Source organism: Trachurus trachurus (genome assembly GCF_905171665.1).
Source record: "Trachurus trachurus genome assembly, chromosome: 19".
Classification (NCBI taxonomy): domain Eukaryota; kingdom Metazoa; phylum Chordata; class Actinopteri; order Carangiformes; family Carangidae; genus Trachurus; species Trachurus trachurus.
Window position 1 is genome coordinate 3,171,950 of NC_139913.1, and position 72,089 is coordinate 3,244,038.

Here is a 72,089-nt window from a genome sequence, read left to right on the forward strand (position 1 = left end):
CAAACCTGTAACCTCACACCAGAACCGTAGTTAGATTCACTGTTGCATTGTTTCACTGTTATTAATCAATAATAAAGATTTTTACTGAAGTTTTGAAACTAAACTGAAAATTGTTCTTGTCGTCTGATTTGATAATTTCCCTTCACATTTCAGGTTTTTAACGTTAGTGAAGTCAATTTTATGAATGAAAATAAATACAAAACACCCAGCAATTACAAAATAAAAGCACAGAATAGAAATGCATCTATTTATGCAACGTAAAATCACTTTCAGTGTGTTCATATATTATTCTTGTAGGCCTATAGGATTATTACAGCTACATTGACATTCAATCCTGTTTGGTAGAAATGAAAACATGCACTGAGGAACTTGTTTCAGGTCCTTAAATATTAATATTTTCTATTACTTTATGCTTATTAACATTAAACTAAAAATATTTCCCTTTTTACTCATGTGCATTAATTAAAAAATCTGCAGTTTCAGCTGGTTTTATTAATCAGAATTTGGCAGAATCATCAGCTCATAAATAAACATGTAAATATGCCCCAATTTTAAAATACTGCTCACACATGAATGCATCAGTTATAACATTCTATTAATAAAATAATAAATAACATTGTAACTCTTTAACAGGCCTTTCTGCTGCAAGACTTCTTACTGTAAATCATAAATGTATTGACCCAGATTGCATCAGATTGTATCAGCTGATCACATGTTTTAGGTTATGTAAATAAATCAATAACTGAAGCTGATCAATAAAGCAAGAATCAGATTGTTTTCCTGAGCAAAAACTAAAACGTGACTCCTTCATAAAGAACCTGTTTTGTTTCCACCAGATGTGAACGAGCTCATTGCTTTGAAAAAAAAAAAAGCCGTAGCACCGAGAGAACTACGTTTCCCAGCGTGCTTTGCGCTCCAAGCAGGAAGAACGTTCTCTCGCAGAGGGCTCACACTGATCCAAGTTAGGAGCTTTCAGCTGCCAGCCTTGGCCCATCATGTAAGTGCTGCGGAGAATTCTTTGCAGTGCATATTGCAAAATTACCCTCTTTTCCCGACGCCTGAGCGGGTTGTGCAATTGTAGCTGCGCTCCGTGCACGGACACGCACGCTCCGGACGCAAAAAGGCTCCAAGTGCATGAAGATCGAGGCTTGTATTTTGCATCTTTGTTGCAAAAGGCGAGCCGCTGAAGCTCCAGTGCGAGGGCGATGGAGGGAGGGAGTGAGAAAGAAGGCAAAGTCTTTTGTGCTTCCCCTCCCCCTCATCAAAGCAAAGGGGAAATGTCTCAGCCAAAGGGAGGTAAGAATATGAAACCGATCTGTGCACAAAAAAAAAAAAACTAGCGACACACAATCACGGCTGCTGCTGCTGCTGCTGCTGCTGCACGGTTTGCAACATGCACGGCTGCAGCGCCAACACGGCCGGTGCATTTTAAAGTTCGATGGTTTAGAAGGGTCAGTTGCATTTCCTGTTTTAAGATCTTCCCCTTTGCACAGTTCCTGGTAAGACGATGCTGTGTGTGTATGTGCGTGTGCGTGCGTGCGTGCGTGTATGCATAAATGTGTGTGTACGTGTGTGTGTGTGTGTGTAGAGGACTCACTCTCCTCGTACTGACGCTGTTCGCAGGGCACAGACAGACGGGGGATGTTGAGCACAGGGCGCCTTCAGTACAGTCACAAGATAGACAACAAGGACACTGCAACTCTTTATGATCAACTCTGCTGCTGCTGCTGCTGCACGAGTTGATGCACACTCGTTCGCCCGTGCACACACACAAACACACACATACACACACACAGACACACACACGCCTGCTGCTGCTGCTGCCTAACTATCCCCTGGTCATGGTAAATAATGGAAGCCGTGGTGGTGGACTCGGTGCCGTGCAGGGCGGTGTGGTGGTGGTTGGTGCATGATGTGACAACCTGCAGCTGTCAGAGCTCCGGGACTTGTACTGTTTATTACTGCTGCTGCTGCTGCTGCTGCTGCTGCTGCTGCTGCTGCACATTTGTGTCTGTGGAAATGAAAATCTAAGAATAGAAGAGTTGGAGAGCTCCAAGCTGCAGCGATTCAAATCCACTGTGTGTGTGTGTTCGTGTTAGTATCAGCTGCTGCTTCTGCTGTCCACGCAACTGGATATGTGTCAAACCCCTGGGTGCATGTCCACTAGCTCTCTCAGCATGCATAGGAAAGCTTGTGTGTCACACTTTGACCCCAACTTTATCAACAACCTGCAGCAGAAACAGAAACAGAAACAGCAGCAGCAGCAGCCTGACACTCGGAGCTCTGCTGCTGCAGCCTGCAAGACACAAACAGCTGCAGTCAAACAGCTCCGCCGCTTTTTTTCCTCCCCTCACTGTGTTTTCCAAGAAGTCCAAAGTGAGGCTGGTTCATTGCACAACATGCAGAACACACACACACAGACACACATGTGTACTGTACACACACACACAGAGAGAGAGACACACACACACAGGCAGTGAGAGGCTGTGCAGGACTGAGCAGGTAGGAGAGACAGAGAAAGAGGTGGTCAGAGCCTCAGTGTTGATCTGCTACAGTCAGTTGTCCTCCTCTTCCCCCTCCTCCTCCTCCTCCTCCTCCTCCTCCTCCTCCTCCTCCTCCTCCTCCTCCACACAGGAACCGTCTTGTTGCAGCCTCCTCTTCTTCGTCCTGTGATGATTAAATCACAGACATCGTGTTGTGTTTGGACATGAATGAGTGCGTTCGGGGACTTTTTCCGTCTTCATTGATGTTTGGTTGTTCTGGTTTCATGTGTACTCCTCCTCTTCCTCCTCCTCCTCTTCCTCCCATCCTTCCATCCGTCAATCAATAAGTTGATCGTTCACCTCATCAGCTTCTCTCCTCATCTCGTCTGACCGTTAGTGGACGTGTAAACAAGACAAAATGGTGACGAAGCGTCCTGTCAGTCAAACAGAACCTGTGTGAAGACGATCGATCAAGACACAGAAAAACCTCAGGCAGCTGATTAGAGATCAATCAAATTCTGTTTTTCTTTTTTCATATTATATTTCTGCAGCTTCTAGATGTTACAGGCCGAACGATTCAACAATTCATAAAGGAAACAACGAGCAAAAATAATCGATATCGATGAGACTCGTTGGCTGCAGCTGTAACAGTCAGGATCTAATCGTTAGTCAAACAGCAATCAAAGATGCAAAATATTTGTTTCTGAATTGTTGATTCATAACTGTGAACTCTCAGGTTTCAGACGACCTGTCAGTCCAAACACATTCAATCTGAATGGATCTTTATTAGCAGCTCGATAAAAGAGAAGACGCTGCGGCCTTAAAAGGGACGGAGAGTCTGTTGATGATGATGATGATGAGAGTGGATGAAGACGATTGCGATTGGTTTTGATAGTTGTATTGTCATGGTTACGTGTTCAGCTCGGTCTGTACTTTGTTGATGCTGCAGACACTGAAAGTTAGCATCTAGCTTGTGAACGTAGCGGTTTGTTTAGCATTTAGCATCTAGCATGTTTAGCATCTAGCATGTTTAGCATGGCTGGTGGAGACCAAAACAGAGCAACAAGGAGGAGGAGACGATGCTCTGTGTTTGCAAAGAGGATGATGATGATGAATGTGAGTCCATTTCAGTTTGTGCAGGTTTGATTTTGTCTAAAAATGATAAAAAAATAGACCCAGCGGTTTGTTTTAGCGTTTAGCATTTAGCATGTTTAGCATTTAGCATGTTTAGCATGGCTGGTGGAGACCAAAACAGAGCAACAAGGAGGAGACTCTGCTACGTGTTTGCAAATGAGGATGCTGATGATGATGATGAATGTGAGTCCGTTTCAGTTTGATTTAGTCTTAGATAAAAATAGAGCCAGTGCTGATGTGACCAGATGTTTGATCCAGACTCTGTGTGCAACATAGAATTAGTGTCCGACATGAAGCCGGTGCAGGAAACGAGCTCCGAGCTGCAGATCTGAAATAAACATGTTGTCCAGACTGAGCGACGTCTCTCTCTCTCCTCTTCCTCCTCCTCCTCCTCCTCCTCTTCCTCCTCCTCCTCCTCCTCTTCTGCCTGTGTGGCCCCGACACTTTCTGCCTCCACTATTGTTGCAGCACTGTGCCTGTGGAGCGTCAGTCAGTCAGGGGGGCTCGTGGGGCCTCGGCCGGGCCCTCGCGCCCCTGCCCCTGCCTGGCCTGCTGCACAACACAACACCACCGTCCCGTCCCGTTTGTCATGCAAATGGAGGCGACAGCGTTCGTTCGTTTTTTTCAGCCGCTCTCTCTGATACTAAATTTTTGCTGTTTCGACGAGCTGATTGTTGTTGGTCTGCGTCCAGGCCGAGTTCTGCTGCAATAACAGGAGAATTGTTCAGAGCATTGTTCAGATGATCCAGATGAACTGCACTTCTCTTTTCAGGCGGGGAGGGGGCAGGAGGGGCAGGAGGGGGGGGGGGGGGGGGGGGCGACTGAGTGAGTGAGCCGTGTATACAGCAACTTCTGTCGTGGCAAGAACCATGAAATAATTCCTGTTTATCCCCCTCGGCTTTGTGTTTAATGTGTGAATGTGAATGTGAATGTGTTGTGTTGTGTTGTTCTTTTCTGAAGAGACACAAATGATCTGGTGTCAGTTCGACCTGCAGTAACCTCCTCCTCTGTGGTTGTGATGGCAGCAGCAGGTTTCCAGATTTAAGATGGGATGAGAGAGAGTCGGGGTGAGGAGGAAGAGGAGGAGGAGCAGGAGCAGGAGGAGGAGGAGGAGGAGGAAGAGGAGGATGAGGAGGGTGGAGCTGCAGATTCACGATGCTGAGATAAAGGACTTTGCTGCAGGTGGATCCAGATGTTGATCTGCAGCTGCTTCGTTGTGTTTCTCACCTGTCTCTCGTGTCGTCTGTTTGTTAAAGTTGAAGTTTGGTTCATTTCTGGGCTCAGAGCTGCTGTTGGTCTGACGGACTTTCATTATTTTTATTTTTTTTACACCTGTTCTGTTGTTTTTTTTTATTCTCAAAGCTCTGGTGTGTTGCAGTTAAACACCTGAGCAGTGAGCTGGTGGCTGCTGCAGACAGATGTGCCTCCTTTTGTTGGAAACATCTGCACAGAGTGAAATCTGACAGCAGAGACCGAGCTGCAGATTAAACCACTCAGTTTTATTTGAGTGATTCTTAAAATCATCAGATATCCAAACCTGCACCAGTGTCTGAGGCTTTAATATGAAAAACAAAAAGGACGGAAGTTTATTTATGTTTTTTTTTTTTGTTTGTTTTTGCATATTTTCACTCAAATGTTTGGACTGTTGACGCTCTAACGGCTGCAGCCTCGTTTATGAGTGCTAATCTCACATGTGGATCTGCAGCGTTGCTGGTGGTGATTATTATGGGATTGCAAACACAGCTTTCCATTACACAGACACAGACGCAGCTGCTCTGTGATGGAGCAGCGGCGTTTCTGCTCTACAGTTATGCTAAACTGTGATGGGAATAACTGCGTTACAAATGATGCTACAAGTAGTTTCCCCTATTATAACGTCGTTACCGTTACTTACATTAAAATGCGCCGTTACTTGACCCAAGAAGTCCCGTCACAAATGAATACACCCGTTGAAGTGTAGCTGCGTTATATACACATTTTTTTCAGTCCATCTAGTTGGAAAAAAGCTGTTTATTTGGAACTAACCCATAATAAATGGGAGGTTAGGAGTTTATGGGGGCAAATCCAAGTAATTTTACACATTTGAGCATTTTATATTTAAAAAAGGCCGTTAATTACCTGATAATGTCAAGAAATAGCCAATAAATAACTATTAACTGTGTCATAGTGTCTAGAAATAGCAGTCAATTTCATAGTAATGTCGAGAAATATAGCTAAGACATACAGATTGATTGCGTAGAAATTGCAACGACTTGGTGGAGAAAAATTCTGGCCTTTCCCAAAAAATTCCATGCATGCATGAAAAGCACGTGTAATCTGTTGTCTTAATGAAAAACATGACATTACTATGAAATGGACCGTTATTTCTAGGCTATTTCTTGACATTATCATGTAATTAACGGCCTGTAAATTAAAGGGTCAAACACACACAAAAAGAGGTAACGCAACAGTTTTCTTGGTAATCAGTTTTATAACTGGGTCCAACACTGATGCTATCATGCTAAGCTAAACTAAACTAGCACTGTGCTCTGACCTTTGACCTTTTACAGCACTTGTGGAAAAGTGACTTGTTGACTTCCAAATATGAACTTAAACTTAATATTCATGAGACTTTTATCGTGTTTAATGTCTCAGGTATTTTTTAATGATGTGTTTTTGCAGTGAAGGAGTGAATTCCTTTAACATTGTGAGAAATGTGTTTGAATATGTTTTGACATACGTGACGCAGCCAAACACGTTTATGGAGCCGATGGGCTCATCTCCTGGTTGATCAGCTGTCGTATTGATGGATGATCAGAGGAGCGGCTCAGCTTTGTGCAGTGGAGCAGACGTGGAGGTTTTCTCCTCAGGTGGCTGGTGCTCGTGCAGGTTCAGGCCTGAGACACAGGAAGTGCAGCATTTACAGCTTTTGAGTCACTCGGTCGGTGATGAAACACGACGTTGACGCTGCAGCTCCACGATTCACCCAACACTCGTTACACAACTACACTCTTATTGTGACACCATGTTTTTTCCAGAGATGGACAGAGTACATTTCTTACATTTCTTATTTTTCACATCAATGAATTACTACAGTTTTTTCTAAATGAATTTAAGGAGCTTTTAACTCTTGTTTGTGAGAACTTTGGCGGTTTCCTTATGGGGACGGATTAGATGACGTATTTCCAGTTTTACGTACGTACGTAGATCCCAGTGGAGAGCTGCACTGTGATAGATTTCCTTCTTTGACAAAGTACTTTTCAGCCTTCCTAGAAATTAACTTGAGTAAAAGTAAAAGTATGTTTTCTTGGAAATGTATTCAAGTAAGAGTAATAAGTACCAAAGAAATCTAATAATACTCAAGTAAAGTACAAATCCTCTGGATATGTACTCAAGTATAGTACTCAATAGGGCTGGGACGATACGCTTTTCTCCCGATTCGATTCTTCTACGATTGTTTTGGATGGCGATTCGATTTAAATTGCGATTCTACGATATTGCTGATTCTCTCGATTTTTAGTCTTTAGCATTTTTAACATTTATCTGCACACAAATACTGTAGGAGCCTATAAATTAACATACTCCATTATAAAGTGAACTTAAACCCTTTTCAAAACCTGTACTCTCTGTATGTAAAAAAGGCGAACAAATGCACATTGCACAATATTTAAAAAAATATATATATATATATCGATTTTTGAAAAAAAAATCGTCAAAAAAGATATTGCGATATTTATGTAAATCGATTTTTCTCCCACCCCTAGTACTCAAGTAAATTTACTCCGTTACTGTCCACCACTGATGTTTTCACACACTCCTGTAAACCTGCAGCTCCTCAGGTCTGTCTGAGCAGCGGCCCCCGGGTCGAGTCGGGCCCCCGAGGACCGAGGAGGCCCCGGTGTTGTTCCTCGGTCCTGTTTGTCCCGGACTCGGAGTTCCTGCTCCGAGGACACCTGAAGCTGACACCGCTCTGCACTCGACGCTCCCTCTGTCCCTCTGTCCCTCTCTACTATCTGTGTGTGTGTGTGTGTGTGTGTGTCGCTGAAGTTGAGCCGAGTGCACAGGAAGTGTAGCGCGAGCCGCTGACGGCATGACTCCCAAAGGAGCGGCCGACAGCTGGAACCTAAAGGAGGGAGCTGCCATCTTTGGAAGTGAAGAGTCGCTCACGGAGCTGCCAGAGCGGTCGCAGGGCGGCGGGCAACACGAGTTATTTTCTCTCTGCTCCTGACCAGCCGACCCCCCCTCACCCCCTCCTCCCCCCCCCAGTGGTGTAGTCTGTGTGATACCCATGTATACCCACTGAAAATGCAGTAATATTTCAGTATACCCACTACAACAAAGCTATCTAACTATAGTCTATGTCAGATTTTCTTAAACTTTTTTACATCAACAAATTAGACCACGGCACGGACCCCCGTTGGACAAAATTTTGAAGCTAATACACAAATATTTGTTCTGAGACTGAAGAACATTACTTTTTTTAGTCAATGTACATTCATTTTGGGGCCAATGGTGCAAATCTTTAGCCTATAAATCTATCTGCATCCTAGCAGCAGCAAATCTCTTTGCTCCGTAGGTGGGTCTAGAAACGAGCCATAGGAACTTTTTGAGCTCGAACACCGTTTGTGTTGACCAATCACAGCGCTCTATCTGTTTAGAGAGTCGTTGGGCGACTTAACGCCATGACGACATACATTACATTGTAATTGGCTTGTCAGGCTAACGTCATCCTGCTCTTTGCTCTGATTGGTCGTAGCGCTACCCTATTGGTGCAGAGGCAGTTTGAAAGACAGCCTTCATCCCGCCCCCTGGATTGAGCCGAGGTCTACCGCTCGTTGACACACTAGACATGTTAATGATATAGTCTGGATGGTCAGGCTAACATTGCTAGAAAATAGTGGTTAACAATTTTCAGGAAAAATTTAAAACAAGTTAAAAATAAATAAATAAATAAAAAGTTAAAAATTTACTAGAAAAAAATGGTAAAATTTCTCAAAAAAAAAAAAGTTTTCTAAAAAAATTCTATAATTTGTGGTAAATTTTCTATATTTTCTCAAAAAAAAAAAAAAAAAAGATTCCAGAAAAAGTTGTGGACCCTTTGAACCCTCTCAAGGACCCCACCTACAAGCTAAACTAACTAAAAAGCAGTAGGCTATAGGCTATTCCCACTGCTGCTCCTCCTCCTCCCTGTGTGGTTCTTTTCCTGTCCCTTCTTGTGTCAGTAGTTGCAGTCCAGCGCCCCCTCCCTCCCTCTCCTCTCCCCCTCCTCCCTCTCCTCTCTCCCTCTCCCCCTCCTCCCTCCTCTCCTCTCCTCCCTCCCTCCTCCCTCCTCCCTCCCGGTGATTGATCTGTCTTCCTCTGACTCTGTGGAATTCCATTGAGGAACATTTGGGATTGTTGGGATTCCAGGCGGAGTGCATGTGTGGGTGAGCAGCAGCAGCAGCAGCAGCAGCACCATGTGTCCCCGTCATCCAGGCCTCATTATCAGGCCTCACACACACTGCTGCAGCTTTATTATCACTCTGACTTCCCTGCTCTCTCACACACACACAGACACACACGACGAGGCTGAGTGCAGTGCACCGACGCTCACACCGGGCGTGGCAGAAACTGGGAGCATTGTTGCCCTCGGTTCTTCTCGGTCACTGCTCCAGAAAATGATCATTTCACACGCACACGACGCCGCAGTTCCTCCTCCTCTTCCTTGTTCCTGCAGGTTGGACTGGGAATGAGGAGCGTCTCGTCTTGTCCCCATTCCCGTCCCCGTTCCCTGCGACTCCCTGCGGCCTCCCTCCCTCCCTCCCTCTGGCATGTTTCTCTGCTGCATACTTGAGCTCATGTGCTGCAAATCACTGAGAACGATAGGCTACGTACTGCTGCTTTTAATTAACCCCCTCTCTCTCTCTCTGCACGAGTCTGATGCTGCTGAGCTCAGCAAGAAGAAAGGAAGGAATTGTGTGTTAGTTTGAGTTATGCAACAGAATCTGGAGAAAAAGTCTGACTCGGGATATTATTTATTTTTAGACGGTTCATCCTGAGACTTTTTGTAAACGTGCAGAGGAGGTTTGATTTCTTTCCGGTCGTAACTCAGATAGAGACTTGAACAGCGTTACGGACTGTGACACTGACGCTGACCCGCTGCGCTCACACATGGGCTCAGTGGGACGTCAGACGGACTCTGCACCACGGAGCTGGCAGCAGGGTAAAGTCCGGTTCAGCTGATTCAGACATTTGTGTTCTCACATACACACACACACACACACACACGCACACACTAAGCTCCTGTGGGCGAAGTCTCTAGATAAGGTCAGAGCTGCAGAGCACGTGTGAAAACACCACGACAACGACGAGTCCACACACAGGGCAACAACATGGTAGAAGAAAAAGAAACTGAGTTCATGATTCTCACTTAGGTTCATCTGAGAAACACAACTCTGTTTTATTTATTTTTTATTTTAAAATACAAATACAATTTCAGTTCATATTACGGAAGCGTATTTGCATTCACTTGAGTAATTTATTTTTTGGTTTGTTTTTCGGGGTAATTATTTATGGTTTTCTCGTTATTTTTTATTTTTATTTTTTTATTTTTTGAATAATTTTTTCCGATTTTGCTTGAAAACGTTGCAATATAATAAATTCTGCAAGTTGGCCATGTGTGCGGGTGCGGGAACTCTTCTTTTTCTAATTTTGACTTAAAAGTGTCACCCTCCGACGAACCTGCCTAAGAAATAGATGTGCGAAGATTTTTTTTTTTTCCGTTTTTATGACAAATTTTTTTTTCTGTTTTTCGGGGGAATTTTTTCTGACTTCACGAGATTTCAAAATCCCGCGAGAAGTGCACGTCTGAGAAAGAGAGTTGCAGCCACTACAAACTCTTTTATTTGTTTATTAATGGGAAACGCTGGTTGATAAGTTTCATCCCCAATATATCATGAAAACAATTCCTATTTCTACCTCGATTCTAACCTAAAACAACCTACGCTAATTCCATAAGTACAGAGACTATAAAGTTTAAACACAATAACAACACGTCAGGTACATGAAGCAAATCACAGCGACCGAAGCTTGAATTAAACACATTTCAACAGCAGTTTTAGTTTTAATCTCTTTTTAAAATAGACCGAGATGCATGTCGCTACCCGATTTGCGACGCTACCCGATCTGTGACAGCCACGTACGGCAACTCCACTTGGACAAACTTAGTTGAATTGACTTAGGATCACTGCCCTATGTGCGTCGCCAGAGGCGGTTTATCTTTTAATTTATTTTTTTAAATACTTTATTAGTAATGTAAATTGAGGGTTCGTTGTGGTGGTCTGGATCTTTATGCTCAGAAAACAGGAACACAGGCGGACTTTTAATGTTTACTGTCCTCTTTTCTCGCCGGCCTCATCACCATGACAACCACAAACAATCACAACTACCACAACACTCACTGAATAAACGAGTCTGCCGCAGCTGTCTTATGACGGACCTCCGCGGTTTTTATTTTATTTTATTTTTTAATCATTTTCACAGCCTACCGTAATTCACAGAACTTTAAGCATGTACGCAAATCGGGCAGTGCCCAAATGAAGTTTGTCCAAGTGGAGTTGCCGTAGGCAGCTGTCCAAGATGGCGGCCGGTCTGCGCATGCGCAGACCAGTTTTGTCACAGATCGGGTAGCGTCGCAAATCGGGTAGTGACAATGCAGAGTCTTCTATCGTGTTGGAGCGACGCCCTAGTGGCCGTTAGAGGAACTGCAGCTTCTGGTTCTTCAGCGTTTCAGCTTCAGACGTTGTTGTTTGGTCCTTTAGGTTCTGATTCTGCTGATATTTGATGATAACTAAACATTAATGATGGTGGTGATTTATACTTCTGTCTTGTGTCTTCCTCCTTCTCCTCCTCCTCCTCCTCCTCCTCTCTACATCGTGGTTTTGTCCTTTTTTGACTCATTCAGCAGCTGCAGCTAAGAGTCAGATCTCCACCACAGTCTTAGATGATGTGTAATGTTGTTGTGCGTGTATGAACTCATGACTACAGTCGGTATATTAATCATGTTGTGAACTTGTGACTGACGGCTCAGGAGGTGCAGCTTTGTTCTCGTCATTAAAAGTCAGTTTTAGTCGATGATGTTGCAGGTACAATCTGAAAAGTGAGACTTTCTCTCTAACCTCTAAATGCTCTAATGAGATTCATTTTCTCATTCTGTGATGTTTGTGCAGAAATGAGCTGCTACTGTAGCTACATGAGGTGTAAAGAGGCGATTATTTGTTTATTCTAGGCCTATATGACGTAGAATTTAAAGAATTATTATCATTCTGTTGCCCCCTGGTGGCCAGAAACATACACATATCAGCTGATCTTACAAACGTGAAAACATTTGCTGTTGTTCTTGTTCTAAAAGCTGCAACTATTTTCATCATTGATTAATCTGCTTATTATTTTATGAATACAAAACAGTTTTTATTTGGTTTTTTAAAATATAAGAACAAGTGATAAATCGTCATAAACACATACTAACCACCAAAAAACATGAATTGTACTGTCAGGGATAAGTAAGAAAAGCAAAAAAATGTGTCTTATTGATGGATTTTCCCTCAATAATCAGTTATTAGACAGATTGTTTGAGCTCTAATTGCGGCGATGACCTGAATTCTTGTTCCAACCATCATCTCTTTGTGTTGTTGTGATACAGAGCTGAGCACAAAGCTTCCTCCTGCCAGCCACATAGATTATATAATCACCTGACCCTCCGACCCCCCCCCCCCCCCTCCTCCTCTGTGTTTCTTCTTCCTCTGTTTACTCTCCTGGTGCAGCAGCAGCAGCAGGTTCAGGCTGAAGCTGATTTGCATGTTTCTGCTGCAGCTTCACAATCTGAAAATCTGTGTGAGTGCATGCATGTGTGTGTGTGGGTGTGTGTGTATTGAAGTAGACTGATAACAGAATAAATCTTCCTTTGAGGAGCATGCTGCCTCTTGTCTCATGATCTGATCTGAGAGCAGCTGGAGGCAGAACGATCTTTCTCTCTCTGTCTCTCGTCTCTTTGATCCCCGTCTGGTTGTGAATCTGAACTTTTTACTGGTCGACATGTTGAAGTTGAGTTTCCTGCACGAACTGATCAATTCTTATTGAGACCTGATCAATACAGGATTATTGGAGCTGATATTAGGGGGGAGTCTTTATAAAAACTTTTGTTTTTGTTTTTGCAATAAGTATTAGGGCAACATTGACAAATAAAAAAATCACAAACTTCGAGAATAAAGACGTAAATTTAGGACTTTATTCTCGTAATGTTTTGACTTTGTTCTCGTAGGAAATGTACGACTTTATTCCCGTAAATTTACGACTTAATTCTCTTAATGTTATGTCTTTTTTCTCGTAGGGAATGTATGACTTTATTCTTGTAATGTTATGACTTTTTTGTCATAGGAAATGTACGACTTTATTCTCGTAAATTTACGACTTTATTCTCGTAATGTTGTGACTTTTTTTCTCGTAGGAAATGTACGACTTTATTCTCGTAGGAAATGTACGACTTTATTCTCGTAGGAAATGTACGACTTTATTCTCGTAAATATACGACTTTATTCTCGTAAATGTATGACTTTATTCTTGAAGTCTGTGTTTTTTTTTTTCTCAACGTGGCCCTAACACTCCGTCGTACTCAAACAGACTCTGATCAGACGATCAATCGATCAGTTGATTGATCAGACTCAGTGAATCTGAGTCCAGATCAGAACAAAGCTGCAGCCGATCAGATCGATCAGTGTTTGAGCTCAGACAGAGAGAGAGAGCCGCTGTGTGTGTGTGTGTGTGTGTGTGTGTGTGTGTGTGTGTGTGTGTGTGTGTGTGTGTGTGTGTGTGTGTGTGTGTGTGTGTGTGTGTGTGTGTGTGTGTGTGTGTGTGTGTGTGTGTGTGTGTGTGTGTGTGTGTGTGTGTGTGTGTGTCTGTAGGAGGCTCGGTGACATTTTAGTGCAACAAAGCCGTTTTACAGAGTTTGGAGCAGGAGGAGGAAACAGAGTCACACCCTGCTCTGTTTGAACAGACCAGGACACTGTGACCGTGTGTGTGTGTGTGTGTGTGTGTGTGTCGTAGCTTTTTGAATGACTGCTCCGTCCACAGATTAGTGGTGTACTGTGTGTGTGTTTACTGTGTGTGTGTGTGTGTGTGTGTGTGTGTGTGTGTGTGTGTTTGTGTGTTCTGTCATGACAGCGAGATGTTCCAGTTCCTTGTCTGGCGCCGCTCCAGCGACACGCCTTCTTCACTTTTACTTTTAATAGCGTGTTATGACATCACAGCAGGGGGCGGGGCCTGAGCTCTCACCTGACAAACAAACAAACAAACAAACAAACTTCAGCTGCCTGTTACTGATCCCAGAGCAGCTGCTGCAACACACACACACACAGTGCATATGGCACGTTTGACTATCTGGAATTAACATTGTAGATATCAACAACGTGGGGTTTGTCATTACAGATATCTACAATTCAGTTGCAGATATCCGCTATGTGAATTACAGATATCTGTAACTGAATTACGACTAGTACTAATTCCAGTTTGAGATATCTACAATTTGATTCTGACTAGTCATAATTCCAGTTCAAGATATCTTTAATTCACCTCAATTAAAGATATCTACATGTCCCTTTTTGGATATCTTAAATTAAGTTTTAACTAGGCGAAATGAAGTTGTAGATACCTCAAACTGGAATTAGTACTAGTCGTAATTCAGTTACAGATATCCGTAATTCACATAGTGGATATCTGCAACTGAATTGTAGATATCTGTAATGACAAACCCCATACACATGAATGGCAAAAGTGACGTCATTTGTCCTAGGAAGAACGTAGTTGCAGATATCTGAAATGTTCTTTTTGACTAGAGGCAAAACTGAATTACAGATATCTTGAATAAAAAATCCAACTATTCAAAAATGTAATTACGACCAGTCAGAAAGACGTTGTTGATATCTACAATGTTAATTCCGGATAGTCAAACTTAGCTTTTAAATGTTAAATCCGCTTGCCATACACTGTAACCATTCATGTGTATGGGGTTTGTCATTACAGATATCTACAATTCAGTTGCAGATATCCGCTATGTGAATTACAGATATCTGTAACTGAATTACGACTATTCCTAATTCCAGTTACAGATATCTACAACGTCATTTTGACTAGTCATAATTCCAGTTACAGATATCTACAACTTCATTTCTCCTAGTCAAAACTTAATTTAAGATATCTGCAAAGGGACATGTAGATATCTTTAACTGAGGTGAATTAGAGATATCTTGAACTGGAATTATGACTAGTCAGAATCAAATTGTAAATATCTCAAACTGGAATTAGTACTAGTCGTAATTCAGTTACAGATATCTGTAATTCACATAGCGGATATCTGCAACTGAATTGTAGATATCTGTAATGACAAACCCCATACACATGAATGGTTAAAGTGACTTCATTTGTCCTAGGAAGAACGTAGTTGTGGATATCTGAAATGACAATTATGGACAGGAAGAATGTAGTTGGGGACACATCTGTAATCTGATGGTGTGTGTTGCAGGTTGTGTGTGTTTTCTGATGATGTGTGTGTGTGTTTGTGTGTTCCAGGTAAGAGGAGGCCGCCGCTCAAGATCCCCAAGGAAGCGTTCGAGCAGCCGGCTGCTGTGGCAGTGTAAGACTCTTTATATATTTGATATATTGAATAATCGTCATTAAAAAGCAGCAGACGAGTCGTTTTGGTTTCAGAGAGATGAAACTCTGCTTCATCACATTTATTCATGTTTGATCTAAAAATGTATAAACCCTTAAAATGTAAAAGTTTTAATATTTTATTGTTTTTAAAGTTTATTTATTTGATTTATCATCTAATGTCATTTGTTATTCTGCTATTCTACTATTAGATTTTTCATTTTATATATTTTGATCCATTTATTCTTGAGAATAAAGACGTGTTTTTATTACTTTATGTTTCTGACAAACAACACAAAACCTCAACTTACTCAATTCATTCACATTCAGAATCATTTTTTTTTGTTATAAACTCCAGAATAGCAAGAAAAATCGACAGAAAGTGAGATAAACATAGATAAATATAATATTATTACTAAAATAAAATGTGTGTTCACAGTCTGATTTAACTCTCTAGTTATAACTCTTATGATTATTTTCATTATTTTTAACTATGATATTATTTCACAGCCTAAGGACATGTTTTTATTACTTTATTAGTCTGACAAACAACACAAAACCTCAACTTACTCAACTTAGTCACATTCAGAATCACTTTTCACAAAGTGAGATATACTGATGAAACATTTATTCATGTTTGATTTAAAAATGTATAAACTCTCTTGTTTTCTATTGTTTTTAAAGTTTATTTATTTGATTTATCATCTCATGTCCTTTGTTATTCTGCTATTCTACTATTAGATTTTTCATTTTATATAGATTTGGATCCATTTATTATTCTCTTCTATTTTTAATTCATTTACTCCATGCACTTTTTAGTTTTTTTCTTTTTATAAGTATCTTTTAATGGTTTTTTTCCAATGATGACAAATAGGCCTGTAACGATACACATGTCGAAACCGAAACCGCGACACTCTAAGACACGAACCTGTGTAAAAAAAATCGGAAAAAGTCGCTCTTGACAAGGAAAAAAAAGTAGGGACTGGACCTGCCGTGCCGTGTAAAAAAAAAAACATAACAACTAAAAACTGACAGCGAGTGCGTGTCACGACTTCCTGTATCTGGCCCTTCAAATTAAAAGCCCTATAGCCTTTCATACTGTATACAGTTCAGTCATATTGATTTTGACTTAATTTTGACAAGATGCGGCTCCAAATGTTTTTTTTTTCCTGCGACCAACGAGATTTTAGTCGGCTAATGTTTTTTTGGTTGACCAGTGCTTGATCGACTATTTTGCTACCAAAATCTCTTCTTTTTTTAACCTTAAAAAATTTGAATTGAATCGAATCGTGTATCGAACCGTGGGTCAGAAATCGAGATACGAATCGAATCGTGACTTTGGTGTGTCGTTACAGACCTCATGACAAAACAAAAACTTCTTAACTCCACTTTTTTCTTTCCTGAGCTTTTTTATTTTATCACATTTCATGTTCATTCCAGTTGATTTATCAGTTACAGTAAATCTGCAGCTCTGTTACAAACACATCTATCATGTCTGACATTTCTGTGTGTGTGTGTGTGTGTGTGTGTGTGTGTGTTCCAGCCCCCCCAGAGACTTGGACTCTAAAGCTTGTGTAACCATCGGAGAGAAGGTAATTTATCATCTGATCCCATTCAGGCTTCTTGTCATTCTTCTCCTTCTTCCTTCGCTCTGTTACATCACTCTCCCTCTGTTGTGTATTTTTGGTCGAGTCAGGTCCGTCTCTCTCTCTCTCTCTCTCTCTCTCTCTCTCTTGGCTGTAAAGATCGGCCGGCTGAACATTACAGCTGAGTCCAACACTTGTGATTGTGGGGAGACTGGAATGTCTTTTATTGCCCATCGGGCAGGAAAAATATTTATTTTAAACTCATCAAATAAGTGGAATTTTCCACTGGTGGAGTCGCTGTTCTCTCTCTCTCTGCTCCACTTGGCCTCCAGTCAACTCTCTGCTTCCCTTTGTTGTTGTTGCAGAAGAAGGAGAAGAAGAAGCTGTTTGGAGGTTCACCGCTTTGTTTACCTGTCGTCTCTTTCTTTCTTCAGAACTTCGAGATGAAGGCCGACGACCTGGAGCTGATCTGCGAGCTCGGCCGCGGCGCGTACGGCGTGGTGGACAAGATGAGGCACGTGCCCAGCGGCCTGATCGTGGCCGTCAAGGTGAGAGCAGGGACGAGGGACGAAGGACGAGGGACTGGTGTTGGTTTTGAAGGTTTAAAGGGACAACGAGGAGTTTCTATTTGTTTATAAAAAAGTCTCACGTTAATGTGGATGAATCTACGTTACCACTTGGGCCCATTTTAGATAAATCTATGGTTTTGTCTCTATGGTTATTTTGTTATTATTAGTGGTGGTGGAAATGCTGGGCGAGCCGACCAGCGTTTCTTTACTTTCGGTTTCGTGGCGAGTTATGAGAATAACGCAGCTGAATCTCCGTTTATGGTGGGAACTACGACGGTATGTGATCGTCTTCCAACCTCTGACTTTAATTCTTGATGAATGAAAACATGAGTCTGTCTTGCGCCGGTCAAAGAATTTCACGGTGCGGAGGCTCATAAATGTAGTGAGAAAACACTTCACTTTTCCAAAACTCCTCGTTGTTCCTTTAAAACAGTTTAAACCTGTTTTAAAGGTTGTGTAACTTCTCCTGTTATCTATTCATGAAAATCGATTATTTCATTCATCAATAATCCCCCCCCATCAACAAAGTGAAGTGTTCCTTTCAGCTCTGAATGAGCCGTTCATATCATTCATATCTACATGGAGCGGGTAAGCTCGGTGCTGCTGCCATGTGGTGTCGCCATGTTTTTACGTTCAGTGGCAGCACACACAAACATCAACAAAATCAACAATCAACAAAAATGAAGAGATATTTTAGCAGAGTTTTTGTTTTGTAATCCACATTTTAGTCTCGTTTTTATTCGTCAACAATATGGCATTATACATTTTATTATAGTTATCGTCACATGGCCACTATTATTTACGTTGCGCCTCGTTTTCGTTTTCGTCACATGATAAAGGTTCGTTGACGATGATATTTCGTCATAATTTTCGTTGATGAAAGCAATGACGAGCGACGAGGGACGAGAAACATCTGGCACCGGCTCTGCTGCTGCTGTTGTTGTTTCCAGATGTGGAGGCGAAGTGGAGGTTTTCTGCAGCTTTATCTCCTCCCGTCCTCCACGTCTTCTCAGACAGTTTCCCTCCATAACGACGTCTCCGGCTGGAAGCACTTTGATTTCTTTTTATAGCCTCGGCTGCTTCGTAGCATCAATTAGCTTCATGTTCAGGCCTCGGTGCTGCCGAGGGAGAATCATAATACACATAATAACTTTACAGAGACGTACAAAGTGCTTCTTATGGTTTCCACCAATCACAGTGATAAAAAAGAGGAAAATCAACAGAAGCTGCTGATGTGTGTGACTCATGTTGTTGTTGTTGTTGTTGTGTTCTCCTCTGTCAGAGGATCCGGGCCACGGTGAACACTCAGGAGCAGAAGCGGCTGCTGATGGACCTGGACATCTCCATGAGGACGGTGGACTGTTTCTACACCGTCACCTTCTACGGAGCGCTGTTCAGAGAGGTACACACACACGGAGCATCTGGAGCTGCTCACTGATTGGCTGTCGACTGTCGACTCACTTTAGTGTTGTTGAGCGTTGATGAACTGGTGTTAGATACAATAAGATACGATACGTTCAGATAGGACACAATAAGATAGAATGTGAAACGTTAACGATACAATATGATACAATAAGATACAATAGGATAGGATATGTTACGATACGATAGGGATCCAATAAGATATCATATGATAGAATAAGATAAGTTATGTCAAAATACGATAAGATACAATATGAAATGTTACGATACCATAGGATATGATATGAAACGTTACGATAGGATACGATGGGATAGGATAGGATACGTTACGTTACATTGCATTACATTACGTTACGATACGATACGTTACAATACCATAGAATACAATAAGATATGATACGTTAGGAGAGAATATGTTACATTGCATAACGTTATGTTACAATACAATATGATACAATACAATGCATTACAATACAATAAGATAGGATACAATAGGATATGATACAATACAATAATATACAATATGACACAATAGATACAATATGTTATGATACGCTATGGTAACGCTAACAGAAATTTGTCCGGGGCTCAGTGGTGCTGATTAAACTGTCTTTGGAGTGGATAAAATAATAAAAACAACATTCAAGCATTAGAAAAACAAAATTAGAAAGTGTTCACTTACAAAGTAGGTATGAGTGTGTGTGCGTGGCTCAAGAACCCTCTGTTCATCTTTGCTAAAACTGGATATTTGATGATTTCAGATGTGGATGTGGACGTGACATGAGATTAAACCAGTTTATAAAATTTAAATGAAACTTTCTGTGGTTTTTTTATGAGACAATTTGGAGTAACAAAAAAGAAAAAAAGTTAATTTTAATTCCTATTTTACATTTGATATGATGTGAAGTCTGTGAACATACAAGTATATACTGTATACTAAACAGAAAATGAAGCAGAATATAAAAGATAATTAAAGCTTGATGCAGCAGACCTGGGGTCGTCATGACGATGACTGAATCCTCTGCAGGTTTTTCGGATGCAGGAAACTTCCTGCAGCAGCGATTTCCTCCCCGCTGGAAAAACCTGTCACTTCCTGTCTGTTTGGAATCCGCCGGAGCTTTTATTGTTATTGTTGTTTTCCTTTTCCCTCATCTCTCTCTCTCCCTCTCTCTCTCTCTCTCTCTCGTTGCCAGGGCGACGTGTGGATCTGCATGGAGCTGATGGACACGTCCCTGGACAAGTTCTACAAGCAGGTGATCGAGAAGGGGATGAGCATCCCCGAGGACATCCTGGGCAAGATGGCCGTCTCAGTGGGTTCATTAATTATTCATTAATTATTCATGAGCTCGATGACAAAACAACTCGTTATGTAACTAGATCTGTTTGTTAACTGTTGTTGTTGTTGTTGTTACAGATAGTAAAAGCTCTGGAGCATCTGCATAGTAACCTGCAAGTCATTCACAGAGGTAAGAGACACACTGATGCTCTGTCTCTCTGTCTCTCATTCGTCCATTAACTGAGCTACTTGTGCTCTCTATAAAACGTCCAGTCATTTTCCATCCACTTCTCTGCTGATCTGTCTTCATCTGCTTTCAACTCACTTTTTCTCTTTTATTATCAGACTCTATAAAAGAATCAGTGCAATGATCAATATCTCAGTGTTGATCAGTGCAAACATCATATGATCGCATGTGAATGAGCCCGTTTCAGTTCAGTTTCACTTTACTTTACTGTATTAGTTTATTTGAATGGGACAATGCACATTAATTAGAGGTGTGCCAAAAAATCGATTCATAAGAATCGCAATTCTCATTTAATACGATTCAGAATCGATATAAAATGTCCCAAAATCGATTTAAAAAAATGAAACAAAGCTCTCGGCCTCCATTTCCTTAGAATTTAAAAGGCAGCATGTTTAACTGCACTATTTTTTTAAATAATGAGGCACTTTTAATTTTGTGATATTGCTTTTATGCAACAGTTTCAACAATTCCATCTAAGCATGGATAAATGTTTAAAACTCAATAAATGTGAAAAAGTTTAGACACTTCAGTCATTCTGTCTTGTAAAGCAGACTGGAGTAGATCATGAGGAACCTTTAACACCGACAGACTGAAGCAGAAATAATTAGGAATCAAATAGTTTTCAATCGAAAATCGATTTTGAATCGAATCGTAGCCCCAAAAATCAGAATTGAATCGAATCGTGAGATAATAAAAGATTCCCACCTCTAACATTCATGGACAAAAACATGTAAATGTGCCGGATTATAGCAAGATGCTAATAAAAACATTTCAATAACAGTACACATTACACATAATAATGTAGACAACACAAAAAGACAAAAAGGCGACTATGACAATGAAGAACATATTGACAAACACATTCCACAGGTAGGGGGACTGTAAGAGTTTTGTTCTGGGAGATAAAGTGCATAAGTGCTGCTGGGTTAAAGTGACAAGTGCTAAAGTGCAAGTGTGCAAGAGTGCATAGGTACCAGGTTGTATTGCACGATGCCCTATAAGAATATTTATCAAAGTGCCAGATAGTTTTGCACAAGGTCCTAAAGTGCACATCAGTTTAAAGTGCCATGTTGTGTTACACCCAGTTGCACAAGTGTGTAGATATTGCACAAAGTGTAATACATAACTGCATTATGTAAGTACTAGGCTATTATCAACACCACGTCGTGATTTGACTTTCACTTTATTTCCTCCTTCACTCAGCAGCGACTCCAGAAGGATCATTAAACTCTTATTAAAGTCGTAGAATCTGGAAAATTTATCGATCGATCGGTGAAGAGGTTTTTTTTTATCACAGCGTCTCAACCTGCAGAGTTTCAATCCGCAGGTTTGTTTTGTTATTAACGAGTCAGTTTAATGATGATGATGAGTCTCTTGTCAGAAGAGGAAGCGGATTCACCGACGGGCCTCAAACTACCACACGGTGCCTTCAAAGACCCGTCCATGTGCTGTACTGTGTTATTTATTTATATATATACAGTATATACATTCAGCTCGGCGGACCAGTGTGATATTCGACACTCGTCTCTGTCCAGTCAGTCGATACGAGTGTCATGTGATCTCCTCATTGTATGGGAGTAGTGGCCTGTTTACATAAAAGACGACAAAGCTGCAGATTGAAACACTGAACGTCTCTTTTATCTGCTCTGAACCTTGTCGGGGTTTGAACTTCCTGTTTTCTGACCCATTTAGAAACAGATGCAAAAAAAAAAAACTGTGGTGGGGGAAGTTAAAGAGTCATGAAGGGGTTATTTCTTCACTATGATAACCTTCTTGTACCGTGACCTCGCGCCGACTGAGCCTTGCTGTGTCCCTGTGTTGTTGCCGTAGACGTGAAGCCCTCCAACGTGCTGATCAACACGCAGGGCCAGGTGAAGATGTGCGACTTCGGCATCAGCGGATACCTGGTCGACTCCGTGGCCAAAACCATGGACGCCGGCTGCAAACCTTACATGGCGGTGAGAGGGGGCGGGGCTTAACCAACTCCCATGATTCATTGAGGCATTTTAAAATCCTAAATCTTCTTCTTTTTATTCACTGATTTATTGTTTGCATCTGTTTTGTATTACTACTTTGAACAAGGTAAAGCTAAAATGGAACCAGCATCAGTTTTTATTGTCACCGTCACAAACTTAAAGGGATAGTTCAACATTTTGGCAAATTGGCCCATTGCCATAATCCCTATAGTCATAGCAGTAGGTTCGTTACCTTTAATTGTCGGTGCAAGCTATTTTTAGAACGGCGGAGCAGAGCCGTGAGCTGCTCAGAGCTACGCTACGGAGGCTCATTATGGGATTTCTTGGTTTCCCTCATCAAACTCATCAAATACACAATCCAACAACTCCACAACGCTCTGGTGGACAAGTTGTGACCTGCACATTCACCACGCTATGAGATAATAACACAACGTTACCAGACAGAGTTGTTTTAGAGGGAAATTCATGCAAAACCACTGATGCGCGTTGCCTTCAGGGACAGTTTTTCATCAAGCAGTCTCTGCATTTCCCTCTAAAACAACTCTGTGTGGTAACGTTGTGTTATTATCTCATAGCGTGGTGAATGTGCAGGTCACAACTTGTCCACCAGAGCGTTGTGGAGTTGTTGGATTGTTGGATTGTATTTGATGAGTTTGATGAGGGAAACCAAGAAATTACATTCCGTAGCGTAGCTCTGAGCAGCTCACGGCTCTGCTCCGCCGTTCTAAAAACAGCTTGCACCGACAATTAAAGGTAACGAACCTACTGCTATGACTATAGGGATTATGGCAATGGGCCAATTTGCCAAAATGTTGAACTATCCCTTTAAAGAGAGAGGGGATGATTCTTTATGTCGCTTCTTTAACTTTTAAATCTGTTTTAGAGTCGGTGATGTGAGGTTCAAGTGCAGCTGCAGCTTCATGTAGCTCAGGATGTTGTTTGATCAGTTTAATGAAGCAGAAAAAAAACATGAATTATTAATATTTCCATTTGAAGAGTTGTGTGATGTTTTTCAGAGAAGCAGCTTTAACCTCGTCACACCCACCGTAACTTTGTGACTTTGTGACTTTGTGCTTCCTGCAGCCGGAGCGGATCAACCCGGAGACCAACCAGAAGGGCTACAACGTCAAGTCTGACATCTGGAGTTTAGGAATCACGATGGTAAATCAGCTTTTATCTCTTTTCATCTCTCACGCACTTAAACTTCATTATGTAGTTCGTTACAGCTCCATGATTACCAAAAAAAAAAATAAGATAAAAGTATGTGGAGGGTAAAAATGATTCATAATGAGAAAAAATGAGCCGTAGCTCTGGACGTTCGGTGTCTAGACTTTTTTTTTTATTATGGGCTGTTAAATATTCATAGTTTGCTCATTTGCATATTTTCAACTCAGACTCAGAGAATATTTTTGCGTCAAGGATTCAGAAAACGACGGCGAGTTCCCGTGATTTAACCCCGACCGACCGGTCTGAACGTCACAGTCTGATCTGGATGGAGATGAGAGCAGAGGAGCTCGTTATGGATTCAGTTTTTTTTTCTTTTCTTTCTTTTTTTTTAAATATAAAACTAAATTGGACTCGACAGAGAGCAATCAGTCAGAAAACACTCTGATTGTTAGAGCGCCTGTTAGTTCAGGAGAACGGGAGTCGTGACCAGCGGCGATGAAGGTTTTTGAATCAGTTTGATGAGGAAACAGGAAAAAGCTGCAGAGATGAAGAGAAGAGAGAGGAGGAAACAGTTTAGAGACAGATGAGATAATAAAGAAGAACATCCGTTACACGCATATCAATAAAGATTATCAGCAGCAATGAGGTCAAAGGTTAAAATAAGAGGGCAGCTTTAAAAGGATAGTTCACCCAAAATTGAAATTTCACTCAAGTTTCAGAGAAGAAGTTCAAGAAGTTTCAGAGTCCTCCGTGGCTTCTCTGAGTTACAGGGGGTCTCGGCGTAGCAGTGCATGTCCATATGACGGTTGCAAATGGATACCAACTGTCTTCATAACAAAAAGACAAACCAAAAAACATCCAAATACCTCCATGCTGCTCGTATGTAATGTCCATCTTGTATTGAAGCCCCGATATGCGAAAGTGTCAGAATCATCAGAAGCTTCCGCTACAAAACAAGCTTGAAATATAGACTTATTTAATGTTTTTTTTGGACAATTTCGCATTTCGGGGCTTCAATACAAGACGGACATTACATACGAGCAGCATGGAGGTATTTGGATGTTTTTTGGTGTGTCTTTTTGTTACGAAGACAGTTGGTATCCATTTGCAACCGTTATATGGACATGCACTGCTACGCCGAGACCCCCTGTAACTCAGAGAAGCCACGGAGGACTCTGAAACTTCTACCAGCCCTTAGTCCACATGAGGGGGAGTAGATAATGAGTAAATGAGAAATTTCAATTTTGGGTGAACTATCCCTTTAAAAACAATAGTTTACAAAAGCAGAAACACACAAGAACAAAAGCAGAAGAAGCGACAACATGAGAACCTGAAGAACATGGACCGAGACCGGGGGGAACTGCAGGGAGGTGGAAATAGAAATATTAATATCAGAAGGTATAAAGCACTAAAACAAGGATCAAAAGAATTAAACGAGTAGAGACAGAAAGAAACAGATGAGAGCAGCAGAATGAAACAGTGGAGGAGAAGAGGAAATAAAAAAAAACAATAGAAACATAAACAAGGCAGACAGTGAGGAGTAGAATAAAGGATAAATGAGGCCGTAAAAAGGGAATAAAAACAAAATAGGAGGAAGGTGATGATGATGTTGAGGAGAATTAAAACACTTTAGAGAGTAAGAGATGAACTGAAAATTGAAAACTGAAAACCTGATTGAATAAACTTTAAACCCAGGACACAGATAAATCCCTCCTCCTCCTCCTCCTCTCTCCCTCTCTCTCAGATCGAGCTGGCCATCCTGCGTTTCCCCTACGACTCGTGGGGAACGCCGTTCCAGCAGCTGAAGCAGGTGGTGGAGGAACCGTCACCTCAGCTTCCTGCCGACCAGTTCTCCCCCGACTTCGTGGACTTCACCTCTCAGTGGTTCGTCTCTCTCTTTCTCTATCTGTCTCTCTTTTTTCTTTTTTTTAAAAACATATGTTTATTGACATTTTGATTAAGCTATGCAGAGTGTACATTAAGATACAACACAAATTTCAAATACCCCATCCATCAAGGTTCAGAGAGAAATAAAGAAAGAAAAAAACACACACACGCACACAAAAAAAACAGGAAAACTAAATAAGCAAATGGAAAATAAGAAAAAGTAAGGATACATAGAGCCATAAAATCAAACACACAGTGCAACCCCATTATAAAAAAGATGCACAGAAGGCTCAAGGGCAACACTGCAGATCCGCTGCTTTCAAGAAAATGTCAGGAAAATGTCAAGAAAAGGCCCCAGATTTCGTAGAATTCACAAAGTCTATGTTTAATACTACAAGTCAGCTTCTCTAAAGACAGACTCAATGATAATTCTTTCAGCCAATGACTAATATATTATATAAATATGATATATTTTTCAAATACAAGGAAATGAGACATTTTGCATGGACAAGGCAGAGATGAATCAGTTTAATTTCATGCGATTTTAAGGAGAGATTTTCAGGATCGAGGCCTAAAATACAGAATTTAGTGGAGATGGGAATGGGTTTGGAAATGATTTGGTAAATTGGTAAATTATATGTACAGTATTACTTCCTTTCAAAATGTTTGAATCTTCTCACATTCCCAGATGCAATGGAAGAGGGTGCCTTTATGAGTTTGACATTTCACATAGCCTACTGTATGTGTTTTTTATTGTATTCATTTAAGTCTAGAGTTGGAGAGGAGCTCAGGGCGACGGTGTTGTGTTCAGGGACCTGTCGGAGTTTGAGCTCTGCATGGAATATATCAATATTGTTGTAATATTGATCAATTTCTTTAATTTATTTTCTTTAATTCTGAGTGTTGTGTGATGGGGAACAAAGAAAAGTAGAAACTCCCAATTACATGTCGCCCTGAGCCGATCAGACAGATGTTTGGTGTCATCCAGCTGTGTGACTGTAGGTGAGAGGGAGACGGGCGGAGACCTGAGGGGAAAAAGGTGTAAATGTAAAACTAAAAATGTAAAAAGCCGCAAGCTTCAGTCATAATGTAGATGCTCCTTCAAAATAAAGGTAGATGTCTGTATTAAAGCTCCTTCAAAATAAAGGTAGATGTCTGTATTAAAGCTCCTTCAAAATAAAGGTAGATGTTTGTAATAAAACTCCTAAAGCACTGTTATGTATGGAGCTTTAACACATCTACCTTTATTTTGAAGGAGACACAACATCCTGTTGCACTGATTAAAATGATCCCCGATCAGTTCAACACTCAGCTGATCCTGTGGAAGCTGCTCTTCTTCTTCTTTACTTCCTCTCCTCCTGTTGTATTAGGCTGCAGCTCCAGGTGCAGCGGCGCCCCCCTGTGGCCCCGTGTGGACATGACACTGATCTGATTTGCATGAAGCAGGAAACAGATTGAGATCAGAGCAGAAACAGTTTCTGTCACTTCACCTGGATGTGAGACCGGTGTTTCACTTCCTGCTGCTGCTGCTGTTGTCGGTCGTGATGTCTGCACGTTTTTTCATGCAGATTTTTTTGTCGTGTCATGATGAGTTTTCTGCTCCGCAGTAGAGAGGAGCATCTAGAAAAGTCAGTGTTTCTTATTGATGGAGGAGTGAAAGTGAAAAAACTGACTGCAGCAGGTCAAGTGTGGACGTCCAGCAAATATACACGAGCACGATGTTTATATTTCTGTGTGTGTCTGTGTATATATATACACGTATATAATAGAAATAGAGTAAATTTCATGCATTGAGTGACTTTAATGATCCACTCTGAGTCCACAGTGGCCTTGGTCCCGGTGTGGAGCTGGAGCTGCAGCGTCCACACTGTTGCTGCACTGCAAAAATTCAAAATCTTACCAAGAATATTTGTCTTATTTCTAGTCAAAATGTCATTTCTAGTCAAAATAAATCTAATTATACTTAAAATAAGACTCATCACATTTAAAAAGTAGCTTGTTTTTAGACACTTTTTTAAAAAATGTCAAGCTAATTTTCCACTTTAAATAAGTAGAAAAATCTGAGAGTGGAGCAAGTTTTTCTTTCTTATTACAAGCACAAAAAACTAAGCTTTAACTGGCAGATTTTTCTACTTATTTCAATTGAAAATTAGTTTGAAACAAGTGAAAATTATCTAAAAACAAGTAAATTTTTAGGTGATGAGTCTTATTAAGTGGAGAGAGATTCGTTTTTACCAGAAATGAGACATTTTGACAGAAATAAGACAAATATTCTTGGAAAGATTTTGAGTTTTTGCAGTGTGGTGGTTTAGTTCTTGGAACGAGGATTTGTCGGCTCTGTGGAGAACAAACAGTGAACAGGAAACGGCGCTCGTTTACTGGCAAACACACACACACACACAATATAATTGTTTTTGTCTACTATTCTCATTAATGCATGTGTGTGTGTGTGTGTGTGTGACTCATTATGTTTGGCGGTGTGTTTTCTCAGTTACCGCCAGTCCGCTCACGCTGGGTCGTTTCCTGCTATTTCTGCTCAGTCCTGGGAAACAACAGAGAATCTCAGATCTACAGTTCTGTCAAAGTCTGATAGGTTTATTATTTATCAAGAGTTTTGTAGGTGAAACAACAGTGAAGCTGAAATGAGAGATTTAAAGGTCGCAGAGGTCACAGAGCATCTGTGTTTTATTCTGAAGGGTTGATCCTTCAGATAAGTATAAAATACAGAACAGATTTCAGAATAAAACACTCAGAGAAACCAAATCCTGCAAAGTTGTTGTTGTTGGATGGATGGTGGGTCCAGGTGGTGAGGGGGCGGGGCTTTGTTGTGACATCACAAAGTGACAGGAAGTCCTGACGGCTGGTTTTAAGGCTCAGTTTCTGAATACAGGCTGTGTGCATTTCTCTGTGGACTGAGGCTTTGATACTTTCACAGTGTTAATATAGAACCTAGAGCTGCTTTATAATCACACTACACATGGACATCTACCTTTATACTGTATGGAGCTTTAACACAAACATCTACCTTTATACTGTATGGAGCTTTAACACAAACATCTACCTTTATACTGTATGGAGCTTTAATACAAACATCTACCTTTATACTGTATGGAGCTTTAACACAAACATCTACCTTTATACTGTATGGAGCTTTAACACAAACATCTACCTTTATACTGTATGGAGCTTTAACACAAACATCTACCTTTATACTGTATGGAGCTTTAATACAAACGTCTACCTTTATTTTGAAGGAGCGTTAATACAAACACCTGCCTTTATGACTGAAGGAGCTTTAATAGAAGCATCTACCTTTATTTTGAAGAAGCTTTAATAGAAGCATCTACCTTTATTTTGAAGGAGCTTTAATACAATCATAGTTTTAATACAAACATCTACCTTTATACTGAAGGAGCTTTAATACAAACATCTACCTTTATTTTGAAGAAGTTTTAGTACAAACATCTACCTTTATTTTGAAGGAGCGTTAATACAAACATCTACCTTTATTTTGAAGGAGCTTTAATAGAATCATCTACCTTTATTTTGAAGGAGCTTTAATAGAAGCATCTACCTTTATTTTGAAGGAGCTTTAATACAATCATAGTTTTAATACAAACATCTACCTTTATTTTGAAGGAGCGTTAATACAAACATCTACCTTTATTTTGAAGGAGCTTTAATGGAATCATCTACCTTTATTTTGAAGGAGCTTTAATAGAAACATCTACCTTTAGTATGGAGCTTTAAACATCTACCTTTATTTTGAATACGAACACCTGCCTTATGATTTTACAATCATCTACCTTTTTTTATGACAAAGGTTAGCTATATTATCAGTAGTAAAACTCTTGTTTTATTTGTTGTGAACTGATCTTAATGTTGTTTTGTTTTTGTTTGTGCAGCTTAAAGAAAGTTTCCAAAGAGCGGCCGACGTACACAGAACTCATGGTGAGTGTTGTTCATCCATCACACTGTGTTGATCCTGTAGTACCGTGACTCAGACACTGGGGGGCGCACTAACACTGCTGTTGGCTGAGAGTCTGCACTGCAAAAATTCAAAATCTTACCGAGAATATTTGTCTTATTTCTAGTCAAAATAAATCTAATTCTACTTAAAATAAGACTCATCACATTAAAAAGTAGCTTGTTTTTAGACACTTTTTACTTTTTTCAAGCAAATTTTCCACTTGAAATAAGTAGAAATATCTGACAGTGGATCAAGTTTTATCTTTCTTATTACAAGCACAAAAAACTTGCTTTCACTGGCAGATTTTTCTACTTATTTCAATTGAAAATTAGTTTGAAACAAGTGAAAATGATCTAAAAACAAGTTAATTTTTAGGTGATGAGTCTTATTTTAAGTGGAAAGAGATTAGTTTTGACTAGAAATGAGACATTTTGACAAGAAATAAGAAAAATATTCTTGGAAAGATTTTGAGTTTTTGCAGTGTGTTCTCCAGGTGAACTGATGCTCTGATCAACAACCAATCGACCAGTGTGTTAATCAATCTCCTCCTCCTCCTCCTCCTCCTCTGCAGCAACATCCCTTCTTCACCTCCCACGAGGCCAAAGAGACCGACGTGGCCAGTTTTGTGAAGGTCATCCTGGGGGACTGAGCGGTCACAACCTGCACGGCCGTGGAGGGAGAAGATCTGTCCAGGAAAATAAAAATAAAATAAAAAAAGGAAGAGAAGAAGAGGAAGAAGAAACAAACAAGAAGCACCAATCACAGCCCCCTCCCCCTCCTCCTCCTCCCACCTCCTCCTCCCCCTTCCTCCCTCTACAGACGGACGGACAGAAGAGGAGAAGCAGCGTGAGGAGTTGACATCACCTGCCCTGGGTTAGGGGGATGGAGGAGGCAGTCGGCTCCTATAATCTGGAATAATCTAAAGATGTCTGTATGCAAAAAAACAACAACCCCCCACCCCCTTCCCCCTCCTCCTCCTCCTCCTCGTCCTCCTCCTCCTCCTGCTCCAGCGTTGTTGTCAGTCAGTCAGTCAGCGAGGCGACTGTGTGGCTTTGTCGTGACGGTCAAACAAACAAACAAAAAGGTTATTTTCTTCTTTTTTGCTGAGAAACAGAAGCGAAGAGGTCGAACAGAACAGATTATATATATATATAAAATACAGTATATATATAAAAGATGAATGATATAATGCTCTCTATGTATAATCTAAATGTTTGTATACTCAAAGCAAGTGTTGCATCGGTTTATTAATTGACTGCATGTACAGAATATATCTCTGAGTAAACACGGCGTTGTTAAGAGTCCGACGACGGTTGAAGAGCTGCAGACGTACGTACGGCCTCGGGTCAGGGCGCCTCCTAGTGGTCACATATAGGTACTGCACTTCAACGGCTTTCCCTCCTTTACAGCGGAGGTCTACTACATGTGTTTGGGCTCAGGCTGCCTGTGAGTTTGTGTGTGTGTATAAGTGTGTTTGTGATCTGGTGCATGGTAAATATGTGTGTATGTGTATGTGTGTGTGTGTGTTTTAGTAGAGCTGCACGATTCCCTCTGATTCTACTTCCTGTTGTGGAGGTTTGTGGAGCAGCAGGTCGACGATCAGGTCAAACACTGCTGCACAGGAAGTGAGTTAGTTACCTGAACTACCACTCGGTCAGAACAGGAACAGATTTTCTATTTGTTTGGATCATTTATTTCCTACAACTTGAAAAAAAAAATGTATGTCTCAAAACGTTTAATGATTAAAGGGACATTGTGTAACTTCTCCTGTTATCTATTCACGACAATCGATTATTTGGTTCAAAAGTCTGTTTTTCATTAATTAGTAATCCCCCCATCAACAAAGTGAAGTGTTCCTTTCAGCTCTGAATGAGCCGTTCATATCATTCATATCTACATGGAGCGGTGCTGGCTGCCATGTGGTGTCGCCATGTTTTTACCTTCAGTTGCACTGATGCTGCATTCACCTGCAGTCGGGCAGACGGCCGTCGCTAACAAACCAGATGTCATTTTAGTCACAGAAGTCCAGAGAAAGACGGTAAAACAATACAACATCGCCATGACAACATATTGTCACGTGTATTGTTTTGCCTCGTGCTGACGGACCACTTGTTTACATAGACGGCTGTCGTCCGTCTGCCGTCTGCCCAATTTCAGGTGAATGCAGCATGAAAAATACGACTGAGTTGCTTGAGATATACAACCACAACGCTAGATGGGAGGAATTCCTACACAATGTACCTTTTAAAGACTGAGTTTGATTCTTTTCAGAGGAATAATTTCAACTCAGTCGATCAAATCTGACTCCAATTTTAATAACATTTAATCTGTTAATTAGTTTGGTTGTTTATTTATTAGTTTTTTACACACGGTTCTGCACTAACTGAAAACTACCACCGACTCGACACAGTTCAGTAGAAACAGGAATATTTCTTGCAGAATTTGAATCTGAAATTCTGTGAAACATTTAGTTGTTTTTGTAGAAAACGTTTGGCTGAAGCTGCTGCAAAAAACCCACAACAGACTGAAGTTCAGAAGAGTGAGAGGATGAAACGGTGATTTTTAATGCAGCTCTACGTCACACACACACACATTTGTACATGAGGTGTGTGTGTGTGTGTGCGTGTGTGTGTGTGTGTGTGTTGACATTGTGGTCAGTTGTGGGAGAAGTTTGCCCATATTCTCCTTGTTGTCTGTACTGAGCCAATCACAACCATCTCCACTCCTTGTTCAACACGAAAAAAGAAACTGGATATTATTACTATTACTATTATCATTATTAATATTATTATGATTAATAATATTATATTATTAATTATTGTTGTTATTATTTAGATCCAGACATTTACTGCAGTTTCTCTTATTTATTACAACTGCTGTTTTCCCTCTGGAAACTTGACCGATCCATCAGAGACTTTACTTTCTCGTGCGAGTGTGTGTGTGTGTTTATGTGAGTTTGTGTGTGTTTGTTTCTGTCGTGTTCTTCTTGGCTCAAACACGTAAAAACGCTTTGAAACTGTATCTTGCAAGCCTTCTATGTGCCTCTCTATAGAAAACGACTTTAGGTGAATAATATGTTGTAAATCAGGACGACGCAGCGATCTCTGCCGCTCCATCACGTCACCTTCCTCCATCTTCACGCATGGCGTCGTGTTTTTCCACTTCCTGTTAACCGCGTGTCTCTCCCTCTCTCTCTCTCCACATCGTCAGTATTTATATGTTGCCTTGGTTCTTTTTGTTTCATTTTATTTCATTTTTTGTTGTTCTCGCGGTCGGTTTTCGGAGGCAGGAACGCGTGGAGCTGCTGCTGTAGGCGACGGCACGGCACGGCGTCGTCACAGATGGAGAACTGTTCATGTTTAGTGTTGCTGGGTGATCGCTTGACGCTTCTTCTGCCTCTGTCTCTGTGTCGAGTCTATTTTTCCGCTGAGTTTGAGTCGAGCTAAACTTGCTTTTAAAGGCTCGATCTGTGAGAATCAGCTTTGACTCACAAACTGACCGAGTGTATGACCTGTTAATTCATCCACTGGGATGTTTCCACTTGGACTGCAACTAGCACTAAAAGACGTGAAAATGGATCTATGTTTAAAATGTGCATGTGCATAAATCAGACTCATCTCTACACTAGCGGCTGTGAATCCAACACTGAGACAAATCCTTGGAACATTTTATGTTGGACAAAGTGTCGATAGTTACATTTAAAGTTGTACTAACTCATTTTTGGCCACTAGGGGGCAGCCGAACACACAGTTTACACACACCCTCACCTTGGAAAGCTGTTATGTTACACAGCGTTAGCTAACGTCCAGTCTGTCCCTGACTGCTGTTTGCTGCAGGGCAGAAAGTGCAAAATCAAAACAACGATCTGAAAGACGCTAAAACGCTGAAGGAAACTTCACTAAGGGTGAATTCAGACCTGGCTGGTTTGGAGCAGTTGTTCCAAAACACGGAGCGTTTCACCCAAACGATCGGTTCGTTTGGTTCAGATGTGAACACAGCAACTAACACTCGGATGCAGAACAAAACAAGCGGGCCAAGATCGCCAAGACGGGCTGGTCTGGTCTCGGCTCGTTTCCTTTTGAGCCCTGGAGCGGTTCGTTGGCAGTGAGAAGAGTTAGGGCCGAGATATACTTGCTGTAAACTACGCGTACGTGAGCGCATCATGGCTGCCACGCGTATCCTGCGTCCGCTTAATGCGTCGGCTGCGACCGAACGCATATCTCGACGCGAGGTGACGCGACACGACGCGTGCGCGAGTTGCAATATTGACATAACCGCTAGAGGCGCTTGTGAATGAACACGGTGACGAGATCAGACCAGAACAGACTGTCGCTGTCGGAGCAATGGTGGAAACTTGTGAAGAGAGGCTGACAGACCTGGTGCAAGACTCGATGTTTCCAAGCCATTACATAGTGACAGGCGCCTGTCAATATAGTTGGTGACAGGTCGGTGCGGCTTCTCACAATTTCCGGGTTATATTTCTGTTGTCTGCCCCAAGTGGAGACCACCGGTATTGTGCGTTTTGGCTGTGTAGTGCTGCAACAAGTATATGCACAGACCGGCACAGACACGACGCGACGTGTACGCGTACGTTTGATCATGCAGCAAGTATATCGCGGCCTTTAGGGTCATCTGGACACACCAATCCGGGCTGAAAATACTGTATATCTTCCTTTTTTTTGACCGAATCTGGGTCGACAAAATATACAATTGACTCGAATGTGGTCCGGTGGTTTGGGCCGGGTTTAATTTTTCAGGCCTATTGATACCTCTATTCCTTGGTTTTTGTTTTTCCTGGGTAAGATTTCTGACCAATAAGAGAAAAGTTGGTTGGCATTTATTTACTTCTTTGGACCGGTTGGGACTCTTAACGTGTGAACGCAAATGACCCGAAAGAAAAATGCAACACTTGCATCGGTTTAGCTGCTGAATCGGAACAAAGCAAACAGGGGCCATTGGTCTGAATCCACCCTGGTTTGTTTACATCAGTAATGTTTTAACGTCTCAGTCAGGATCTTACTGCATCACCTTTAAAGTGTAGATTTGACACTGTGTCGCCCCCTAGTGGTGAAACCTCTCACCAGGACTCTTCTCGTCACCTTTTGACAGAGTGAACCGGGGTCGTAGACGCTAATGTTCAGCACGTTCAGTATCTTTTTGTTTGTTTTCACTCCACTACAGCTTCACTGCGTCACTTGAACGCATCACCAGACAGTTTCCTGTTTTCCTGTAGATAAACAACCTTCCTCTCTCGCTCCGTAACCTGCTGCCTGCTGGGCTCGGCTCCCACGACCTTTATTAGCTCTTTGTGCACCAGGTGACTCCTTATTATTGCCCCCCCACCTCACCCCCAACCCCCCTCACCCCCCTCTGTAATTGTACTTATCAGCCGCTGATTCAGCTGAACGGCCTGTGACTGTGTTTTTACTCCTACATGCTCCTCTGCAATGCAAAAAAAGACTATTTGTCTTATTTCTTGTCAAAATGTCTCAATTTTAGTCAAAACTAATCTCTTTCCACTTAAAATAAGACTCATCACCTAAAAATTAACTTGTTTTTAGATCATTGTCACTTGTTTCAAACAAATTTTCAATTGAAATAAGTAGAAAAATCTGCCAGTGAAAGCAAGTTTTTTGTGCTTGTAATAAGAAAGAAAAACTTGCTCCACTGTCAGATTTTTCTACTTATTTTAAGTGGAAAATTTGCTTGAAAATTTTAAAAAAGTGTCTAAAAACAAGCTACTTTTTAAATGTGATGAGTCTTATTTGAAGTAGAATTAGATTTATTTTGACTAGAAATAAGACAAATATTCTTGGTAAGATTTTGAATTTTTGCAGTGTGTACTGTAGTGGTGGAGCTGAGTCAGACGGTGAGATGAGGCGTTCAGTATCACACTAAAAAAAAACAAAAAAAACTCACTGCCAGCTACATGATGATGATGATGAAGGTGGAAATTAATTTACTCCCCCCGAGAGAGGCTCTAATTGCCCTCAGTATTTTATTGCATGATGAAATTAGCAAAATTCAAGTCACACTTTTTCTCAGCAGGGTGGTTGGTGGAGGTGCCACAGCTCCATGGTGCTCTGGGGGGGATGAGACGCTGCTGGCGAGTCCCTCACAGTCCCATGATGAGTCCTCTCTCTCTCTCTCTTTCCTCCATCAGATAATTAACGTAATTTTTCACTATTTCACTGAATGTGACTAAAGAAAAGAGCCGGAGGACTCACATGGAGGAGGAAAAGGGGGGAGAGTGTGCAGAGACCTCCTGCTGTTCGATGAGTTCGATGTCACACTGTGACATCACACCTGCTGAGAATAATGACTCTCTGCTTTCACTCACCATCATGTGCATGGATGGTCTCATACACTGCAAAAACTCAAAATCTCTCCAAGAATATTTGTCTTCTTTCTTGTCAAAATGTCTCAATTTTAGTTTAAACTAATCTCTTTCCACTTAAAATAAGACTCATCACCTAGAAATTAACTTGTTTTTAGATCATTTTCACTTGTTTCAAACTAACTTTCAATTGAAATAAGTAGAAAAATCTGCCAGTCAAAGCAAGTTTTTTGTGCTTAGGTTAGGTTAGGTTAATTTTATTGGTCTCCACCAGGGAGTTGCATACATAAAAACCACATACAGTGCAAAAAGAACATCAAGTTAAAAGACTGGTGGAGTAAACAGATGCAGTGCTTGTAATAAGAAAGAAAAACTTGATCCACTGTCAGATTTTTCAACTTATTTCAAGTGAAAATCTGCGTGAAAGAAGTAAAAAGTGTCTAAAAACAAGCTACTTTTTAAATGTGATGAGTCTTATTTTAGATGGAAAGAGATTAGTTTTGACTAGAAATAAGACAAATATTCTTGGTAAGATTTTGAGTTTTTGCAGTGTAGCAGTGTGTGTGTGTGTATGTGTGTGTGTTAAAAGTGCCTGACGACGTCTCTCTGTGTTTTACCTTTTACATTTACGTTGAAACACTTGTGTTGTTTTTGTTGTTGTTGTTGTGAATGATGCTTGAACGAACGCCGTCTGTGTCCGTCACTTCCTGTCTGGGACTCATTGATGTTTTGCACTGTACTGAGGAGCCATATCACACAGTTTCAGTGTGTGTGTTACTGTAAGCGAACGCAGCCTGTGTGTGTGTGTGTGTGTGGACATAGTTTCAACTTAACTAAAGTGTTTAGTGGCTTTTTTGTTTTGTTTTGTTTTTTTAAGAGAGAGAGAGAGCAGAGTTTATGAGGTTTTAACTTTTTTTCTTTCCTTTTTGATGAAACAGTGATTCTGTAAATTCTCAGACAGCAGCTGTTTCCCTGTGTTTGACCTGCAGAGGGAGCCAGACCTTTGACACTCACCTTGTATGATCCACATAAGGATCCATTTGTTGTAGCTGCTCAATGCAAAAAATACAAAAAAACGTTTCACCTGGTCAGGGTTCAGGTGCAGCTCACCTCATCTCTCTCTTTAGTGCTTTTATTTTGAAACATCTGCTGGAAGCTGAAGTGGCGTTGTCTCCTCTGAGCGCAACACTCATTCACATTTATTATTATATTACATTTATTAGCACAACTTGTGTTTAATAACTCCCACAATGCAGTGCACAAAGGAGAATCAGCTGCTTGCAAATGGAAAAAAAACATGATAATGCAAATTGCAATTCTTTTTAAATCGAACGGTTTAGTGCATTAACGGTATTAACTGTAATTTTTACAATTCAAAAATGTAAATTACATTTTCCCATAATGCAATGCACAGAGGAGAAATCAAACGCTAACTGTCCACAGTCTGTTGCCCCCTGTTGGTAGAAAATGAAGCAGATTAATTTCTGCAAAAAAAAAAAAAACAACTGCAAAATGAATTCTGAGACGGAGTGGATTTGAGATTCGTGTGAACAGTTTGAGAATTTACAGTCTCCACACACACGTTAATGATGATGATGTTGAATTATTTATGTTTGTGTAGATGTGTGTTGAACCTGATTAACTCCGCTCAACAAACAGCCCTGACACTTCGTGGTTGACTCATATTCAACTCTCAATGGGCTGTAATGAGAAAAGAGTCGAGTCCAATCACGCGTCACATGGCATTTTCATGTGTGTGTGTCAGTGTCAGTGTCTCAGTGTGTGTGTGTGTGTAGTGCAGTGCTGTGCTGCCCTGCTGCTCCTGTCTGAGGAGGTCAAACCTGCACCAAGACGAGGTGTTTGTCTTTTGTTTCTGCTCGTCTCCATCGTCCCTCGGTGTTTGTGCGTAACGTCGTGTCAGCTTTAGGGATGTCACGATTACTTGTTTTCACAATTAATCACGGCATTAAACACCACAATTAATTGATCGTAAAGATTCCTACAGTAAATACTGTCACTTTCCGAAAAAGATTATGTTGGAAACATATCGGCAGATGTGGCGGCAAAGTAAAGGTAAATGCACAAATGCTGGTCCATTTATCTAAAGTAACAATGAATTGGTAGGAAGTTAAATGTTAGCGTGTCATTTGAATTGTAAAGAAATGAATAAAATAAACTTAAACATTTGGTATAGATGACAATTAATGACTTAAATATTCCAAACACTTCCCCTGGGGGATTAATAACTGGTCCTACTGTATATTAAGAGATTAGTAATGTTATTATATTTTGACTATATTTGATTTTACACATTAATAGTGTTGTGAAATTTATTGATGCATAATAATCGTGATAATCGTAACACCGTGATTATTTCTCTGATAATAATCGCACCAAGAAAATCCATAATCGTGACATCCCTAGTCAGCTTGCATGTGGGAATTCCCGTCCACCGGTCTTTTTGTGGCTCTCTCTCACCTGCTGAGTAAACTCTGGTCGCTGCAGGAGGGGGGGGCAATGGGCAGTGGGGTGGGGGTGGGTGAGGTCAGCAGGGGCAGGACGTCCGAGTGGAAACTGTCCTTCATGGGCGACTGTTGTCACGTCCCATTATTAGTCCCCTCTTAACCTCTTGAGTTGTTTCTGCAACACCCAGCAACAGACACGTAGTATTTCTGGATGATGCGCTGCTGGTAACATCCAGTTAAACTACGGCTTCTTACTGGAACAGCGCTCCTGTTTTTAGAAGCAATCGAAGGTCGGATATGAGATGAGATTTGAGTCTAGACAGAGAATCAGAGGAAATTTAGCTCACCACCTTCCTCATCCTCAAAATGTGTCAGCAGATGAATCAAAAGTGCACTGCAAAAACTCAAAGTCTTACCAAGAATATTTGTCTTATTTCTAGTCAAAATGTCATTTCTAGTCAAAACTAATCTCTTTCCACTTAAAATAAGACTCATCACATACAAAGTAGCTTGTTTTTAGACACTTTTTACTTCTTTCAAACTAATTTTCAATTGAAATAAGTAGAAAAATCTGACAGTGGAGTTTTTCTTTCTTATTACAAGCGCAAAAAACTTGCTTTGACTGGCAGATTTTTCTACTTATTTTAATTGAAAATTAGTTTGAAACAAGTGACAATGATCTAAAAACAAGGTAATTTTTAGGTGATGAGTCTTATTTTAAGTGGAAAGAGATTAGTTTTGACTAGAAATGAGACATTTTGACAAGAAATAAGACAAATATTCTTGGAAAGATTTTGAGTTTTTGCCGTGTGTGGACAGAGGAGGAGGAGGAGGAGGAGGAGGAAGGCTTCCAGCCCTTTACAGATGATATCTATCTATGAGTGTAAACTTTGTCTTTGTTCGTTTGTTTGTTTGTTTGTTTGTGTGAACAGTGCTGAGCTTTTCTTTGTTCTTCATCTATTGCACAACATTTTCTCTTCTCGCTTCGGACATTCTCCGGGTCGACACTACGACGCGACCTTGCGAAACCGTGGAGCTTTCTGTTTCTGTTGGTATAAACTGCTGGTACACACAGCTGTATGTGACTTCTGATGTTGCGGTGTTGTGTTCTTCTATTCGGGGTTTAGGGGGGTGGGTCGGGTCGGGTCGGGGGGGCTGGTCTTTCAGAATAAGACGTATCTAGAGATGCTACTGTACGTGGACGAGGGTCTTTTGTTGCTGTTGGGTGGGTTCGGGGTCGGTTGGTCGGTCGGTCGTGGCGGCTTCGGCCCCTCGTCCCATGGGAAGTGAAGTTCTCAGTTTATTTACACGTCTCTAAAGCCTCTGCTAAAGACTGATGACTGTTCATTTAGAGCTCAATGAATTTCTATAAATATTTTAGATTGCTCAAACTGATTGTGTGCAATTGTAATGATGGAAATTCAATTAAAAAGAGGTATTTTTACACAATAAGCTCCGGGTGTCTTCTGTTGTTTCAATGCGTCTTTTTGTTTTTGGGGGGGGTCAAAAGGTCAAGGCAAACTGAGGAACTTCAGTGTTCTCATAATGTCAACGTGACACAATGTCCACACTCTCCCCAAGAGACGCTCTTTGTGTTGCATTCACTTGTCTTGACCCTGCAAACCTCATGCATGAGTCCTCTGTTTGCTCCCAGAACGAAAAAAATTAGAGTCTTGGACCTTAAATGCAGCATCACAAGCCTGTTTGGTTTATTGTACAATATGTTGTCAGGACAAAGTCAAACACTGAACAACGTTAATTTGACGCAAAATACCAATAAAAGCTGATTTAACAGAAGTTGTTAAGTCGACAACGGCGACGCCGGGCCTGAGTCGGGTTTCTGAAAATACATATAATTATGAAGAGAAAGGTCCAAAACCTTCTTCTATTTGAAAACGAGCCTTGACCCAATTTCTGTCGTGAATTGGCGCTATCCAAATGAAATTGACTTTACTTAACGAAGTCACCAAAACTCAACGTTGTGCAAAATTCGGTTCCAAAAATTTGGTTGTGAGCGAGATCCAAGTAACCAATCCAGTCCAGTCCAGTCCGGTCCCCTTTAGCGACTGTTCACAATAGATCCAACGTTCAACCTCATTTTCAATTCCAAGTCCAACTTAAAGTTTCTGCTGCACATCTGTCCAGGTGTTGCACAGACAGGTAGTTTCATGTCAGATGCACAGTCCTCATATATGCTGCTATATAATGGTGTGTTACCCTGTATTAGTTTCAGCCGATGACCTCGGTGTCCTTATTACACTGAACTGTCCCAGTGATAAACTCGGCCACTGTGTGTGAACAGTTTCCAGAAAAACGTCAAAAACTTGCTCGTTAATTCTCAGAGTGTGAGTGTGTGTGAGTGTGTGTGTCGTCCCGGGGACAGAAGTTCTGTTTCCAGTGACCCACATGTTTTAAATCTCATGCTCTGAAACGTCCCGTACAACCTGCAAATCACAGAACCAACATTTGTGACTCTGATTAAAATATCTCGCTTAGAATCAGGATAAATTGTTTTGTTATTCAATTCAATCTAAAATAAACTTGAACTTTTAAACCAGAATTATCCTGATTTCAGACCATCAGAACCATTTCTGTGCTGCATATGACCACGTCAGCTCTGATTAGCTTCTAGCTTTTTCTTGCTTTCTTTCTTTGTGTGTGTGTGTGTGTGTGTGTGTATGTGTGTTGCCCTCAAGGCCTCGGCCGTGGTGTGTTTGGGTAGTAAACTCTCCCCTGGAGGCCAGAGAAATGTCACGTAGCGCAGCAGCTCCAAAGCCCTGCGCTGAGTCCCATCCCGGCCCGGGGAACTGGACTCATTGAACTTCCCTGCATGTACAGTTATAGAGGATATGGAGTGCAAACACACACATGCACACACACACACACACACTCGCTCACACAAAAAAAAATGCAAACAGCAGAAAATAAAAACACAGAATCTCCTCCATAACCCCGATGAACAAAAGCAAGATGAGAGGGCGGGGGGCGAAGTCCAAACAGAGTGGAGCTACCTGCAGCTCCCTGGTTCTCACACACACACACACACACATACAAGCTATGAAAATCATGACTAACAGTTTTGTACTCTCTACTTAGTGTGCAATGAACAGATCCAGAAGAAAAGACAAAAGCAGAGCTCTGATTATCCAGATAGTATCTCTAACAAAGTGTCTTTTGCAGTGTTCATTTTTACGAAGTTTATACTTTTTCAGTCCCAGCCTACTTTATGTAGAGAAATGGTGAATCATTCATTCTCAGTTTGGTGCTTTCACACCCATCAACAGCCAAAACTTCCTTTACTATGTACAGTACAGTACGTGGCTCTTAAATCCAACTGTAACAGCTTTTTTTTTTTTCATAAATCTGTTCTGCAGTTGCAACAAATCAGAGGATAACAATGCTGTGATGCATTAATGTCAACATACAGTATGTCATTTGCAGTTAAATCATAACCTCAACATTTGTCTTGGATAACAAATAATGTTGTTTTGTATGAATAGAAAAGAAAACACACACACATACACACGCCACCTGCTTGGACATACAGTGTGTTTTGACGCACATCCATCCTCCTCCTTTTAAGTCAATTCTTAGACACAGACTTTAAAGTTGTTATTTTTAACCCGATGCTGCAGCTCTTCTCTTCCTTCCTGCCTCGACCGTCTCTCAGACATCAGCTCACTCTCTGGAAAATCCCCGGCTGCTGCTGCTGCTGCTGCTGCTGCTGCGTTCACAGACGGTCAGAGGAGTAAAAACAGGTGAATGGCATGTGACACATTGATGATTATTGTTATTTTGGAAAAATTTTGGAGGATTCACTTCCACTTCCACTTCCTCCCCCCTCTTCCCCCCTCTTCCCCCCTCTTCCCTCCTCCCCCCAGGCCCGGGACACCTCTCAAGGCTGAGGGAGATGCCAGGTTTCCTCCGTACGCTCCGAGCGCTCCGGTGTCACTGCGGGAATGCTGCTCTGTTTATTTTTAACAACCCGTTTGTTTTTGTTTTTTTGATGCTCCGACAATGTGTTTGCAGCATCTTTATCTTCGTGTCAGCGACGACAGGCTGCGTTCACTGACTCACAACTTATGCAACACTTTGATATGTGTAGTAAAGGAACCAGAGAGTTGTTGTAAATTAAGACAAGTCATGGATAGATGGTGAATGCACACACACCATGAGCTGTCATAGACTTACACAACTCATGTTAACCATGTGCACGTCATCATATCATGTTCTTTCACCATAAAGGCAAGGCAAGGCATCTTTATTTATATAGCGCATTTCATACCAAGGCAACTCAATGTGCTTTACATAAAGACAAAACATTTTTTTTCAAAAAGAGAAGCATAAAACAGAATAAAAACAAACAAACACTAAAAACAGATTTAAAAGCAAGAGCAAATAAAAGTAAAAGAAAAGAAAATAGATAAAGTTTAAAGTTCTTCATAAAACGGAATAAAAACAAACACAAAAAACAGAGTTAACTCATCTTGCAGCATGAGTTAACTGAGTTTTTTCAGGATATCTCATTAAACGTTTCTATTATTGCAAATTTAAAAACAAAACAAACGAAAAAGCTTAAAATTGTGAACATGTGAAATTATTAATTAGTTAATCTATAAGTTGTTTACATCAAGGATTGTGTATAAAAGTAACTATATTTATTGGTTTGTGAACAAATCAGGACACATTTCTTAATACTAAACTGCTGATAAAGTGAATTTAAGAAAGAAAGAAAAAAGGTTGTTTTTGAGCAAATATTTGAAAAATAAATAAATAGATAAATAAATAAATAAAAATGATGTTTGGATCCAGACTGGACCTTTCAGAATAAACAGCAGCCACCGCAGTAAATTCAATAAACATTTACATTAAACCTTTTCCTCCTGAGGTTAAAAAAAAACAAAAAACAGACTCTTTTCATGTTGCTGCCAGTCTTTATACCCTGAACCCAGCAGGAGATTCCTCTCCTCCGCACCAACACCACTACTACTGCTGCTGCTACTTCTACTGCTTCTACTTCTATTGCTGCTGACTCTTTGGGGACTCTGCACAATAACAATTCCTAGCTACCCAGCTTGTCTGTGCACAAACTTCTTGAATCTTGAATCTTGCTGCTTCTGCTGCTTCTACTGCTGTTTCTTCTGCTGCTGCTATACTTCTGCTTCTACTGCTGCTGTTGCTGCCTCTATTGCTGCTTCCAGGGGCGTAGCACCAAATTCTAGGCCCTGTACACTCTTAATGTCAGTGGGCCCCTATCCATGCCAGTGCACGAAGCGCAGAGTTGTTTTCAAGGTAAATGTATACAAAGCTGCCGATGCGCGTTCCTGTTTTTTGGGCAGCATGAGGACAGTTAGACTCCAGGTCATTCAATCTGGGCTCACTGACGTTTCACTTTTCGCCGGCCGCTGTCTTTGGGTGGACTAAACCATTTTTCGCCTCCAAGAGGGGGCCCCCAGAATGTCAAATATGTTGGGAGGACTTTGACACAGAGTTCATTCTCTCAGTTGATGTTATCAATACTGTATATTTGAAATAAATTATGACACCAATTAATTGGAGGGCCCAATTCATTCAAAATAAAAAACATCACACAAAAAAAATTATAATTTCAAGATTTTCATGGGCCCTCTCCCTACCCTACTAGGGTAGTCAGGTCCCCTTTCCCCCCACTACCACGCCCATGGCTGCTTATTCTGCTGCTTCTTCTGCTTCTACTGCTGCTTCTATCCACCACTTTATTTTCCCATGATCCATTTCATCACACCACAACTGAAGTCGGTTTTCGACTTCCGTTTCACCCCGTAGCTAGTAGCATTCTAGCGAGTGGCTAACTGGTAGCGCTAGCCACCGGTGTAGGTACCAAATGTGGGGGCTCCGGGCTGCCAAAACCGCCCTGACTAATCTGATGTTGTTTGTCAAGTCTACAAAACGAATTACCGAACAAACACCACCACTTCTGTGTGCACGCCTCTGCAACTAGTCATGGCTATCGTAGCCGTTAGCTTCGCTGCCGCTGACGGCCAACAGCAGCAGCAAACCAACCAATCAGGATGTCAGCTGTCAAAACCCTCCAGTTGTCGGACACGACATGAAACTACTCCACACTGCAAAAACTCTAAATCTTTCCAAGAATATTTGTCTTATTTCTTGTCAAAATGTCTCAATTTTAGTCAAAACTAATCTCTTTCCACTCAAAATAAGACTCATCACCTAAAAATGAACTTGTTTTTAGACAGTTTTCACAAATAGAAAAATCTGCCAGTGAAAGCAATTTTTTTTGTGCTTGTAATAAGAAAGAAAAACTTTCTCCACTGTCAGATTTTTCTACTTAGCCTATTTAAAGTTGAAAATTTGCTTGAAAAAAGTGTCTAAAAACAAGCTACTTTTTAATGTGATGAGTCTTATTTTTAAGTAGGCTATAATAAGATTTATTTTGACTAGAAATTACATTCTGACTAGAAATAAGACAAATATTCTTGGTAAGATTTTGAATGTTTGCTGTGCAGCCAGCTCAATCATGTTGTAACTAGGATATCCGCTGGAAAAAATAGTTTTTTCATGGGCCGTTTATTGAGTTATTTAAGATACTGCTAACGGCTAACAGCTAACGGTTAATCTAAAATGTAGCTAATGAATGGAGTGTCATGGCGACACCCAGCGTCGTCCCCCGGAAAGTGGTGGATTGCTGCTGCTACTTCTACTGCTTCATCTTCTGCTTCTACTGCTGCTGCTATTGCTTCTGCTGCTTCTACTGCAGCCGCTGCCTGGGGCTGAATATAAGCGACTGGCTTCCCATACTGACAGCTGATGATGTCATGGAAACTCTTCTGAGCAGTGCACTTAAAAACTGGAGAATGATTTATAATGAAATGCAGCCCTGGAGTTTTTTGTGAGGGGGGGGGGGTGGTGTGAGGTTTGGGTTGTGGACTGGACTCGGGACATGAGAGTGGTGGGGTGGGGTGGGGTGAGGTGGGGGGAGTTTTTATGTTCATTAAACTTTTGACATGTGGGATTCTTAGAAACCAAAAGCAGCCAGCCATTACTTCCTGTCGTGTCCCCGCAGCAGAAATTCTTTTATGTGCACAAAAAAAAAAAAAAAAAAAGACGAATGCCTGCAGACATGAGAGGCCTTAATGCATATTCTACCTCCAACTGTAAAGATCCATGCAACAAAGCCCCACTTGACCCGCTCTTTCTTCTCTGCCTCTGAAACACAATGGGCGACCATGCACTCAGGGCCTCGGGCTTCACGACTGTACGACATGATGGACAAGTGCACTGCAAAAATTCAAAATCTTACCAAGAATATTGTCTTATTTCTAGTCAGAATGTCATTTCTAGTCAAAATAGCTAAATCTAATTATACTTAAAATAAGACTCAAGACCTTAAAAAGTAGCTTGTTTTTACTTTTTTCAAGCAAATTTTCCACTTTAAATAAGTAGAAAAATCTGACAGTGGAGCAAGTTTTTCTTTCTTATTACCAGCACAAAAAACTTGCTACTGATTTTTCTACTTATTTCAATTGAAGATTAGTTTGGAACAAGGGAAAACTGTCTAAAAACCAGTTAAAGCAGAAATAAGCGATCCGGTGGTTTTGGCTAACTTCTTGTCAGCAGATGGAGTTAGCAGTCCCCGCCCTCGTCCCTACGTCACCACATTCACGCGCATCCCTTGGCTGCACACACAGAGAGGACCGCCCCTTTATGCCGTTCTCTCTCCTCATTGGATAAAGGTTGTAGGATACAAGGCAAGTTTTCTCCTCGGCTTACAGCAGAGCAGAGTGACTGACAGACCCGTGTTTCAGACCAAACACTCTATAGAAGTGATTGCTGTCGGAAGATACAACTATTTAAGACTTATATTAACACAAATATATCACTCACTTCTGCTTTAACTTTTAGGCGATGAGTCTTATTTTAAGTGGAAAGAGATTAGTTTTGACTAAAATTGAGACATTTTGACAAGAAATAAGACAAATATTCTTGGAAAGATTTTGAGATTTTGCAGTGTGGATGTTTTTCAAAAGGAAAGTACGTGTTACATAAGACAGAAAGTCCTCAGAGGAATCCCTCGTCGTCCCTCGTCCTCCTTCATGTCCTCGGGCTGCTGCTGCTAACAGATCGGCGATGCTAAAAACAGCGTGCGAGGCCTTTGTGAGGACGGAGAGGAGTTGTCGGAGAAAGAGGAAGAGCTGTCCTTATTTGGGTAAAAGAGGGAGGGGACGGAGAGGTGTTGGTGGTGGGCTGCATGCTCGTACACCTGCATTAGTGTAGCGTCTTGGGAAAAGGGAAGAAAACAGGATCCAAAACTCAAACAACATCCTGTAAACCCCCCTCCTCCCCCGTCCCAGAAGTGTTTATGCTGTTTTTCCTGCTCCTCTCAGTAGAAAGTGGGAAAGAGATGAATCAAGCTTGTGTAAGGTTGGAATTGTGATTGGGAGGGAGGAAGAGGGTGAGGAAGGTGAGAGGTGCTTCCTCCTCGCCGGCCTCTCTGCTCATCACGCCATAAGTCATCTTCCGCAGATTTCCCATTCATTCATTCATTCATTCTCTCACTCGTTCGTGTGGTTTAATCAGATCGTCGCTGTGGGAGAAGCAGCTTATCACGTCCATTCTCCTAAAGGGAGGGGGCGGGCGAATGAAAACGTGATAAATGCAACACAGCAAGAAGCCGCCTTTAATCTTAAAATATCACGACCGACTGTGACTAAGATCCCTGTCATCTTCTGGTGTGTAGAAATAACTGCTGCCTGCGCCTGGTGGGAAGTTTTCAAAGAGAGGGAATTCCCTAGGCCTAGGAAATAAAGAAAGAGAGAAAGAAAAAACCCAAAAGCACAATATTGCAGTTCTTATTAGCGATTATCACATGCTTCCTGCTGCAGATATCGCCACAGTTCCCGGCTGTTATGAGCTATTTCAATGAGAAGATTAAAGATAAAAAAAAAAATGTGACGCAGACAAAGAAATAGAAATAATTAAAAAAAACAAACAGCATATAAAACCACTGAAGCTGAGTGCGTAACAAGGTTACAGTCAGAAGTAATTTCAGGTTATTCTCCTACACATAAAGAGCGTACTGTAAACCACAGAGGATAGCTGCAAAAAAAAAAAAAAAATTAAAAGCAACCACAGTAGAAAATAAAATAAAAGGAATATTTCATGTTTTATTGCATTAAATTAATTTAAAAAATGAGACTTAATCTAATAGAATTTCCATATGTCTGTCGTTAGAGGCTGTAAGAAAATAATTGGGGCCGGGACCAACCATATGAAAAACAAAACCCACTACAGGTTTTAAAAAAAAAGTATGTGAACCGTTAGTTTTCTGCATTAATTGGTCATAAAATGTGATCTGATCTACAAACACAATGTGCTTAACCAGATACCACACACGCAATTACAATATATCATGTCTTTATTGAACATATATCCATTAAACAGCCCCAAATCATGATGCTCCCTCCACCGTACTTCACTTCTAATAATGTTTTCATGCTTGTATGCAGCGCCGTTTTCACGCCATTAGCACAAACAATTAAATCTTAGTTTCATCAGTCCACAAAACATTTTCCCGGTAGTGTTGTGGAATATTAAGCAGCTCTTTGGCAAACTTCAGGCGTGCAATGATGTTTTTTTTTTCTGGGAAGTAAATTAATGATGCAGAAAAATAGGAAACTCCAAATGGTTCACATTCTTTTTCTTGCCACTGTATGGACACATATATACGTAGGTACACCATCTGCTCAACTCAACCCAGAAATTACATTTTCAAAAATTGCACAAATGATGTTAAATTATTCAGTTTACAAGCAGCGTTTGAAGAGTTACTGAATGAATACTGTTGATCGTTCTCCCTGTGACACGGGCTCAATGTCCTCAAGTCTGGTGCAAAGAGAGGATGAAATAAACTTATTATTTACATACAGTCTCTTATTTTACATACAGGCTTTGTACTGCAGGAGAACAAATCTGTCACTGCAAGACCTGACCCGGAGTGTCCTGAGAATCTGAATCTTTCACAGGGAAAAGTGAAATACACTGCAAAAACTCAAAATCTTTCCAAGAATATTTGTCTTATTTCTTGTCAAAACGTCTCTTTCCACTTAAAATAAGACTCATCACCTAAAAATTAACTTGTTTTTAGATCATTTTCACTTGTTTCAAACTAATTTTCACTTGAAATAAGTAGAAAAAGTTTGATGTGCTTATAATAAGAAAGAAAAACTTGCTCCACTGTCAGATTTTTCTACTTATTTCAAGTGAAAATCTGCTTGAAAGAAGTAAAAAGTGTCTAAAAACAAGCTACTTTTTATGTGATGAGTCTTATTTTAAGTATAATGAGATTTGTTTTGACTAGAAATAAGACAAATATTCTGGGTAAGATTTTGAGTTTTTGCAGTGTAAAAGCAGAACTGATCCCGAGGGAGATGCAGCAGCTTTCTTGCATAAGACAGTGCTGCTATGCTATGCTATACAGTCTGAGCGTATATACACTCAGAGTGAGCGCCGTGCGTGCTGACCACAAAGGAAGTGGCTGCCTTAAGAGGAAGTGAACATGCCCCGTTTGTGTGCGCGGCCAAGGGGAAGAAGAAGTGTTAAAGTTATTAGCCGAGTGGGAGCGGTGCGTTTAAGGGGGCATCCTGTGCACAACAAATGCTTCCTGCTGCTGCTGCTGCTGCCCCCGACGCCACAAAACAACCTTAGCAGGGAGGCAGGGAGGCAGGGGAAACTCGGAGCTTAAACCCTCTGACATGTGAACCTGCCCACAACCAAACACAGGTGGAAACTATATAAGCGCCCGCAGGAAAATCCAGTCTGTCTATCTATACAGCGAGCTCCTATAGAGGTCCTCAAACTCCACAATGGAAAATTTATGTTTTTCATTTCAGCAGCCACATTCCTCTGCACTCACACGATGGGGCCCCCTCCATGAAACGCAGCTCGGATAGCTTATTAAAGTCAAAAGAACATCATATTACTCCACATTATGAAATTATTGAATAAAATAATGTGATGCAACAGGGCAGCGGGATCGACAAAGCCTGTTCCCGGCTCATTACCAGCTCTTATTGTGCGCCGTTACCTGAGGCCGGGCCGACAGTGATCCGATGCGGCTCATCAGAATCGAGGTAATTAAGTGCACAATGTGTTCATCCCTGTGGACGGACACACACCTCTGAACCAGATCAGCCTGATGGTCTAGGTTTTGGCTCAAGACCTGCGCTCATCAGAGGCTTGAGGATTAAACTGAAGAGGGATCGGAAAGTCAAATGTAGGAACAACTCCACTGATACATCACGTGTTACAGTTCTTTATATGAGGAACAGTATAATTTCCAGCTTTAATTCTGTACCCACGTGTCAGTTCTTCATTTATATGTTCATATTTGCCAACTTAATGTCGGAAAGTTTTTATCTGAGTATTTTTATATCAAAATCAAATGTATTTTCACTGCCATTCTCCATTAGATGAGCTCCAAATTTAGAACATTTTAAATCCCTGCTCAAAACCCACCTCTTCTCCCTGGCTTTTAACACCCCTGACTGATTATTTTATCATTACAGTTCTTGTTGTTTCCTATAGCTATTTTATGTTTATTTTATTGTGCTTTTATCTGATGTATTTAACTGTAATTGTAATTGTTTTAAAGGGATAGTTCACCCTAGAATGATATTTCGCTCATTATCTACTCACCCTCATGTTGACTAAGGGCTGGAAGAATTATCAGAGTCCACCGTCCCTTCTCTGAGTTACAGGGGGTCTTGGCGTAGCAGGGCATTTCAATGCAACGGTTGCAAAGGGACACCAGAGCTCTTCGTAAAAAAACACACACAAAAAAACATCCAAATACCTCCATGATGCTCGTATGTAATGTCCGTCTTGTGCTGAAGCCCCAAATTGCGTAATTGTCCCGAAAAAAATTAAATAAGTCTATATTTTAAGCTTGTTTGTAGCGGAAGCTTCTCGAAGCTCCTCTTCCTGGTCCGTCCAAATCTCGCGTGATTCGCAGTAACCGCACTGACGCCGGCGCAAATCACGCGAGATTTGGACGGACCATGAGGAGCTTCGAGAAGCTTCCGCTACAAACAAGCTTAAAATATAGACTTATTTAATTTTTTTCGGGACAATTACGCAATTTGGGGCTTCAGCACAAGACGGACATTACATACGAGCATCATGGAGGTATTTGGATGTTTTTTTGTGTGTGTTTTTTTACGAAGAGCTCTGGTGTCCCTTTGCAACCGTTGCATTGAAATGCCCTGCTACGCCAAGACCCCCTGTAACTCAGAGAAGGGACGGTGGACTCTGATAATTCTTCCAGCCCTTAGTCAACATGAGGGTGAGTAGATAATGAGCGAAATATCATTCTAGGGTGAACTATCCCTTTAATTGTAAAGCACCTTGGCTAAACGTGCTATATAAATAAACGTATAAATGACTTGAGTATTTTTTATATCAAAATCAAATGTATTTTCACTTCCCTTTAGGGATGCACGTCTTGAATTTTCTTTCTGACCGATAACCGACGCTCGTTAACCGAATATTAACCGTTAACTGATAGTGATACACATCTATGTGCTTGTAGGCTACATTTGTTTTCTGATCTTCCTTCACTGGGACTGCATGGTATGTGCCATGCAATCCCAGTCAGATAAAGAGCCACCACTTTCAAATGTTTGATGTTAGGACGCTGATTACATTTCAACGTAATCAGGAAATGCTGCAAAGGCTAGACCGTCTCATTTACCGATGGTTTACGCGGCCGTGGACCACAGGCTGCGACCTCCGTAGGATCCAGCCCCTGAATTTGGACACAGCTTGTGTGTTTGAGCTTGTGATAAAGCTAATGAACCTGCAGCGCTCCCCTGCTAGCATCACTGCTACCTCCAGCTCCAGGCTCAGACAGTCTGCATGGTCTCATCAATGACAACGAGGTCCACAGGTGTGTGTGAAGATGAGGAAGAGAAATCCTCCACAGCAGCACAACAGTCCCCCAGGTGGTGCTTAACATTTAACACCAATCAATATCTGTGACCTGTCCATCCCTAGATTCCTGTTTTTACTGGAAATACGTCATTGTGTGGAACTGTCCAGCGCTCTGAGAGCTACTTCAGGACCTCTTTAATTAATTTACACCAAATAGAAACAGAAAGTTGACCTAAAAATGTAGCTTTGATGAGGGGGATTCACTCTGCAGAATGGAAAGTGACACACAGGAAAGAGGCAGCATCAAATGTTACTGTATTCTGTGTAAGAGGGAAGTGACCTTAAAGGTCACGTTACGAGGCGGAGTTGTTTTCTAGGTAACTTCATGCAAAACCACTGATGCGCCTTCCAGATGCAGGCAGTTTTTAGGCAAACAGTCTCTGCATTTGCCTTGAGAACAACTCTGTCAATGGCAATTGGCAATGGCAATTGGCAATTTGCCTATCCCTTTAAGGTCATTTCCCTCTTACACAGAATACAGTAACATTTGATGCTGCCTCTTTCCTGTGAGGTTCAGTTGGACCTTGAACCCCTTTCATCCTGATTTCCAATCACTTTGAATCCCCCTCATCAAAGCTGCATTTTTAGCTCAACTTTCTGTTTCTATTTGATGGAAATTAATTAAAGACGTCCTGAAGTAGCTCTCAGAGCGCTGGACAGTTCCACAAAATGATGCGTTTTCAGTAAAAACAGGAAGCTAGGGATGAAGTTGAACTATCCCTTTAAAGTCCACCCATTTCTTTGGTAGAGCGAATAATGACGAACATGTGCCCTCTTTCCTGTTTGACCGTATGTCTTTTTATTGTAAAGTGGTCCGGTAAAATACAGTTCAAAGAGTAATCATGCATTTAACCCTTAAATGTTTAAGGGTTCAGTTTGAAATTACACATGTATGAAAATGGATGGGAGGGAAACAGAGCAGAAAGAAAACACATCAGTGGACCTTAATCTAATAAACACCCAATAAAGTGATGGACCAGTCTAGGGTGCTTTAGTTCAAAGATGGGTGCTTGTGTTTTTGCATGTGTGTTTTGTAAAGTTGTACTGCATCAGCCATCAGGGCCACCGTATTCATAAGGTCTGAATAGAAAGAAAGATTATCTACAATACCGTTGACACAGCCATGGTTCACTGATCTACCACATTAACACTCAAGTATGGAGACTGTACAGAATGTAGAACTATGCTGTTGGATTTGTATTTTTTTGCAAAGAAAGATTAAAAGAGGAACTATGCAAGTCTGGTCTCTTTTCCTCTGTGTTGCTAACCCTCCTCCCGGCCATGTGCATTTGTTTCCAATGAAGCCAGGTACAAATCAATCCATGTAGAGATTATGGGTTGCGTTTGTGTCGCAGTGCTACAGAGACGAGAGCTGGGACACCGGGTCAGAAGCAAGTCATTTATTTAACAATCACAATTACTGAAGCTGTTTAATTAAAAGGTAAAAATGTAGCAGTTAAGGTGAAAATCCTGCATATACCGATAGTTCCTCTTTAAAAGTCAAAGTCAAAGTGTCTTTATTTGTCCCAAACAGGGAAAATTGATTTGCAGCCAGGAAGATTGCAGATTTGAAGCCACACATTCATACACAAATAGACAACACCAGATAACATGTAACATATCATGGGCAGATTAAAAGGACCTACTGCAAAGATAGAATATGATTAAAAAGTGCCAATAATGTACAAACAAATAAATAATAAACAGAGAGATATTTAGACTTTTAACACAGGTCTATAGGTCAAGCTCCAAGAATGCTTGAGCCTACATGTCCCACAATGCAAAGAGAATATTAGTAAAGTGCCCTTTTAATCATTGTAACTTTCACTGCTGGCAGTTAAATTAATCTCGGCTCTGTGATACCACAGCTATTTATTTCCCAAAGCCGTCCTCCAGCTCGTCTATTCCTGAGCCTCCACCCAGACGTGTGCAGCCTTGTCTGGTCCAGCGTGGGCGTAGGTGGCCCTGTCACTGCCTACGTGATGTGCCCCCAGTGCCAAACATGTGTCCATCCCATCCCATCCCATCCCATCCCGAACCCGGCCACATCCCCCGAAGCTCCCCTCTGCCTTTTGTTTGGCCGATTGGCACTGACAGGTTCAGCTGTTGCTCGTCATCTTGTGGCGGACTCACCTCTGGCACAACCTCACCTCTCCGGCCCCGAGGAGAGAGGAGGAGGACACACACACACTGCACATACCAGGTTCACCCTCGGCCTCTCCCTCTCGCTCTGTCTATCATCAATCATTTGTGCATGCATGCTAAGTAAGAGTCGGTGTATAGCTGGATGCTGCAGCTGCCTGAAATCACAGAGGGGGCAAAATGAACTCTGGCTCCACAAGCACTCGCGTCACTTTCCTCTCACTGGTTCACACTCACAGCAGAATTCAGATCGGAGGCCAACATTATAATAATTTCATTTCTGTTATGTTTCCATAATGACTTAGCAGGCCTATGTCCAGATAGTAAATTAGCAACTCAAAATAAAGTGATACATTCAAAATTATTTTCCAATTTTGCGATAGTTTCTCATTATTTGAGATACAAAGTCATTTTTAACTGTTATTTTGAGATGGTTATTATATATTTCATTATTGTGTGTTACCAAGTCATTATTTTTGGAATAGTTTCTCATTATGTCATTCCTACTAAGTCATAATTTTGAGATCATTTCTCATTATGTTGAGTCAAGATACTAAGTCATTATGTTTTTTAGATAATTTCTCATTATGTTGAGTTATTTTATTATTTGGATACAAGGTAATTTTTAACTGTTATTTTACAATGGTATTTGATTATTTTGGAGATAGTTTCTCATTATTTTGTGTTAAGTCATAATTTTGAGATTATTTCTCATTATGCTGAGTTACAAAGTCATTATTTTGAGATAGTTTCTTATTATGTTGAGTTACTAAGTCATTATTTGAGATACATTTGAGCTACAAATTCATTTTATCATTAAGATAGTATTTCTTTATTTCAAGACAGTATAAAATTATTTTTGAGATAGTGAGTTTCCATTACTTTTGTATAGTTTAAAATTAACCAGCATTTTGAGCGCAGTAGTAGGCTACAGTGTGGCACCGGTAAAGACTCCGGCTGTGTGAACCGTGGTGTAAATCAAACGCACCCTTTCGAATGAGGCGGGATTTTTAAAAACTGGCCGGAAGACACGCGCGCCAGCCGTTGACGTTAATTAACGGCTGTCACTCACGTAGCACAAACAAGCTCACCGACTAACGGTTGTTTCATTTAGCTTCGGGATCGTTTTTAAGGAGGAAATTATCCGGTTTGCACGTTTTTTTTTTGTTGTTGCCTGATCTCATCAACCTGCAGCCTCAATTTCAACACTTCATACCCGGAAATGGAGACTTACCTGTTGTTGTCTGTGGTGGAGGATTCCTGTTTACCTCATCAAGGGAAGGAAACGTCCAAACGGCCGATAGCAGCTAGCAGCTACTGACTTCCTCCATGTAAGTTGAGTTTTTGTTCACTTTCTGAAAGTAATGTTGCCTCTGTTAACCAGCTAGTCCCTTTTTTTGGTTGAGCTGTGTTTCCTACATTACCTTGACTGATGCTTTCAGTGTGAAGCTTTTGCTTTTATACTCACGTTTTGGCTTTGTGTGTGTTGTTGTGGACTGAGGTGTTTTTGGCTAACAATGAGGGGAAAAAAACCTCTAAGTTCATGCTGAGTCTGTCCTCTCTCTTTTGGCTGTTGTAAATGTTATTAACAGAATATTGGGATGGGTCCTGGTGCTGTTTATCGAGTCATATTTAAAGAGGAACTATGCAGGATTTTTACCTTAACTATGCTATTTTTTTTTTTTTACTTTAGTTTGCTTCAGACTCCTAGTGAAAACAAATGCAGATGGAGGAGAGGAGGGTTAGCAACACGGAAGAGAAGAGACGGGACTTGCGTAGTTTGTCTGGATAGTAACACACAAATAAAATCAGGACATAAGAAGATATCTTGGTGTGGTCTGCTTTTGCTTTTAGCGATCATAAGCGTAGTCAATTTACAGGTTATTCTTTCACGTTATCCATATTATTATTGTTGTACTACCATACCTTGATTTTTATGGCCGTAATAGTGTGACACTAGAACGTCATTTGAGGGTATTACACCTCTGCACAAGTGTCCCATAATAAATCGGCTCCACAGGAGTTGGCTTTGTTTACCGTGTTTGAATATTGCAGCTAGGTATGTTAATGCTCCTTTAATACTGTATAGAGTGTAAACTGTCTACATCGGTGTTGACCTTCACTCAGACGATTTACAGTGCAGTGAGTGTGACCAACCTGATACGTGGCCGCTGAGCCCGGCTGACACACAGAGAAGCCGTCCAGATTCATTAGACCTCACCGCCGCCGCTGGCTCGAGGTTTTAGAGGTTCAGGGCCACACCGGTGCAGGAACTGAGGATTAACTCCACTGTCAAACTACTCATCACAATGCCTGCTGCCGTGCTATGTTTTGAAAAAGAAACTCTACCCGGTAACAACAAGGCATTGCCGTGCTTGACGAGACAGTGTGGAGGTGACACTAGATGACCCGGTGGAGGGTCCATGCACGGTGGCATTGCATGAAGTGGGTCAACGTCCTCAATAAAACCCCTCTGTCTTTAAATGTAAACAGTAGCCTATAGGTTAGAGTGGTAAACTTTAAGACTTGTCGTGTGCTCACATCCCTTACACACGAGTCCTATATATATATATAGCATCTTCATATAGAAGCATGACGGCATGGGACACGTGACCAGCACCAGGGCCCAGGGGAGTACCAGTCAGTGTTTACGTTTGAGTTTTATTTAGCACAGTGTAATGTCAAACATGAAAATAACAAAAGATATAATTTCTAGATGCAAGGTAATTCTGGTTGTGATGAACAGGAATTAACCAGCTGCATCTGCATCTCCTCTGAGTTTCAGCTCAGTCTTAATCTTTTTTACAGTTCTGGTTCACTCTCTCCGTTTACATAGAGATGTTTCTGGCTGCAGCTGTTTTCAGCGAAACATCTGTAAAGAGTCCAGAGAGAAGCTGTCGAACACAGTGGAGCGTTTAGCAGCTAAAGGAGCGAAAAGGGAGGGAACACTGCACTTTGATTATTATATTAATAACAATATCGGTCTGTGACAGCTGGATGTGGAAGCAAGTAACAGAAGTTTGCATTTGCATTTTAATATTTTGAATCACTTATTCTTTATTAAATCACAGTCATCTTTGTCTTCACTGCTTTTTTATTGGCTCATTAGTTTTGCAACTTACAGCCACTGTAAATCAATGAAAGAGTAAAGCACCAAAATAGAAAAACAAATCTGCATTGTGCATGTTCATAGCTTCGTGCATTCACAAAAGGAACCAAACACAACAGTGGAAAAATAATGTCATGGCAGCACTGTCTCTAAATGACCTCATATTTTCAAATTTTATATACTGCAAATACTGCAATATTACAATAATCACACAGACGTGTGTGTGTTGTGCACAGGCAGAAATCAGCAGTGAGCTGTAACTGACTTATTTAGCAGACGGCGGCGCAGCAGAGAAACCTGGAGCGGTGTTAAAGCACAGGAGCGTTTTGAGTGAATGAGGAGGGAAAGCGGAGCAGCAGAGATGTTGGCAGCCTCGCACAGTTTCTCCCCTTGTGGTTCCATTGTATCGTATGTCTGCTGCCCTTCTGTCTTTCCACTCGCTCTTCCTCTGTGTAATTCAAGACCACACAACACAATTGGCCGTGGCTCTGGGTAAGATTGAAACATCAAAGCAAAGTTGCTGAATGGATAAAAAGAGACTAGCGACCATGTATTTTTTCCCCCCTTCTGCTACTTTGACTCGTCACGTTTTTTCCATCTGAAAAGCCTGGCCGATCATGTTCCTTGATTGCAGCTTGTTTCCCCTTGTTAAAGAGAAAATAGCAGCATAGGGGTTAAATTTAGATTTACTGAATATCTACTTGGAAACCGTACTCTTCTGCATCTGCCGGGGTCAGTGCATCGGTCTTGCTGCAAATAGCACCGAGGAGGGATGGGTTGATCTTGATTGATGCGTTTAATCCACCATTAAAACTGCTGCATTTAACCTTGATATCAGTGTAGAGAGCAGGGTTTAATTAAAAGCTTCCCAAAAAACAGGAAATATTAATTTAGGATTAGAGAGATGGTTATCGTTAAATGACAAAGTGTTTAATTTGTCTCTGCGTGCAAATGACAAGAAGGTCATCAAGCTTCAAACTAAGTGTCTGAGGCTGTTTGAAAACATGAAAGTGGCTGTGATGATGGGAAATGATGAGCAGACGTTCAATGTTAAGTTTCACTATGAAAAAGATTGAGCTGAACACTCTGCAGCTGCACAGTCTGTTCCTCTTATGGATGATTCTGGCTCCAGATTGGATCTTTTTATCTCTTTGATGTGCTGATACTATTAGATTGAAATATATATATATATATTTTTTTTTTTTTTTTTTTTACATTTTATAGATTATTAACTCATTGGCTGCCATTGACGTCTATAGACGTCAATCTAATTACAACCGTTCACTGCCATTGACGTCGATAGACGTCAATTGCGTTTTTCAACGGGAAGGGCTGGAGGAAGGTCTGGCGGAGCTTGTCCATCAATATCAGGCTTGTAAACTAGTGTAAAGATGTGTAGCGGCCTGTAGGGGGCAGCAGTGCCCTCTTTGGATGAGAGATCAGCATGTATTACGGTATGAGAAGAAGAAGCGAGATGACAAGAGATATGCTAAATAAACTTATGCACGGAGCCTATGTGTTCCGCACGTCGGCACATTATGTACCGTGTGTGTCGCGGTAGTTCGGAGAGGAAGAGGGTCGCGATCGTGAGAAAATGACGGAGATCATTGAAAAAGACACCGACGACCGACACCGACGCTGGACACCGGCGATCCAGCCGGGCCGAGCGGCCGGTGAGAGCAGCAGCTGACGGTGCGTCACCACAGACCAGAGCCCAGCTCAACTGACGGCTCGGTGGACGTGACCCGAGCGATTCCATCCGGATCAACCAGGAGCAGCAGAGACTCGTCCCCACGCTCCAGAAAGACATGAAGGTAATAATATAATACATCAATGGTAAAAATAATAAAATAAACTAACTTGCTAGCGAGCTAACTTTTACTGCTTAGAGAAGGGCGGATCGCTTTGATCGGAAAGGTTAAAAAAAAAAAAAACTCCACATCACACTTGACTAGATAAGAGATGTATTTTTATGGTAATTCTATATATTTCTATAATTTACAGGTGGTGGATCGAGCAGTGGTCGACCATGGGGCAGAGGTCATGTGACAGCTACAAACGTACAAAAAAGTTAATGCATTTTCACTGATATTTGTAAATAAATTATTATTTTGCCATCAAAAGTCCTTTCTCAGTGTTGTTTTTGTTGTTTTATAGAAGGAAAACACTGTTCAGATGTGTGAGGTGTCACTAAAGCAAAAAATATCAACGTCAAAGTCACTGTTCTGCTTGACATGTTTCTTTCCACAAAAAGCTCGTTTTCTCAGTGTTTTGGTCAAAAACTGCTGTTTTTGGCGAAACCAGCCTATGTTCTACTGCTGTTTACAAAAGAACGGAAAAAGGTAGAAACAAACTTTTTTTTTCCTATTGAACAAAGAGAGTCTACTTTTCTCTTGGTAGTTTCGGTGTTTATATAGTCATAGAACACAATATTCTGTGGGTCTTATAAGATCGTTCAAAATGCTCTAAAATGGCTGGCAGTATGGGGCTCTCTGATCTGAAAATGGCTGGCAGCCAATGAGTTAAACACTGATTAATTGAAAAAAGTAATGATTGCAAATGACAATAAGCTAAATTAGGTTTTATTCTGACTGAAAACTGACAATGAAATTTTCAGTGCATTAATATCTGCAAATTCTGTTGTATTAATTTTTAATTGAACAACAAAACACTTAAATATTCTTGTTATTTCTGTTTTACATGATTTTAGATTTTAAATATTTGCATTCAGGACTTGGCTCTTGGTTGTCAGGCCAAAGGATAAATAATTTCAGGTTTAATAGATCGAACAATTACAACAACAATTCAACAACAATTCAATTTATTGAATAAAGGGCAGATAGATCAATAATCTCTCAATAATGAATAGTGTATTGTTTTAAATCCAGGTAAAATATCCTGGTTATCAAAAGTTTTTTTTTTCTCAGTGTTTTCAGCTGAAAGAAAAACTAAACCTGTTTTTCTCTTCTTGCTGGAACAGCAAATGATTTGATTACTTGATTAATGTAGGCTATCAACGGAAAACTAATCAGCTACAGTTTTAAGAACTGATTAATCATTGATCGAACAAAGATGACGGATATAAAAATGAAAACACTTTTAAACAGACTTTTATTGAATCACTAAATCTAGATATCAATTCACAGAGCTTCAGATTAGTTTAAAAAACAAACAAAAAAAAAACTTTGACCTCTACAAAATGAAAAACAAAACAAAAACCTCAACTTGTGATTTAATGTTAAATATAATGGTTATCTGCTCTGATGATATTTCCTCCTGCGGCGCAGCGGCTCGGCTGTGATCAGCATTGACTCAGCAGCCTTTGTTTTCAGCCTGGATGCAGCAGCAGCTTAAGCTCCGGCTCGTAATCACGTCTGTGATTGACACGACATTCTCACAGTCTTTTTACCCACCCACTGACGAACCTGGGTTCCCCCCTAATAATCCACCGCTGACAGAGTGAGAGATGGAAAAAGAAAAAAACATGATCCCGTCCTGATTCACCGTCCACGTGCTGGTTCCTGCAGACGTGGAAAAACTGCCCCACGGGAGGTGCAAATATTTCATTATTCCCCTCTGAGAGTCTTAATGCACCAGTGTGTTGTTGATGGGTGAGGAGGGAAACGGCAAACAGAGTAACCCAAGCCGGGTTATCTCCGGCACGCGCTGTTTACTCATAGCTCGAGACTTGACCGTTTAAAAAAGAACCTATTTTTGAATCGACCCATCGGGAGGAAGGTGAAACACAATATTTACCTGTCACTGGCCGGGGACAGCTGCTTGTCCACAAACTCTGCACAAACACATCCAAGCAGAGGTCAGGGGGACAGCCATGAATTATGGGAGTGACCAGAGCTGGTTTGATTGTTCCTCATTAAAGGGATGTGCCCGATTTCTTGGAAGCTGAATTGGCTCGGCCGCTGTTGAAACGAGGGGTTAATTTGGCTAAACTGAGATTGAGTAAGACGAGTTTCAAAAGAGTTTACTGTAACTTCTCTGTGGGAAAGTTACCACAGAGGAACGAGACACCAGCGCTGCAGCTCAACGATCATCAGGCGTCCTTCAAGCTGACAGTTACACATCTTTAGCGTCATTATTCTGTCATGGTGAAAGTGTAAAACGTGCAAACAGAAATATTGTGCAGTTGTAGGATCACCACATAATGACACATCAATATGTAGCCTAATATACCTAGTTGCTCTACAGCATAGTAGATTTAAAAACAGTGCAGAATGCAAATGCACAATGCAAATATGATGTTCAAACAGAATAAATAAATAACATTTCACATTAATGATCATATTTAAGGCTTAGGCTTCCACTGCAGACCCAAGACCAGACCTCATTATTCCATATTTCCAATAAGTTCCAGTCACTTATGAATAAATACATGAATTGATACAGCACGGAAAGAAAGCACTTGTTCTGCATGAGAGCTGGCAGTTGATGAATTGTTGGTATCAGGAGAGAAAAAGTTGGATTGTTGTGTCCTTACTTAGTCACTTATTCTAAGCACATCCCAATCTTTTTATATCCTTGTTTTCCTGCTCGGTGTAAAGTGAAGCTGAGGCTGCAGAGTTCAAACCGACTCGCTGCTCTTTGAGCCTTGAGGCCTGAAATGTTGCATGAGGCAGAATTTACAATTTACATACGGTATTCCTCTCATATCCATCAAATCGATGCTGCAGATAAACTTCATTGTATTCAGAGCGTCATATGGAGACCTTGCACCGGCCGAGACCTTGTGTGATGAAGGCTGACCTTTTCCCCGTGAGCCGGTGCAGCGCTGCAGGGCCGCGCTGTGATGAATTGTGGGAGAGCTGACGTAGACCAGTGTCCGGCCTGAGCCGAGCGGCCGGCTGCCTGTAAACAGCTTCTCCACTGTGTCACACCGACTCCCGCAGCAGCTGGTTCCGCCTATTGTTTCCCGCTCCCGGTGAAAGCGTCACAGGCCGCACTGCGACACCTCTCAAGGGTGTCCCCAGAGCGACCCAGTGCACCTCTTTCACACAATTCATCTCAATCTGTCGGGAAAATGGGCCCCGAGCGCGTAATGGAGAGAAACCCAGTTGGACTGAGAGGCCGGTCTGGAGCGGCTGAGATGAGTTTGTTTAGGTTCACACAGTAAAGAACGACCAGCTTCATGTAATGGACGAGTCAAAAAGGGTCAATGCAAATCCACCTGCAGCCGCTTTAGAGACAACAGAACGACGCATTAACTCCTATCATCAGTTTTTTCTTATGTTGACAGGAAAAACAAGAAGCAAATATAAAGAATTTCATCATTTCATCAGTGGAATCTGATCACCTTTGTTGTTAAAAGTTTAAAACAATATTAATGATAAAACTTTAATGAATTTGCAATGAAGAAACATGCAATAGAATAGTTTAAAAATAGAAAATACGTTATTGTCTCTCATTTGCATGCAAAGGGTAGACGTGTCTTTTCTTACATGTGCAAAATAATAATGCACATAAAAAAAAGACAATGTAAAGTAGGGGTGTAAGAAAATATCGATACGGCACAATATCGCGATATTTTGAACGGCGATACTGTATCGATACAAGGACGCCAAGTATCGATATTTTATTATATAGATTGAGATGAAAAAAAAAGGTGAATTAATTTTTTTTGGTACTAAAGTAGTAGTTGCTTGTTCAGCCCAGTAGATGGCGTTGTTGGAGGCATCAGAGGAAGAGATCAGGAAAGCCCCATCATTGTTTAAATCAAACATAATGCACATGTTTTATAAAGTGTAGAATGTGCCACAGTGCGACCGACACCGACTGATACTCGTCCGTAGCAAAGCAAACCCCAGTGCAGTGTGCTGGATGAGCTCGGCTTTCTACGCCGTGGAGGACCAGGAGAGACCGGGGCTGCACCTGGTGCAACCCCACTGAGGCGTCACCTCAGGCGGCTTGTCAGATCACCTAAACGGGGCAAGCCAGGCTGCGTCTGTGCCGAGCTACATGCTAATCCACACACGCTAACAGCGCCTGCACTCATGCCACCAAGCGTCCGCTCCCTCGTCAACAACACGGATTACTGCAGACTGTTCACAGCTTCTCAGCGTAGCGGAGGAGCCGCTGTGTTCACGTTGTCACGGAAACCAGGTAGAACCGGAGCACCGCGAGCGCTGCAGCCCAGCTGGAGGAGCTAATGCTACAGAGCTGACCATAGACTGTAGAGCCGACAGGCTCCGCTAGCCGCTAAGCTAACGGGAGCTGGTGTTGTTGTGGTGCGAGATGCCGCGGTAGGTTCTGCTCACTGCTCAGCACACGGGGAAATCCACAGCTGTTTGTTGTGTTTGTGTGACGGACGAGTGTCTCTCACTGCCAGTGTCTGTGTGTGACTGCAGTCTGTGTGACTGCAGCCTTTATTGCCAGACAGGACGTGGAAGCGCAGGAGTGTAAATATACAGCAGGTTATGTCAGTCTCAGATAATAAGGTTATTTCATTTTCAATTTAACATTTTTATTTAAATGTAAAACTACATATTTAATTTTATTTTTACTTGTAGGAGTGCAGCAATCTACATGTTTGTATTTAATTAATTTGAACTAGTATGAAATACAAACAATTTGTCAGATGCATATATTTGCCCATTTTGCATCAATACAAAAGATTGAAGTGAGGTAAACAGACTGAGAAGTTTGTCTTATTAGAAAACACAGATGTTAACAAAGTTTTCATTTGGTGATGAATTACTACTATCATTTAATGTAAATATAGGCCTACAACTCGGATTTTAAGATGCATAATACATTCTTAGTTTTTCAGCGAACTGTAATATCGCAATATATCGCACAATTTGGATATCGCAATATATCGCAATATATCGTATCGTGACCCAAGTATCGTGATACGTATCGTATCGTGAGGTCCTTGCCAATACACACCCCTAATGTAAAGTTGGAAAAAAAAAAAAACACTTGTAAAATCAGTAATAATGAAATTAAAATCAAACGCGCACGTATGCACACATTTAAGAAAAATGTCCACTGCTATGTGCAGGGGACAATAAAGGTTTTCTGAATCTGAATCTGAATCTGAAACAATAAATGGAAAAATAATAAAATAAAAAATGTGGTTAAACGGTTTCAGAAATGTAATCTACATCTTTTTCGATAAGACTCTGCTCTTTAAATGCAAAGTCACACAAACTTTTTTTTTTGAGTGTGGTGTTGAAGCATTGACATCTTTTTATTCTCAGGTCCAGAATAAAAATATCATAAACCTACTCAGCCAAAGTTATATTTAAAACATAAGTGGAAAAGTTCTTTACACACCCCACAGGCGTTTATCCTCTGATATAAAGTCTGATAGTCATATTTATACGTGCAGCCACAGTGTACAAAGTATTGGAATAGATGCCCTTTAAGCAGGCACTTTAAAATCATATGGGCTTCAGCTTGTATACCATCAGGACAAATAATGTTATGCTGCTGACAGACGCACTCGTACGCACATATTTGTCCTAAAGCCACAGACTGGCATCAGCCCTGCTGCAAGTTTCCTCTACGGCACAGAAGAGGTTGGTCCGCACCGCTGTCGTTAGTCAACTGTGAGCACAGGAATGTCCGACAGGTGCACGGAGCCGCGGCAGCAGCCCTGCATGTCGGACAAGCCTGCGGAGTAGACCACCGCAAGGCAAAGACTGTGCACTAATGAATATTGAAGAATAAAAATAAATGAAAGCCTCTGACCCGTTTGACCTCGACCTCCGCACAGTGCCACTGTGTTTACCGTGTGTTTGTCTTTAGTCACCGAGGGACACTATTACAGGAAATTTGTGGGAGGATCTGAATCCGGCCTTTCCTTCTATCTTTTTCCTCAAGTTAGGAAGTCCCTCTGTATATTTAGATCACAGCTGTCCACCATGGAAATATCCAAGGCCCCCGAACGCCTCATGGAAGGTGAGAGCGACCAAACTAAAACATAAACTCACGCCAAACAGGGACGGAGGCGGGTGTTGATGCTGACGAGACAAATATACAATGGGCTTAAGAGATCCACAAAGATTTGCTGCTTTTTTTTATGTCATTGTAAACTGCAGGGTGCAGCTGCTTTATGCGCGCCGTGCACTAAACACCAAACACAAGAAATAATCATCCAGAAACGTTTTAAAATACGAGGCAACTATTCAAAACCAATAATAGAATCAATAACTGCTTTAATAAAATAAACAAATAACAGTTTTAATACAATTTCTGCTGCTTGCTTTGCTTGCTTTTCTTTTTCTTTTCTGAATATATTTGTCTTGATGCAAAAAGAAGCGTTTCCATTTTTTGTAGTTGTAGAGTTTCCAAGATCAAGAAAGATAAATGTATAATTTATACAGTATATATTAAAAAAACAGCTTTGATGATTAATAAACAGTTAGTAAATAGCTTTGTGTATGGACACAAGAATGTTTCTTGTGTGCTTGAACGACTTATGATGAATAATAAATAATAACCATAAACTTTATTTTTAATTTTCAATTGAGTAATTGAAACTACAGCCCAAAGCAGAGACTGCAGGACTCTAAATGTTTGCATGGTTTTGTGAAATAGAAAGAGAAACAGGAGTTTGATGATGATGATGAATGTTTGTTGGTGTAACAGCTGACAGATACACTTCACTATCAGCCGCTCCTCATCACTTCCAGAGCCTCCCGCCCTGGGACTTCCCACAGTTCAGTGTTTCCTCGCCACCCTGACCTCGGTAAACGTTGTGCACGTTCCCCGCAACCAGCTGTCACGGTCCTCATGCGAAACAGCTGTGTTAGGGGAAAAAGGGTGTGACGGACGGGAGACAATGACTGTTGGAGAGCCGACGTCCGTTTTTAGCCGCGCTGACCCGTTTCCAGTGTCATCCAGAAAGATTCCAGAGGAGCTGAGAGTTTGTCGGCCACTGGTGCTGCAGGAAGGGCTGGACAACTGCGCTGCAACACGACACCCCATCAAAGAGCCTCTGGAAATAAAGTTTTCATCCTCTGGTAATAAGAGGTGTTTTTATGTAAAGGTTAGCGAGGCTGGTTGCCCCTGGCTTCCTGTCATTGTCTCAGTCATGCTCTCATTTCCATGACGGAGCAGAAATTCAGCAGAACTGAGTCCGATATGTTTTAATGACTGGCACCGGTTGCACCAGCGAGTGTAGTTTGTAGATACAGAGGACAAAAAAAATAAATCAGCTGTCTTTGCACAAATCTCTGGAAACAATGTGTGTTTACATTTGGTGCCAAAGCAGAAAGCAGTGCGACTCTCAGGACAGAGCGGGGATGTCGGTGAACGTGTTGTGGCCTGGTTGGCTGGTCAGTTGTCTTCTTCAGTGCCTGACTTAATATATTTTTTCAGTTGAATTCACACTCGCTGACATTTAATCTGCAAGCGGCCTGGAAGACGCATAAGGCGTGGTCGGGGTTAGGCAAGCACAGATGGTCCAAGTCTTTCTGCTGTACGCACTCGAGCAGTTTTACTCCTGAGGCAATATCATCAAGTTCCAAATTACATATCTCTGCAGGGCGCTCTTAATTTGACCACCATTTGAATTGTTGGAACATTTTTTTTAAAAGGTATGACAGGTGTCAGACCGTTGCTTAATACACTATATTTCTAAAAGACGCACATAAAGTCAATTAAGGAACAAAAGGGAGTTTAATAATCATAGATCTGATGAAAGGAGCAGGACGATGTGATAAAACAGAAACTCCCAGTCAAAGCTCCCTCTGTTTATTACCTGTTTGTGAAAGGATTTTATGTTGCGTTCCTTCCTGTTCCCACCGTAGACAATGTTCCCCACACTTGCTCTGACCGGCACCTTTGTGGGGGAAATAACAGGTTTATATTTGAGATCAAAGATCAAAAGGAGCAAAGGAGGAGAAACATCCTGGGAAATGCGGACAAAGCTCGTCTTAGACCCGTTCGTCTGGGACTCCCACGATCGCAGAAAACATCACAGGTCGGATCAGGGAGGTCAAGACGGGTGAAGCATCACAAGGTCAAAGGTCAGCTGTCCTGCGCAAGTTCAAAACTACTCCCAAGTCTTCACCAATCAGCATGTATCTGCTTACACCGAGGGTTTGGCTCTGGATGTTTCACCTGATAGCAGGAGAACCACTGAGGCGTCTCTGAGCGAGCTGCTTTACGTATAATCCACTTTAGTGAAACTGGAGACAACGACACAACCACGGAGCTTGTGCATGTCGTAGATGTGGGACAAGGCGGATCAACACAACAGAGAGAAAGGAGGTTAACTGAGTCGGAGATGCTGTTACATGCACATTATTATAAACAAGGTCACCAAAGAATATCGAGAGGAATCAAATTCATGGTCATTCTTTATTTTATTCTGTCTTATTTGACCTGTGTGATTCACGGGAGAAAAACAAATGGGAGAAATCCAAATTGTATGCAAATTAAAAATGCTTAGCGCATACTGTTGTAACTGTGCCGGTGCCTTGAGGCCGTGTCACAGCGTCACTGAGCAACTATCAGCTTTCACATAAGTAGAAGCCACAGAGGAAGAAGCTGTGAGATTGAGTTTCTCCTGGAAGGAAAACAAAACAACAAAACAAGGAAAGGAAAGATGCACCACTTCCTCCTAAAGCTTGACCTGTTTGTGGGACACTCGCCTACAAGCCTGCAACCAGCAATATCTTTATTATTGTGAATCATTTGACACAAATTTCATGTCACTGACTTGAAAGATGCAACAGAACTTTAAAGGGACAACGAGGAGTTTTAGAAAGCAAAGTGTTTTCACAGTACATTTCCCATGAGCCTCCGTGCGCACGGTGAAAACATTTGCCAAGAATGTTTTCATTGATCAGGAATAAAAGTCAGAGTTTGTTAGACGATCAGATACCGTCGTAGTTCCGACCATAAACGATGCCAACTAGCGATCCGGTGTCGTTATTCCCATGACCCGCCGGGCAGCGTCCAGGAAACCGAAACTAGGAAATGCTGGTCGAGCCGACCACTAATAATAATATCAAAATAACTATAAAGACAAAATGATATATTTATTGAAAATGGAGCCATTAACAAGTGGTAACGTAGATTCATCCACATTAATATTAGGGGTGTAAGAAAATATCGATACGGCACAATATCGCGATATTTTGAACGGCGATACTGTATCGATACAAGGACGCCAAGTATCGATATTTTATTATATAAATTGAGATGAAAAAAAAAGGTGAATTTATTTCTTTGGGTACTAAAGTTGTAGTTGCTTGTTCAGCCCAGTAGATGGCGTTGTTGGAGGCATCAGAGGAAGAGATCAGGAAAGCCCCATCATTGTTTTAATCACAGGTTTATAAAGTGTAGAATGTGCCACAGTGCGACCGACACCGACTGATACTCGTCCGTAGCAAAGCAAACCCCAGTGCAGTGTGCTGGATGAGCTCGGCTTTCTACGCCGTGGAGGACCAGGAGAGACCGGGGCTGCACCTGGTGCAACCCCACTGAGGCATCACCTTGGGCGGCTTGTCAGATCACCTAAACGGGGCAAGCCAGGCTGCGTCTGTGCCGAGCTACATGCTAATCCACACACGCTAACAGCGCCTGCACTCATGCCACCAAGCGTCCGCTCCCTCGTCAACAACACGGATTACTGCAGACTGTTCACAGCTTCTCAGTGTAGCGGAGGAGCCGCTGTGTTCACGTTGTCACGGAAACCAGGTAGAACCGGAGCACCGCGAGGCTGCAGCCCAGCTGGAGGAGCTAATGCTACAGAGCTGACCATAGACTGTAGAGCCGACAGGCTCCGCTAGCTGCTAAGCTAACGGGAGCTGGTGTTGTTGTGGTGCGAGATGCCGCGGTAGGTTCCGCTCACTGCTCAGCACACGTGGAAATCCACAGCTGTTTGTTGTGTTTGTGTGACGGACGAGTGTCTCTCACTGCCAGTGTCTGTGTGTGACTGCAGTCTGTGTGACTGCAGCCTTTATTGCCAGACAGGACGTGGAAGCGCAGGAGTGTAAATATACAGCAGGTTATGTCAGTCTCAGATAATAAGGTTATTTCATTTTCAATTTAACATTTTTATTTAAATGTAAAACTACATATTTAATTTTATTTTTACTTGTAGGAGTGCAGCAATCTACATGTTTGTATTGAATTAATTTGAACTAGTATGAAATACAAACAATTTGTCAGATGCATATATTTGCCCATTTTGCATCAATACAAAAGATTGAAGTGAGGTAAACAGACTGAGAAGTTTGTCTTATTAGAAAACACAGATGTTAACAAAGTTTTCATTTGGTGATGAATTACTACTATCATTTAATGTAAATATAGGCCTACAACTCGGATTTTAAGATGCATAATACATTCTTAGTTTTTCAGCGAACTATGTAATATCGCAATATATCGCACAATTTGGATATCGCAATATATCGCAATATATCGTATCGTGACCCAAGTATCGTGATACGTATCGTATCGTGAAGTCCTTGCCAATACACACCCCTAATTAATATGAGACTCTTTTATAACCAAAAGCAAACTCCTCGGGGTCTCTTTAATATTTTTGCGTTATGGACAATGTCTTGATATTTTCCAAAGCCTCCGATCCTCTGACACTCCTCTCCTCAGATATCCTAAATCAGATATCCAAAAAATCAACATGGACTCACTGTTCTCTAAATTTACATTGTGAATCTGTATTATTAAATTTGGTTTATTAAATATGGATCAGGTTAACCTTGATATTGGGAAATGAACTGATCAGGATAAGGACGAAAAAAAAAAAGATGTTACATGTACAGTTTCTAGTGATTTACTTCAGGCATTATCGTTTTATTTTTGTGTCGTACATATCGTTATTCTTCTTCCTCACTACATTTCAGGAGCAGGTTATTCAGACCAGAATATTTCTTTTACAAAGTGAGTCTTAGTGGTTGTTTTAGGCCATCATCTGATGGGCCGAGCCTCTGATGGAGATCACTCCTCATGGGGCATTTCCTCATTTAGCCCCTCACAGATTTGTGCCAGTCCACAGAGCATGTGATGAGCTGCAGCACCGAGCCCGGGAAGCCCACTCTGTTATCAGAAGTGAGGAGGAACACGAGATACTTTGCATCTGTGTGTTTTTTATAAAGTCCACATCTTAATCTGAGCACATGCCCAGGTTGTCAAGTGTGTATCCCAGGTTACCCATCACAGGTCTCAGGGACGAGTGGAAAAGTACATGTCAAACTGGACTAATGGCTGACTGGCACTTTGCAGCTATTTTAACATGTTATGGAAATTAACCAGCAAGCTTCTGTCAGACAAAGGAACAATGAAGGAGGAAAAGTACTGTACTGTGACATGGGAAGAGAAACCACGTGTTCCCTCCTTCTTACTATCACCTTTTCTATAGCTATCATAAAGATGAAGGTTTCATTAGGATACCTCTCTGTAGCCTTGTTCACCAGCTTGTCTTTGAGATAACCAGACAGTGTTTCTGCTATGTTCATTTGCAGCGGTGCCAACGGCAGGACTCGTCGGCGCTGGGCTTTAATTTGAAACTACAGAAACAGGAAGTGGAGCTATGATGCAACACCATGCAGCCAAGAGAAGAGAGGAAGAGAAGACAGAGAGGTTAGTGTAACCAGCCAGCACTGAGTTGGACGTCTCTTTATGACCTGTTGATGTTCAGTCTGACCACTGGGGTGTTTTGAGCACTCAGCTACCCACACACGACAAAATTTACAGCTTACAGAGATGCGAGTGTGATGGTCGACGAAGAATTTGATGGAAAAACAAATCACACATCCCGTGAAGTTCAACATATTTATATTGGAAGACATCGTGATCGTTTCGCAACATTTCTAGGCGACCATTCTTCAGATTACGTAACCCCGTGGGCCACACAAAGCATCGAGTCTTTTGTCCGTCGGTGTGTGAAAGACACTTGGGAGGAGACGCTCAGCTGAAGAAACAAACAGCTCTATTGATGACAGAATTAAGAGGATCCTCTCTTTCCTCTCCTCCTTATCTCAGGATGCATCTCAGGCCTCTCCTAATACCTGCCATCCTGATTAGATGGAGAAAAAAAGCTCTGTGCCATCCTTCCTCCTGTAATTGCATAATCCGGATTGATCGTTTCGAGATTGAATTAGATACTTTTGAAATAGAACAATGTTCAGGTCAGAGGGATTCCGAGGAAGACTGAAGACTGCGGTTTTGTCTGTCGGTGCATCTGCAACCAATTTCCCCACATGTAGAGATTATGATGTGACTGACCTTATTGTAGATGCTTGGATGTTACTAACTGCTAACTGCTCTGTTTTAGGGTGGTTGTCTGTCTAAAAACAACAAATTGAGTTTTTAAAATTGAACTTTAATGCTGGATTATTTCTTTGTCTGGGGCGGCGACTCCCTGGAGTCTCGTTGTCACTTTGAGGTTTCCAGGCAACTCTTGAAGCTGCAGTTGGGCCGATAGTTTTAACCAGGTTAATATGCTGTCAGTTATAGCTTTATATTTAGCTCACAGTCATAAGAGTTGAGTCTGTGTTCTCTTAACTTTCAGGGAGAAAGCCAATAATAATACTTAAATGTTCAGCAGTTATTTTTTGGTATTTCAACCTTCATTGACAACAGATGGTGAAGACAAGGAAACACGGGTAGGTGAGCTGCACCGGCTGCAACTGAACCAGGGACTTTGCCAATTCATGATATCCATGTTTACACGGCACAGTTGAGGCTGACATGGCTGAGAGCTGATGATGTGCAGCTGAAGCCGTTAAAAAGCCGATAAAGTAAACCGCTGAGCTCAGGAAAGCCTGTCCTGAAACGGTCACCACACATGGTCAAGACAATCTTCTCTTCTCAGGAATCAACATGGCCTTTACTCTGGATCCACACAGCCGAGGTTCATACCTCCAAACTGACATCAATATCGCAAATTACAATGGACCTGGTGTTGTGCTCACTGGCAACAATGGCTGGGATTATAATTAAAGCAGAAGTAAGCGATCCGGTCATTTTGGCTAATGCTGCGTTCCAGGCAGGCTTTTGAAACCGTAAGTTACAGCTTCAACTCATGACTTACGACTTTGTAGCCTTTTCCAGGCAACCCGTAACTCGTGTTTTTCCGACCTGTTTTACCTGTGAAAGTCACTATAACGGCCACTCGTAACTTCCGACCCGTGAACTCGTACCAGATCGAACTGGTACGACTTCACAGGTCAGAAAAACACGAGTTACGGGCTGCCCTGAACGCACCATAACTTCTTGTCAGCCGATGGAGTTGGCAGCCCCCGCCCTCGTCATGGATCTATTGGTCCTCGTCCCTACGTCACCACATTCATGCGCATCCCTTGGCTGCACACACAGAGAGGACCGCCCCTTTATGCCGTTCTCTCTCCTCATTGGATAAAACTGGTAGGATACAAGAAAAGTTTTCTCCTCGGCTCAGAGCAGAGCAGAGTGACTGACAGACCCGTGTTTCGGTCCAAACACTCTATGTAAGTGATTGCTGTCGGAAGATATAACTATTTAAGACTTATATTAACACAAAAATATCGCTTACTTCTGCTTTTAAAAACACCTAGCTGTGTGTATGTTCTAGACATTAGCAGCTCCTGGTAATGGTAGCCTCCATATTCACTGGAAATGACGTCGAAGGGAAGGATATATTACTCACTACTTTGGGCAAAGACAAAACAAAGCAACTCCTCCACACCAACAACAAACCA

The 72,089-nt window shown here is 41.4% G+C and overlaps 1 protein-coding gene across 1 annotated transcript; it reads left to right on the forward strand.

The window, feature by feature from the left end:
• Nucleotides 1–952: 952 nt before the first annotated feature.
• Nucleotides 953–31,204, forward strand: map2k6 (mitogen-activated protein kinase kinase 6). Its single transcript, XM_083994427.1, has 12 exons — nucleotides 953–1,296; nucleotides 15,198–15,261; nucleotides 16,822–16,870; nucleotides 17,299–17,412; nucleotides 18,716–18,835; nucleotides 20,049–20,165; nucleotides 20,270–20,321; nucleotides 22,209–22,336; nucleotides 23,438–23,515; nucleotides 25,266–25,405; nucleotides 29,314–29,359; nucleotides 29,950–31,204. The coding sequence occupies exons 1-12, from the start codon at nucleotides 1,206–1,208 to the stop codon at nucleotides 30,025–30,027; spliced, it is 1,077 nt and encodes a 358-aa protein (XP_083850553.1). The 5' UTR covers nucleotides 953–1,205; the 3' UTR covers nucleotides 30,028–31,204.
• Nucleotides 31,205–72,089: the final 40,885 nt, after the last annotated feature.

Coding starts and splice junctions, on each gene's coding strand:
- map2k6 (XM_083994427.1), top strand. CDS start 1,206: ATGGAGGGAGGGAGTGAGAAAGAAGGCAAAGTCTTTTGTGCTTCCCCT. Junction 1,297..15,197: donor AATGTCTCAGCCAAAGGGAG/GTAAGAATATGA, acceptor TGTGTGTTCCAG/GTAAGAGGAGGCCGCCGCTC. Junction 25,406..29,313: donor GTGGACTTCACCTCTCAGTG/GTTCGTCTCTCT, acceptor TTGTTTGTGCAG/CTTAAAGAAAGTTTCCAAAG.